This window comes from Vulpes lagopus, chromosome 2 (genome assembly GCF_018345385.1).
Source record: "Vulpes lagopus strain Blue_001 chromosome 2, ASM1834538v1, whole genome shotgun sequence".
NCBI lineage: Eukaryota > Metazoa > Chordata > Mammalia > Carnivora > Canidae > Vulpes > Vulpes lagopus.
Window position 1 is genome coordinate 158,720,783 of NC_054825.1, and position 69,204 is coordinate 158,789,986.

Consider the following 69,204-nt stretch of genomic DNA (forward strand, 5'->3'; position numbering starts at 1 on the left):
ACTATCACCATGGCATCATCACCATGACTATCATGGTTTTTCTCCTAGTAATGGGATGAGCAACTACCCCTTTGTCACCAATCTGGGGCACAATATCAGGATGAGAATGGTGAAATACTAACCTCCCCTTTTTCTTCCTGCCCATCTCAGTCCTTGCAGGGGAAGTCGGCTGTGGGGACTCCAGGTGGCAAAGACTAGCCTAGCTCTGCAAGGGTGGGCAGGCTCCCTGGGGCAGATTCCTGAGAACCTTAGTTTTATCTCCAACAGTGACTGCCTGGGTGGTGATGTCAAGGTAGCTGAGTGCCCTCCAAGTGTCTCTACTTCCCCATATGTCAGCATGGCATCAGTGGGTTCTATGAGACTCATTACAGATAGTGGCTGGAAAAATACTCTGTAAACTGTAAGTGAATGGCAAGGGGCACGGAGAGTTTATGTACACTGAAGTAATCCTTAAAGAGTTTGGGGAGGTTCTTAAACACATGCCAGGCATTGTTATACAGATGGAAGGGGTCCCTAGATAGATAGATGAGCGGGGTTCTTCTCGGAGTAGGAGAGGTCCTTATGCAGATGTGAGGGGTCCTTTACACTGGCAAGCAAGCGTACATTCTGGAGTGGTCTGTACTCATAGGAAGGTTTGTGTATAGAAGCTGTGTTCTTACACCGATTTTAAAAGGTGGGGATTTTACCCAGATGACATCCTTTACAGGCGAGAGTACTTTTACACACAGAGTGAGGGGGGGCGGTTTATTGACGCAAATGCCTGTCATGTGTAAAATGCTGTGCAAATACTTAATGACCTTTGCATAGACGTAAAGGTTCTTCCTAGAGACAAAGGGGTCCTTATGTGGCCGTAGGACTATAGCCAGTATGAGCGGCCTCATTTGGACCAGGATATCGCTGGACAGCGTGGTACCTGCGCCGGCAGCAGGTGGAAGCCGTCACTAAGGGGCGGAGCGCTGGGGCCCGCTGGCGGCGCCGCAGTCCCCCCGGAAGCCACCAGGGGCAGCACCGTCCCCGTCTGGCCCGCGCCTCCCCCCTCCTCCCCCAATCTCCGCCCCCCACCTCTCCCTCCCCCTGTTCCGCTCCCCTGAGCCCCGCCAGACCCCGCTCCGCCCGCGCCCCGCTCCACTGCCGAGGCTCCCGCAGCCCCGGCGTCGGCCCCGCTGAGCCCTCCCCGGGGGCTATGGGTGCGCCCCCGGGCTACCGACCCTCGGCTTGGGTGCATCTGCTCCACCAGCTGCCCCGCGCCGACTTCCAGCTCCGCCCGGTACCCAGCGGTTTCGCGCCCCAAGAGCAAGAATACCAGCAGGTGGGAGCGGGTGTGGGGTCCTGGGGGCGGGGGCGGGGGCGAAGGCAGAGCTTCTGGGTCCCGAGGGAGAAGGGGGCTGGGTGTTCCCTGGGGCCATGGGCCGGCCCGGACTTTGGGGTATCTGGAAGAGGAGGAGCATGGGGCTCCCATACCTAGAGGTTCCCCTGGGACAGGTGCAGGGAGACCAGAGCCCTGGCTCCTTTTAAATAAGGGGGGGGGGGCAGGGGCCTGAACCCCTTAGTCCCAGAGGAGGGAAGGGACTGGGGGCGCCTTGGATTCCAGGGTCTCTGAGAGCTACCTGGGAAGGTAGCCTCCAGGGTCATCAGGGCGATAGGTCCACTCTCCGTGTCCTAAAAGATGACCCCTCCCCAGATGGGTTCTGGGCAGTCCAGTTAAGTGGGACTCAGCAGAGATAGGAGCTGGAGAGGAAGGCTGGGGTGCCGGGGTTCAGGACACGATTGAGACGTGAAATGGGGAAGGGGCGAGAGGGATTTAGGGTCGGGGCTGGGAAAACGAGGTGGAGGTGCTAGAAGAGGAAGTCCTGGGACAGAAGGGGTGGTCAGCGCGTTCGGAGTGGGGGTGGGGGTGAAAATGAGGTTCCATTTGGGGACCAGAGGATGACAGAAATGGGTCGGCAGGGTGGGGCTGGGGTGAGAACCTCACAGAAGCGGGGCAGTCCCTGGGGAAGGGGTCCAGCCTGGGTCAGCTCCGACAGGGGCAAAAGAACTGTCCCCTGACCCAGTTTAATTCAAGTCCTTGACTTTGAGATTAATGAGGAGCAAGGCTTGGCTGAGCCCGCTAAGGGTGGGGGAGTGTGTGCGTGGGGGGGTGCTGGGAGTCCTGGCAGAGCCTTTGGATGGGTCCTGGGGCCTGCCTATACGGTCTAGGCCCCTCAGGTCTGTGCTGGGGAGCTCTTGGGATAAAGGGCTGGGGATTGGAAAGCTTAGAAGGAGTGGGGGGGTCCCAGAAAAGCAGAGAGGGGGATGTGTGCTGTATTCTGAGCTATTTGGGTCATGGCTGTGCCAGCTGGGAGCAGCTTCTCCCTGCCTACTCCATGCCGCCCTCTCCCCACCAAACAGGGACGGCCACCCCCTCGCCCACAGCCTCTCGTTTACACAATCACGACCTCCAGTGCTGTTCACTGACGCCCGCTCACAGCCGAGGAGACCTGCCCACACAACCACACACCGGTTGCTGGCCTCAGCCACTGCCGGAGGCACTCGGAGAGGCTCACTCCGCCCCCCCTCATCGACAGGGTGACAGCACTGGGACATGTACCAAGTCACACGACCCAGGAGGGGACATTGCCCCTCAGGAAGATCACTGCTATGGGCACAGCTGAAAAAAGTCAGGCACTAGGTGACACCAGGCTGGAAGGCACACTCACACTCACACACACACATTTACTTATATTCACACTCACAGTCACAGGTTTACACACTCACATTCCTGTCCTCGCTCATATACTCACACACCTCACGTTCACTTGTATACACTTACAGTCACATATACATACACACACTCACACACACACATTTCCTGCCCTCAGTCCAACACTCACACATTTACACACCCCAAGCTCACTTCTATATACACTCACACACTCACATTCACACATCTTGCCCTTAAACATATGCAAACACTCACACACACACTCTACACTCACTTGTATACACTTAGTCGCATATACATACACACACTCACACAGTTCCTGCCCTCACTCTAACATTCTCACATCCCAAGCTCACTTGTATACACACCCACACACCCAGACGCAAACTCACACATATGTACACATACATTCACTCATACATAACATACACATGTTCACATTCACACAAACACACTCACACACTTTCACATACACACACACCCCACTAGAGACCACTCAGACTCAATCATGCCCAGAAACACACAAGTGCCAACAGATCAGTCTCACACCTGCAGATATAGGTGCTCCCATAGAGACACACATTCTTTCTCTCTCTCTCTCTCTCTCTCTCTCTCTCTGACACACACACACACACACACACACACACACACACTCAGGTGTAGTATCTCCTGGCAGACAAACTCAGTCATAGATAAAACATCCAGTTTCACAGCTAGAAATGCAAATGCCTCACACACTTGTGTCATTCACACACACACACACACACACACACACACACACTCCACACTACGATGAAGGCAGAGACACTGTGGTTTACAGGAAACAGTGTTGGTGAGTCTGCATGTCTGATTCTGTTCCTGATGGTGTCCCTACCTGCTGTGTGGCTCAAGGTAAACCCCTTCCCCATTCTGAGGACCTGGGAAGGGGACTGGACTGCACAGCACTCCCTGTGAAGTTCTGTCTTGCAGAGAGCCCCGATGTCCTGCAAGGCTTTCCAATGACACATACCTGTTCTCTTCCTGCCTCCCTCCTCCCAGCCTTCCACTTGGACACCATTTATCTCTCTGTCTCCTTTCTCGGCATCTCTACTTTTCCACCTCCTGACCCCACCCCACCTCCGCTCTCTCTGTGCCTCTGTCTCTATCTCCAAGTCTCCATCTCTGAGTGTTGCACACACACACTGTCATGGAAGCTGTCACGTCCCCCTCCCCGTGAGTCCCTGGGTGACAGACTCACACTGCGGTGGGTGTGCAGAGCTCACCAGTAGGGGGGAGAGCGAGCAGTGAGTGGGGGTGACCAGCAAGGAGGAGGGAAGAGGAAGCCTCCCACCCCTGACTATGCACACATCTCTGGGAATAGGCGCCCCTGTCCATCCCCTGATCCCAGCCAGTTCCTGATCTGGGTCTCAGCGGGTCCTAGGTGATGCTCTGTTCTAATTGCCTGGTTGGGGATGAAGAGGAGACAGTCTCACAGAGGGGAAGGCCCCTGCCAAAGGTCATGCCAGGAGCAGAACTGGAACCCAGGATTTAGGCCTCTCAGTTGGAAGTCCCCTCCAGTGACCCAGCCCCAAACCACTGAGCCCAAGCTGCCAGCCTGGGAGGGGCGGGGACCCCATACTTCCCCACAAACCTGAGAACCACAGGGTGGGCTTGGCCCCCATTCTAGCCAGGGCTACTTTCACCTCCACTAAAGTCCCAGATCCAGGACCTCCAGCCAGGCAGGGGTGGGGGGAGCAGAGCCCCTCTGAGGCTTCATGTCTCCCCCTTCCCAGGCCCTATTGCTGGTGGTGGCCCTGGCAGGCCTGGGCTTGGGCCTGAGCCTCATTTTCATTGCCGTCTACCTCATCCGCTTTTGCTGCTGCCGGACCCCAGAGCCCTCCGGGGCCAAGAGCCCCCCACCAGGGGGAGGCTGTGTCACATGGAGCTGCATTGCTGCCCTACTCGTCGGCTGGTAATGGGGCCCCAGGGTGGGTGGGGAGTGGGGCAGGGTTCCCCACAACCTCGGCTGGTCTTCCTGAGGGTGTCCCACCTCAGCCTTGCAGCGGGAAGAACTGCTCCCATTTCATGGATGGACAAACTGAGTTTCAAGAGGAGGAGTGACTTCCCAAGGACAGCCAGGCCTGCAGGAGGGGGTAGGGGTTAAGAGCTAGGGTTTGATGGCTTTGTCATTGAATACCTCGTGCAATGAGGAGAGTGATGTAATCTCTCCAGGACTCAGTTTCTACATCTCTACAATGGACATTATGGTAACACCCACCTCCTAGTTACGGTAGGATTAAATGAGAGACTGTATAGGGCTCATAGTTATGCTCTGTGAATAGTGGCTGGTGATGTCATTCATTAACTCATTCATTCATTCATCTATTCCACAACTATTACTGTGTAGATCTACTCTACAGGAGATATCCAACTGGCCAGACAAGAGTCTTGCCCTCATGGAGCTGAGGTTCTAGTCAGGGAGAGAGAGACAGCAAAATAATATCTATATTTACAGTCCAGGAGCACCTCTGGGAGCCCAGACCCGAGCTGGCCTAACTCCTTCCCACGTAGCCCTGGGCAAGTCTCAGGGAGATGGAGAAAGCATCTCCTCAAGGCCCTTCCGCGCAAGTGGCAGAGTGGAGATTCAGACCTGCAAGCCCCTCTCAGAGCCCGGGGTGGGAGGGTACTTCTGTGACCCCCCACAAGCTTGGGGAAGAGAGAAGAGTACTTGAGGACACACCCTTACACCACTGTCGGAACACCAGCCCTAGAGCACAGCCCTCCCCTGCAGGCCACCCCACCCCCCAGCCCAGGACAGGCGGCCCAGTCCACGGATCCCAGAGAGACCCGCCCCGACGGTTGCGGGCTGGGCTCTACCCCACTCTCTCCCCGCAGGGAGCCGCACAGCGTGTTTGGGGGTGTCTGGGGGGAGGACGCTGGGCGACCTATATCCAAAGCGCTTCCTCTCCTGGCTCTCCTGACTGGGGGTGGATGCGGGGGTGGACAAAGGCCCCGTGGGGGAGAGACACGGCCGGCCCCCAGCGGCCTGGGAACAAGAGCAGCTTTATCCCAGGGTGAACAATGGGCGGGGGCGCCAGGGCGGGCGTGGGATCCCAGGGCCGAGGCTGGGAACTGTGAGGGCGTCCGGCTCCCTCCGCCCGCTCCGGCCTGGCCCCTCCGCGGAGGACACGCTGGGGAGGTCGGGGAGGGGGGGCCCACATTCAGACCCTACAATGGAGCTCTGTGTGCCGGCTGCGGAGGGGCGGGGGCGCAGGCTTCTGGCCCATCGGCCCACATTCCCTTGTCTTGCTCTCAGCTGGCCAGACGCTTGGGTCCCGGGGGTGGGGTAAGCGGAGAGCTACAGGCTCAGGGTCCCGCAAGAGATGACAAGGGGGGGCCAGCACTCCTAGGAAACCCCAGGAAGCGGGGGACGGCGGCACCCCGAAGGGGCAGATGCACAGAACTCAGGATGCTTGAGGAAAGGATGGAGGGATGGGTGTGGGGCCTGCAGTCCTGGTCAGAGGGCTTCTCCTGGGGCCCCCGGGGTGACAGGGGTTCCGCTCCAGTGAGGTGCGGGTTAAATCCGCACCCCTCCCCGCCCCGCCCCTCCACCCACCATTAGCATCACAATGACGTCCCTGGGGCGGGGGAGGGGGGCTTCCCGTTACCTTGGCAACCAGTGGGGGGCCAGGCTGGAGACGATCCTTTCCCACGACGGGCTGGACCAATGGGGTGGGGGTGGGAGACCCCAATAGGGTGGGGGTGGGTGTATGAGAGGGTGGAGGGACGCGCCCCCGGGGTCCCAAGACAGGTTGTGATTTCCCGTCCCTCCCCCTCTCAGCGCCGGCATTGGCATCGGTTTCTATGGCAACAGCGAGACCAGTGATGGGGTGTCCCAGCTCAGCTCCGCACTGCTGCATGCCAACCACACGCTCAGCGCCATAGACCACCTGGTGAGGGGCCAGGCACCCGCTGGACCCCAGACCCACACCCAGACTGGTTCCCCCTACCCGGACAAAGGTCCACTTCTCAGAGAAATGGGATCCAGACTCAGAGCCAAGACCCCACACCTTACACTTAAGACCCCAGACTCAGAACTTGAGACTGCAACTTGTAGACCTCAGACTGTACACCTGACACCCAAACCTGACTGCATATGGAACTTTCAGAACCTTGGGTTCCCCAGATTTGCATCATGGGGCTTAAATCTGGACCCTAATTCACACTTAGTCTCAGCCCTGGACCCAACACTGGGGACCTCAGCCCCTGCTCTCAGGTCAGATCCAGGCCCTCAGTCCTGATCTGTGGTGTACACAAAAGCTCAGGGGGACCTCAGTGCTGAGACCCAGGACTCTGACAAGAGGCCTAACTCCCATCCCTTGGCCCAGGGTTCCAGATCCAGAGCTGAGACACAGGCTGGCCCCAGACCCCAAATTTCATGTCCAGTGCAGACCCCAGACTTAGGACCCCAGACTCAAGCAGGCAGATGCCAACTTCAGCCTCAAACAATTAGCCATTGTTTGAGCCAATCCCAGTTTAGGAGCCCATGCACTGTCCGTCCAGAGCTCCTGATAGGAGGCCACAGAACTGTACCCCTCCCTCCTTTCTTCATTCCACAGATGTCCTAGCCCCCAGATCTCAGACACCTGTCACTCCTACTTTACCTCCACAACCCTGTACCCAACCCTGGCCTCCCCCAAGAACGCCCTTCTCTGACCCCAGATTCACCCCTGCACACAGGTGTTGGAGACAGTGGAGAGGCTGGGTGAGGCAGTGAGGACAGAGCTGACCACTCTGGAGGAGGTGCTTGCACAGCGCACGGAGCTGGTGGCCGCCGCCCGGGGGGCTCGGCGACAGGCAGAGGCTGTGGCCCAGCAGCTCCAGGGGCTGGCCTTCTGGCGGGGAGTGCCCCTGAGCCTCCTGCAAGTGGCCGAAGATGTGTCCTTTGTGGAGGAGTACAGGTGGGTGATGGCTCTTCCTTGCCCTGTAGGGCCAGCATTCTCATCCTAGCTGATTGTGCCTCCAGGACATCAGACAATGTCAGGAGACATGTTTGGTTGTCACCACTGGGAGGAGGGGGTGCTACTGGCACCTAGGGACCAGAGAGGCATCCTACAACACCGAGGACGGCCCCTGCAGCTCCAGAGGTGGACCCCATGCTCCCCTCACATTCACCCACTCCCTGAACCCAGACTGCCTCTTCCTCCTGTCATCCATCTGACGTGTGTATCCACTCAACAAATATTTCTTTAGCACCTTGTGGTGAGAGAGAGGAGTGCCCAAGTGGTTAGCGACATGAACTCTAAAGCCAGATGGCCACTCTGGAACCACATGACAAGTGCCTCAGTGTCCCGATCTGTAAAATGGGAATGATGGGTTGCACTCCCCTCATTGGATTGTTGCAGATCAGATGAATCCATATCTGTTAAGTGCTTACAACAGTGACCAGCACGCACTATACAGGTGTGTGTAAAATGTAATTGGTTGTAATACAGAGCAGTGAGCAGTACAGACAGCAATTCTTGCCCATCTTCCAGTAAAGTGGCCAATAAGAGACAAAATGCATGTACTTGGTGGGTGGTAAGACCTTTGGCGAAAAATGAAAGAGAAGGGGATGGTGCTGGGTTGGGGACAGAGGCTGGCAGTTTGAACGTGGAGTGTGTGTGTGTGTGTGTGTAGGGAGTGTCTGGGATGGCCATCACCGAGGTGATATTTGAAGGAGGGACAAAACAAGTTATGCAGACATTTGGGCAGCCACCCTTCCCAGCAGCCAATATGATGAAGTCCTCATTGCTTCAGCTACTAGGAATTATGTCTCTTGTTTATCCAACATGCTCTGAGGGCCCTGCCTGGGCATGAGGGCAGGGTCAAGAGACTAGGTCCTGGCTTCTATGCTCCAGGGTGGAGGCACACCAGGGCTGGAGCAGTCTGTGATGAGGATGCCCATGTGGTGCATCAGACAGGCCTGGGTCCCAGGCAGTCCAGGTTTTGCACTGTGGCTAAGCCACATGCTAGGCCTCAACCCCCTTCAGGGGTCCTGGGCAGCTATGCAGGCTACACTGGGGTGAGGCAGACCCATACCACCACCAGCAAGTGTCTCTGAATGTACCAATATGAGTGCCTGGCACTTGGGAGTCCTCCCTCAATGAAGGTGAGGGAGAGCTTCCTGGCCAAGTTCCTGGGGGCGGAGAGCAGGTGAGCAGAGATGCTTAGGGCTGTAGCGTGGGAAGTGAGATGTGAAGCTGGGATAGGCAGTGGGGATGCTGGGAACAAAGGCCTGGAGGTCTCGGGGAGCCACTGGGCCCAGCTCTGCCTGGGAAGGGAGGGTCCTCTGGCCGGTCTGGCACCCCAGCCTGGGCCCAGCTGTGTGGGGCCAGTGACAGGGACACTGTTTATGGCGCATTCACGACATGCCAGCACTCCAGTCAGCATGAATCCATCATTAATGCTTCACTGAATAACATTTAAAGTTCCCTGAGTAAGGTTCAAGCTCACATGTGCCTGTGTGCTCAGCATCCTTCTGAGTTCTTGCTCATGAGCTTTCCAACACCCTCTTGGAGCAAATGCTCTTGTGTCCCCCCCCCCCCCCCCCCGTTATACAGGCAGGGAAATTAAGGCACAGGAGCCAAGTTCCTGAGACAGGAACCAGGTTGCACACAAGTAGGCAGTGGAGAGGCTGGTGCTTGGACCCCAGATCATGTAGTAGGACACTCAGCCTGTGCCTGGGGATGACTTGCTGCCCTCTGCAGGGTGAGGTGGCCATCAGGGCTCCAGGAGACCAATCTCTGTGCCTGGATACAGGGTTTGTGCGTGGTCCAGCCAGGGTAGGGTTCTGGGTGCCTCCCCACCCTGAGACCTGAGCTCTATACCAGCTGCAGTGGCCCACCTCCCAGCATGCATGTTCCACAACCAGCTGGCTGTGGCCTGGGGACATGGCAACGGGGAGGTCACATGGCCAGGCAGAACAGGGCGTGAATGTGGGGTGCTGTGCCCCTCTGCCAGGTACTGGTCTGGGGCCGTGGGTACTGAGGGCTGGATTGTCTGCTGAGCCTCACCCTCGTCCCTTCTCCAGATGGCTGGCCTATGTCCTCCTGCTGCTCCTGGAACTGCTGGTCTGCCTCTTCACCCTCCTGGGCCTGGCGAAGCAGAGCAAGTGGCTGGTGATTGTGTAAGTCTGGGCGCCCCTGTAGCAGGCTCGTTTCACAGGACAAGGGGGAACGCCCTTATATCCCATAACGCCCTTAAAAGAGGGACCGCTGTCCTGCCCAGGTTCATACTTTCATTCTCTTGTCCCACAAACTTCCATGAGGGTCCTGGGCTGAGCCTGCCTGTACAGACACCAGACCTAGCACAGCCCAGGAAGAGCAGGGCAGACCTGGAAACCTAAGTCTTGAGGCCCGGAAAGGGCTCCAAAATCCTAGGGAAAAAATATATAACGGTTGCACTGAGGATGGGATGATTACTGACTTAATCCGGGAAAGAGGAGCCCCTCAGGCACCTGACTTGCGGGGACCAGAGGCAGAAGGCAACCACATCTGAGGCTGCATGGCGATTACGTGGTTCACAGGAATTTCAAGACCACGCTTTTGACAGCTCATTCTATGTGGCTGGCCCTCTTTGGAACCCTCATGCTGACTCTATGAGAAGACATTTTCCTTTTCTCCATTTAACACAGGGCAAGACTGGGGCTCAGAGAGGTTGGGCCACTTGCCCCAGGCCACACAGCCAGGAAGTGCTGTTTTCTATCTTTTTTTTTTTTTTTTTTTTAAGATTTAATTTATTTATTCACGAGAGACACAGAGAGAGGCAGAGACACAGGCAGAGGGAGAAGCAGGCTCCCTGCAGGGAGCCCGAAGTGGGACTCCATCCCAGGATTATGGGATCACGACCTGAGCCAAAGGCAGAGGCTCAACCACGAGCCACCCAGGCACTTCCTAGGGCTGGTTTTCCATTCAGGCTGGGCTATCCCATTTAGAGGAGCCCTTGAGTCCTCCCTGCCTCTGGGGGCCCTGCTGGTACTCACAAGTCTCTACACCCACCCTGGATGAGAAGTCCTGCTGTCCTGTTGGGGCTCACCCTGAGGCTCTGAGATTGTGACCACCCTCCAGTGCAGTTCCAGTTCTGGCGGCACCCACACCTTGCAGGAAGAGTGTGGGCAGAGCAGGAGGCTAAACAAGCTGTGCTCAAACCTGGGAGGTGTGCTTGGGAATTACAGGGCTCTTGTGGATTCAAAGCCAGGAAACAGATCCCAGAAGTGGGCAGTAGTTCTCCCAGAATCCCAGAGCAAGTTGGGGGCTGGGCTGGGCTCTGGGCTGCGGGCTTGCCAGCCCAGGGCCCTTCTCACCGTCCTCCCTGTCACTTCTGGGTGGGGACCAGGTATTGAATTTGAGGTCAATGATCACAGGTCTACATCCTGCACTCTCCATCCTCCCCTGTCCCCCAGCTTCTCTGCCCCTAGTTCTGATCCTCCAGGCTCCAGAGGTTGGTAGGGAAGGGTGGTGGGGCTGTGATGGGATTTGGGGTAAGGGAGAAGAGGTGAGGCAGGGAAATTAGGAACCCCCAAACCCCAAACCAAACCCCTCCCCCTTTATAGGATGACAGTGATGAGTCTCCTGGTTCTTGTCCTGAGCTGGGGCTCCATGGGCCTGGAGGCAGCTACAGCTGTGGTGAGTGCTGGAGGTCAGGCTCCTGGGCCCTGGGGCAGGTCCTGAGGTCTAGACTCCTGGGTCTGAGGGAGGAGGGGCTGGGGGACTGAGCCCCTAGATCTAGAGGAGGGGTTTGGACTCCTGGCTCCCCAGGAATGGTGGAGGCAGGGGTGGGGGGGTGGTGAGCCAGACAGTGAGTTCTGTGGGAATGTGGAATTGCAGCAGTTTCTGGTCTGAGACCCTTTTCTGAACACTTCTCTCAGGGCCTCAGTGACTTCTGCTCCAGTCCTGACACCTACATCCTGAACCTGACCCAGGAGGAGACTGGGCTTGGCTCAGGTGACCCCATCGACCCCGTGTGGGCCTTGCATGCTCAGGCCTCCCTGCACAGTCCTGCCTGCAGTGGGGTGGGCTGGGTGCCCAGTCTCAGATGCTCTCAGTACCTCTCCTGGTGGGCTGGAAAGAGGGATACAGATGCTGGACTCAGGAGAGAGGACTTGGCCACTTGGGGGAAATGGGAGCACAGTCTAGTCAGGGGCAGGCCGGCAGAAGCAGGGGTTTCTAGGGAGTGTGGAGAGCAGTGTGGTTTGGGCTGTGGCAGGGCAGAAGGGGTGGGGAAGGTGTGGGTGGCCTGTCCCTGAATGCCATGCCGATGGGACTACCAGAGGCCTCTGGGCTGGAGAGAGGCCCCTGGCCCTGGCCCTACCCCTTCCCATGAATCGGGGGACCCAGGCTCATAGGCTCCCCCCTTTCCCTCCTGTCTCAGACATCCTGAATTATTACTTCCTTTGCAACCAGGCAGTCTCCAACCCCTTTCAACAGGTAGGGCAAGGGAGCCTGATGGAGGAGGGTGGACTGGGGCCTGGACTGCTGGTCCTGGGGGAGGCTGCAGGCACCAGGGACCCCAGTCCTGTGTCCTGGGGCCGAGGAGGGCAGGCAGGGGGCGTCCACTACCCGGTCCTCCTCTGTCTTCCCACAGAGGCTGACTCTGTCCCAGAGAGCTCTGGCCAACATCCATTCCCAGCTGCAGGGCCTTGAGCGAGAAGCGGTCCCCCAGTTCCCTTCTGCGCAGGTCGGCAGAGGGCGCTCCCCACCCCCCACTCCACGGGGAAGGGACTTGGGGGGGGAGGGGGGGCAGGTGTGTGGGTGGAGCCCCCCCCCCCCAGCGGGTAGGGTAACCCTCCCCTCCCACACAGAAGCCACTGCTGTCCTTGGAGGAAACGCTGAATGTGACGGAAGGAAACTTCCACCAGTTGGTGGCACTGGTGCACTGTCGTGGCCTGCACAAGGTGAGCCATGTCCCCCTGCCCCAATTTTTGCAGGGAGCCCCAGAAAGCATTTCTCTCTCTACCATACAGCTGTTCTCTGCCTACCCACGTCCATCTCTGCATCCCCCTTGCCTACTCCACCTTTCCACCCCGCTGTACCCTCCCTTCCCTCCCCTTTCCACCCTCCTCCCCCACCACCTCCCCTCCCCCTCCCTCTCTCCCTCCTCCCCCTCACTCCCTCCTGGTCTCCCTCCTAGAACCCTTGCAGCTTAGTGAATTCTGAAGCAGGCCTGCCCATGCTCCTGTCCTAGCTCCTGACCTCAGACTCTGTGCCTCAGTTCCCTCACTTAGAAACCTGACTCTGCAGGGGGCAGTAGCCCTAAAGCTATGGTCTTGCTGAGGCAGCATGGAGGCGGAGCAGCCCAGAGAAAGCAGGCCTGGTGTCCTACACACTCATTCCAGCTTTGACTCTGCTGCCACCTCCATGGCTGTGTGGCTACAGGCAGGGGAGCATCCCTGAGTCCTGGAAGAGGAGACCTGCTTTCCTGGGCAGGACCACAGTCTGTTACGGTGACTCACCTCCACATGGCTTTGCTAGGTGTGGCACTGGCGGGACGCACCTGGGCCCTGGTTAGTCATGCTGTCATCACCCCATCTCACAGGCTTGGAAGATAAAGTGCAGAGGGCTGGGTCTCCCAGCTGGCCCTGGACCTCTCCCTCTGTGGCCTCCATGGCCAGGCAGTCACCCAGTGTCAACCCACCCCCATCCCAAGCCCCACTGCGCTCAGGCTTGTCTTCCCTGCAAGAGGAGGACACATGCCTCCTCCCCCTTCTCATCTGTCCCCCCCAAGGGCTCCAACAGAGCTGCCAGATTCAGCAAACAACAAATACCTCTTTACCGTAGGTATGTTCCAGGCCAAATTTGGGACGTTTGTACTAAACTTTTTTTGTTGCTGGGCATCTGAAATTCAGATCTAAGCGGACATCCTGCATTTGATCTGGCAACTGAACAGAGTGATCTATTTGTCCCACAGCACAGACCTGAACTGGCTCTTGCTGTGATCATATTCCTTCCATGGCTCCCATTGTCCCCAGAGCTTCTCAGATTGGCCCTCTAGCAAGGGGGCAGTGGGTGGATGGTCAATACTCAGAACTGCTGAATGCCTGAGCTGCAGAATCCTAGAAGGCAACCCTGCTCTTTTATTCAAAGACAAACAGAGGCCCACAAATTTCTCTATGGCCCAGGCCGACACTGGGCTGGATTGCACTTCCCAAGGTTCACCACGGACAGAAGGAAGAGAGGCAGGAGAAGGGAGGGTCAGAGTCTCACCAGGCATGCCTGTACCCTGTGACCCCGGGCCTCACTTTCCCCTCTCTGGGACTTAGGATCTCCATGCATTAAAATCAGGATTGAGGACGTTGGGGATAAAGTGGCAGGAGGGTGTCTCTGAGCCTGACAGACCTGGCTCCAAGCCCAGTTCTGCCCCTTTCAGGCTGTGTGACTCTAGGCAAGTGGCTTGCCCTCTCTGGGCTTCAACTTTCTGCCACTGCAAAAGGCAGCCATATTTTGGAAGCCTGATCTGTACCTTGCAGCGCTAGGAGGACCATGAAAGGACACTGTATAGGTACCTGATATAGTAAAAACAGTGCCTCATGGTTCTGACAGGCCCCTTGCTCGGGCTTCACTGGCACAGTACCAGACACCCCTGTCCCCGACCCAGGGGCTCAAGCCAGAATCCCAGGATCATCCTTTTTGCCATCTGTCCTTACCTCCCAGAACCAAACAAGTTCTGTCCTCCTCTGCAGCCCATCTGGATTCAGGTCACTGCTTCCTCCTCCACCCCTGCTGCTACCCTGGTCACCCACCTCACTTCCTACCCAGTGGCCACAGAGCATATTCCTCATCCCCCTGCTTGCCCCCACCCCCACCCCCATCTGTCCTCCCCTGCAACAGCCAGCAGCTGGGCGAGCCTCTCACACACAATCCGATCAAGCGCTTTCTCCACTAAAACCCTCCAGTGACTCCCTGCACATGGATTAAAGCCCAGCTCCTAGCCTCATATGCAATGGCGCTGGCTGGTGCTAGCCTCAGGCCCTTGCACCCTCTCCCTGCACGGGCTGCAGCAGCCCTCAGGCAGCTCTAGGGCCCAGGAGACTTCTGGTCCCCTCTCAACTTACAGTCATCTCAGATGACCTTCTGGAGCCCAGTTACTCAAGTATCCCTGGAACATGGAGCCACACCCGGCACAGTGCAGGCCCTTGGCTCATCTGGAGAATGAATTATGGCCGGGCATTCAGTACGTGGCTGTGCTGATCCAGGGATGACCGTAGGGGCAGCCCACACTTCCCAAGCATGTAACTCCAAGTCTGCAGTTCTTCTAAGTGTTACTCTAAGTGTTGTAAGCCAGAGATTTTTGCCCCCGGGGGACATCTGGTGATGCACGAAGACCTGTTTTGTTGTTACAACCAGGGTGGGGCTGCCCGTGGCATCGAGTGGGCAGGGCCCAGGGATGCTGCCTAACATCCTACAGTGCACAGGCCACCCCACAACAGTCATATCTGGCTCACCATGTCAGTGGTATCCAGGTGGAGAAGCCCTGCACCAGACCAAGGCTGAGCCGTTGTGGAGGCTGGGGTGGGGTGGAGGGAGGCCCAGATTTGGGTTTATACCTGTGGGTATAATGACTGCTCAGAGCACCTCCCATGTGCTTGTACTGAGGTGCACAGACGTGACTTATCCAGCATGGCACAGCCAGGTGGACACACTGTGTGTTGGGGAGAGGTGTCACACTGCCTGCTGACACCCTCCCCTGCCCACCCCAGGATTATGGCGCTGCCCTGCGGGGCCTGTGTGAGGATGCCCTGGAAGGCCTGCTCTTCCTGCTGCTCTACTCCCTCCTGTCTGCGGGGGCCCTAGCCACCACCCTCTGCAGCCTGCCCAGAGCCTGGGCCCTCTTCCCGCCCAGGTCAGGAGGGGAGGGAGGGCGTGACCCTGGGAGGAGGCAACAGGCGTTGGGGGGATGGATAGCCCTCTGATGGATCCCCCATCCTGCTTCTCTGCCACTCCGTTGCACCCCAGTGACGACTATGATGACACAGATGATGATGACCCTTTCAACCCTCAGGTACTGGATGCACTGGTCTGAGGGAGGGGGCTGGGGGCTGGGGGCCTGCACTACAGAGCCAGACTCCCTCCATGCCTCCTCACCAATCTGCCCACAGGAATCCAAGCGCTTTGTGCAGTGGCAGTCATCTATCTGAGCCCCTCCTCTATGCCAGACTGGAGCCTGTGCCCCCACCCCGGTGAGCTTCCAGAGCAGCAACCCAGCTCCTACAGCTGGCCCTTGCTCACCTCTCCCCTTGCTCTGGGCACTGGGGTGGCCCTGCTGCCTGCATCTGGCGCTTCTTGTCTGCCTCTTTCTACAGTTCCTTCCCTGGCTGCCGGAGACTACCCCACTAACCCAGCCTGACTGGGCTCTCACCTCTAACAGCACCTCTGGCCACGGACACCTACACAGGACACGGCCTCCCTGCTCTGCCCCCTGTACTCCTGCCCTTGGCCCTGGGAGTAAGCTAGGGGGTGGGCCAGGCCCTGGGGTTGGCAGGGAAGGACAGCCAGCCAGCCCTGCACCCCTCACCCCTGGCCACCAGGCCTATCCTTGAAGGGACAGGAGTGCCCCTGCCATGCCCCAGGGCACTCAGGGCCGTGATCTCAATTTGCAGCACTAACTTGGGAATGGGTTGATTTGAAATAAAAGGGAAAACTTTATTTTACAAGCAGCTGGGTCCTCATTTGTCTCCTCCCTGCTCTGGCCTCCTTGGTTGGGGCCTGGGAGACTCCTTCCCTGCAGCCTCTTGGCTGCCAGGCATTTCCAGCACAGAACAGACACCCCAGGAACAGATCTGTGTGTGTGTGTGTGTGTGTGTGTGTGTGTGAGAGAGAGAGAGAGAGAGAGAGAGAGAGAGAGACAAGACAGACAGATAACAGAAGACACATGTTCAGTCAGGGTGAAAGGCTGCAGTTTCAAAGCTCTGCAGATACAGTTGGTCTTCATCTGGAAGAAAACATCCTACATACAAGGCAGGTCTAAGCATAGATGAGGGAAGGGGCAGACATACTGCAAAGAATAAGTAGGAGACTCCTGTATGTGGCATACCTTGGCTGGAGAGGCAGGGTTTCCAGCAAGATACTCTAAAGCCGGCAAGGAAAAAATAATTTATTTGACAAATTGTGGAACTAAAAAAATAACCTAAGCCAGGAGGCAAATGTGGTAGTCTAGGTAAAAACAGTTTTGACACACATGGCAGAGAAACGTGTTATTATTACTACATCTACAAAGCTTCTATAAACTAAGAAAAAGACAACCGAACTTGAAAATAGTGATTATGATGAACACTCGAGAAGTGAAAACCCCAAGAGCAGTGAACGAAGTGCTCAGACCCTGATAATTAGGAAGTGCAATCTGAAACAAGTGGGAAGGCTCGTCTTCCAGCACCGCGCGATGCCACGATGAGAACAGTGCTAAGGCCTACTCTACTGGCAAGGCTGTGGAGGAGCAGGCAGTCTGCTCACCTGTGACCCAATCCAAACAGCAGAGACCCTCTGGCCAGGCCATCCTACTCTGGGGATTCATTTTACGGAAATAAAGCAGAGGCATCTAAAGCTCAGGCCATGTATTAAGGGCGGTGGATTGGCTGAACTCTCAGCTGAAGACCACAGCGAGAGGGCGGGTCCCATAAATCACCCACTGCAGAGCTCTGGAACACAACTCTTGGGTTTGAGATTTTAGGGACAGCCTGAGAGGAGAGGTAGGCTGGGAGTGACAGGCAGTGGAAGCACAGCAGAAAAATGCAGGGGAGGCTATGATGAAGGTCCTTGCCTGCCACCTACCACCGGATGGCTGTGGGCAGTCACTGGACCTGGGGGAGCTGAGCTGCCTTATCAACCCATGGTGGTGGTGGTGGCGGGGGTGGGGGTAGAAGGTAGGACAGCTCCCCAGGTCCTCCTCTGCGATTCCAAAATTCAAAGCTTTCTTAGACCACAGGTCTCCCTTAACTCGCTGGGCAGCAAAAACAGACTACTTGTCCTGCTTGGTATGAATGCTCATCTCCATCCTCCAGAAACACTGACAGGGTTACTTCCAAGTGCTGTGCGGGGTACTGCGGGTACTGGGTACTGAGTGGAACACAAACCACATTGCCTCTTGAAACGGAAGAATCCTACAGTTCAAGTAAACATCCGAGGATTTTATTTAGGTCAGGTGGCCCAGAGTGCCCAATGTCAGGTACCCACGGGGGAGTGCTCTTGTGCTTCCTCATTGTCTCCACCTTGTGCACTGCAAGGAATATTCGAGGCGCTTTCTGTGTGGAGTGATCTGAGTGGGGAGGGAGAAATGGACTGCACTTTCCAGGGAGGGACTCTGGGGGCCATGCACTGACTCAGTTTGTCCTCTTCACTGCTAGGTGAGCAGCCTGACCCTGGACAGCCTGCAGCTGTTCCGGCTGCGCAGATCTCAAACACTGCCCTCTAGTGACCTCAAAGTCCTTGTCTGCAAGCTGAAGCTGATGTGTTGGATATTCCAAAAGCACCCTAAGATTCAGGCTACCTGATTTCCCACCAATAGGTGCAGGAGTGATCTTTCATCCAGAAGCTGTAACCAAGAGAGGAGGACATTTTGCATGACCTTGACAAATGATAAACCTACCTTTATTTTAAAATCATACACGAGGACTTTTATTTCCGACCAAGATGGAGTAACAGGGACTAGATTTGCTCTCCTTCTTGGAACAACCACAAGGCTGGACAAAATACGGGAAACAACAGGGCCCAAGGCTCAGCACCAGGCAAAGGACGAGGGTAATCCCTGAGACGGAATACATCACGGTGAGCCCTGACCTTCCACAGCCCACAGTAACCAAGGCTGACTGCAGGGCTGCCCAGGAACTGAGGTGGGACACCTCCCAAAGACCCCACCTAAAACTGCTCCAAAACATAGACTATAAAAAAAAAAACCTCTCAAATCAGAAGAACGCAGAAAAAAGGGAAAAAACAAAGAAAGATGGGACAGGTAGAAACCCAATGACGAAACAACAGATTTATTGTTTTTAAAGATTTTTTTAAAAAATTTATTCAGGAGAGACACACACACAGAGAGAGGTAGAGACATAGAGGGAGAGGCAGACTCCTCGCAGGGTGCCGGATGCGAGACTTGATCCTGGGACTGGGATCACGCCCTGAGCCAAAGGCAGATGCTCAACTGCTGAGCCACCCAGGCATCCCAAGACAACAGACTGAAACGTAATCATCCCAAAAATCATGTTAAAAGTGCAGTTATAACACCTCTTTTAGGGAGACCTGGGTGGCTTAGCAGTTGAGGGTCTGCCTTCGGCTCAGGTTGTGATCCTGGGGTCCTGGGATCAAGTCCCACCTAGGGCTCCTCCTGAGAAGCCTGCTTCTCCCTCTGCCTAGGTCTCTGCCTCTCTGTGTCTCTCATGAATAAATAAAATCTTTAAAAAAACTTACAAGCAAAATAAACCCCTCTTTTAAAAGGCAAAGATTCTTGGCTCGAATTAAAAGAAAGATCCCATCATACGCTATCTACAAGAAACTCACTTTAAATGAAATGGTGAAAAGTAAAAGGATGCTAAATACAACAGGTCCTTTAGACTGGATTCTGGCACACGGGGACATGTGAATAAAAAACAAGAAATCCAGATAAAGCCACAGTTCAGTTAAGAGTAACGTGCCAGTGTTGGTTTCTTGGTTTTAGCTAATGTCCTACAGGAATGCAAGATAACAGCATCACGGAGAACCAGCAGTAGGTACACAGGACTCTCAATCACCTTTGCCACTTTCTTGTAAATCCCAAATTATCCTAAAACGAATAGTTTTTTTTTTAAGTGAAAGGACAGAAAAAGATCAACTGTGTTAACAAACAAAATGACACCCAGTCATCAGTACAAAAATTTCTAATAATAAAAACGGAAGGAAACTACTTCTGAAATACTTCCATTGCCTACTACTACTGCATTGAGCAGTCCCTGAGCTAGGTCCTGTCATCAGTCAGAAGCCTGGACGGAAACACACGGTACACTGCTACCTGCCAGGTCCCCATTTCCCAGCCTGGCCCCAGAGCTCTTGCAGGGGCCGCCACTTGCCCACATGTAGAGACCTCTCCCCTCACCCCGGGACCCCGCCAGGTCCACATTCCCCAGCCTGGACCCCAGAGCCCTTGCAGAGGCTGCCACCTGCCCCCCCTGTACAGACCTATCCGCTCACCCCGGGACCTCGCACACGTCTACTCCGCCGCAGCCACCAGCTCCCCCCGTGCCCCCCGGCTCTGCCAGTCGCCCGCCGCCTGGTTTCCGCGAGCCGCGTCCTCTGCAAATTTACGTGCTAGAGAAGCTCCTCTTCCCTGCCAGAGGCTGTTCTCATCCCCTTTCCCGATTTCACCATTCTCTGCCCTGGGCTTCCGCACCGCGGCACAGCAGTCTTACAGCCCTCCTTACGCTAGCGTGGTCTGAAAACAACCATGGTTACCACTCACTGAGCCCAAACTAGGGCTGCGTGTGTGGGCAGAGCGCGGAGGCCCGCCCTCCGCCGCGCAAGTCCCCTCGGGGCCACCGTTCCCTCCCGTCTTCCGGCTTGCCTTGAACGCCCACGCGTCCTTGCGTAAGCGGGGGGCGGGCTCAACACAAACCCGCGGCGCCCATTGGCTGTGCAAGGTCAAGGGAGGTGGGGAGAGGCCTCGCATGACGTCAGGACGCCGCGGTCAGAACGTCGAAGCCCAAGGAAGACAAGAACCAGCCGGGTCACGAGCAGTTCCGCACCGGTGTCGGTGTCGCCTTGGGCCGCTGCTGACGAGTCCAGGGGGCGAGCGGCTGAGGTGAGTGTGGGGCGCGGCGGGCGAGCCGGCGGGGACGGCGTCTCCTTCCGGGCCTACGCCTGGCGGGTCCCGAGGCCTGGTGGGCCGTCGCACCAACGGACGCCGCGCGCGAGCGACGACAGGGTGTGGCGGGCACTGGCGGTTTCTGCGCCTGCGCGCTCTCGCGCTTGCGCCGTCGGCCCGTGGCTCCCCGCCCCCTCCCCGGAATTCCTGGGGCCTGAGCGCCCTCTTCTTTAGCCCCCAGTGACCCGGCGGTTCCACCCGGAGGATGGCGTTGCCCCGGGCGACGCGCAGCCTCGGCGCTTCGGTGCTCCCTTCGGCTCACCCCCGAGCCGTGGTGCGCAAGCGCGGCGCGGCCGGGCGGTGGTCTGGAGCGGGTGGCGGGCCTGCGCCTGGCGTCTCTGCCCTCTGGACGGCCTTCTCTGCGGCCGTGAGGGCAGCTGCTCTCACCTCCTCCCTCGTAGTAGGACTGGCGAGGGCCTGCCTCGGGGCCCACCCGTGCTCTTCGGTCTCCGTGGCTGAGGCCGCCCGAGGCCCTCTCGCTCTCTTGCAGTCCTGGGTGTGCGGGACGTTGTTGGGCCCCCGGCCACCCGGCAGAGGAGGTGCCTCTGCCCGTGGGGGGCGCTTCCTGAGAGGACGTTTCTACAGTGCAGGGCTCCCCAGGGGCACGCGGCGCTTGTCCTTGTTTCCTGGAGCGACTTCCGGCAGCCCTCCCTCCTGCCTGCTGGTTGTTCTCCTGAGTGCTCGCTGGAGTCCGTCTTTCCGGACTGCTCCTCAGAGCACCCTCCTGGTCCTCGTGCTTTCTCTCAGGAGCAGGCTTCCCTCTGGAACACGTCCTAGCCCTTGCTCGAGGTGTCTGTCACCCCCCCCCCCCCCCCGCACTTTCTCTCCTGCCCCGGGGGCTCCCTCGGACCTTCCTTTCGCGAGGTCGTCGTTCCCCCCCTCCCTGGGGCTTCCCACTAGCCTGGGGATCCTTCCTGAGCCCCCCCCCCCCCCCCGCTCTCTGCACCATCCATTTCCCCTTAGGGTTTCAGGTCCTTCTCTTTCCCTTTGGGGAATCCCTTCAGCCTTCCCTGTTTTCACATCCCTCATGTTCCACCTAGAGCACTGCAGGGAGCCCCTTTATTCCACACCCAGGACTCTTCAGTGGTTCCTCGTCTCCCAGTGGCTCCTAACTTATCATACCTCCTTCTCTGCCCGACTTCTCGTGAGCCCATCTCCTCTTCCCCACTTCGTGACTTGTCTCCTGCTCCTTCCTGAGTCTCCCTAACTCCTCCTTTTTCTCATAGACAGTGAGAAAGCAGTCTGGCTCCTGAGGTCCACCCCTTATGCCCCAAGGTCCAGATGGCGGCCAACGTGGGTGATCAGCGGAGCACGGATTGGTTAGTGTGGCTAGAGAGACAGAGGCTGGAGGGGAGGGCAGGCAGAAGCAGGACTCAGTGGTGTTCCTTGAGATGACTGGGATGTGCTGGAACAGTCCTTGTGGGGGTAGTGAGGAGGAGTGCCTCTGGCCACACGGTGAAGGGAAGTGTTTGGTTGTCGGGGGGACAGCAGGTTTTCACCTCTCTGAACGTTGTGTCCATGGAACAGTGCTTATTTCTCAGAATTGGGGTGATTCATTCCATAGACTGATTAAGGGGCAGCCTCCAACACCCTTAATTCTCTCATTTATTGTCTGTTAATACCTTGTTTTTCCAAAACAGTATGATGATAGTCTTCTGTTGGCTGGGGAGCTGTGAAAATTGACTCATGACATTTAGATTTAGTAGGCACCAGGTGCTGTTAATTTCTCTGGACACTGGTAATCTTTTCATTCGGTATCTAACAATTACTGTGTGTCAGACACCTGGAAAAGTGTCATAGGTCTTTGTCTTTAGTCGGATTTCTTTCTCAGGGAGGTGTGAGACAGAAAGGGATTGTTAGCATGTTATAGATTAATATATGTCTTAGATTTAAAAATTTAGACTCTAGTAGGTAGTATGAAGGAGTCTAGGATTCAGGCCCTGGTATGTGCCTGCCTGCATTTTGCCCACCATGTACAGGGAGAGAAAAGACTGACTTGATGTCCCTTCTTTGCAGGTCTTCTCAGTACAGCATGGTGGCCGGGACAGGCAGAGAGAATGGCATGGAAGCTCCTATGCATGAGAACCCGGAGTGGGAGAAGGCCCGCCAGGCTCTGGCCAGCATCAGCAAAGCAGGAGCCGCTGGCAGCTCTGGCAAGGCGAGCAGCAATGGGCCTGTGGCCAGTGCACAAGTGAGAAGGCACATAGGACCTGGGGACCCTGAGCGGGGGTTGCTAGGGAGGGAAATATATGGTGTTCCCTGGTATCACAAGGACACAGTGCTCCGAAGATGTTCTAGGAGCCCTTGGATGGGGGATCAAGGTCTGTTTCCTTGAAGAGCCCAGGGCACCATGTGGTCCTTGTCCCTGGGAATCTAGCCTTAAGAGGGAGGCATGTCCTGGGCCCCTGAGATGCCTCAAGTGTGTTGGTAGAAGCTGTGGCTCTTAGAGAGAGATGGACCCAGTTGTGTTCCTTAGTAGTTAACCACATTTGGGGGCCGGAGGGTGTGTGCTGCTGCCAGTGCTGATGGCATGTGGGCCTCTCTCCACAGTATGTGTCTCAGGCAGAGGCATCAGCTCTGCAGCAGCAGCAGTACTACCAGTGGTACCAGCAGTACAACTACGCCTATCCTTACAGCTATTACTACCCCATGGTGAGCATCCAGCCCAGCGGGGCGAGTAGGGGGGTGGGTTCCAGGGCCAGGGGAAGACTTGAAGACAGCAGTGACAGCTTCCGAGACACTCCACTAGCATGTTGTTCCCATGATCAAGTTGAAGGCCCTTTCTAGGTCCCACCTTCTCTGCTCTGGCCATGTCCTCTCCCCATGCTCAGTCTGTCACCCATGACGTCCACCTGTGCTCTGTGCCAGCTCTCATCCCCTTTTCTCACACCTCTCTGTGTTCTCACCTTGGTGGTGGTGGTGAGGGTGCTTCCCAGGTTAGACCTTTCTCTGACTGGATAAGTTAAAGCAGGGTTGCACCCCACTCCTTGTTTTCACAGTGCTTACTGCCAGATACTCTGTGTATCTATCTGCAACTGTGCATGTGTTTTGAGCGCAGACTTCATGAGAGGGTGGATTTTTACTGTTTATTTTTGGTTCTGTTGTAGCGTTTAGGAAAGTTGGCATTCGGTAAATATTTCTTAAATGGAGAATGGGATTGATAGAGGTTTTTGTTGTTTTTCTCATAAGGAGGATTTATGTAGTGGAGAAAGATAGGGGTAAGAGTGTGGAGCACAGAGATTATGTCTGGCACCTGAGGGGGCAGGAGAAGGGGAGGGAGCTGGGCCTGTGCTGATCCTCGTTTCTGTGCCTCTGGCAGAGCATGTACCAGAGCTATGGTTCCCCCTCCCAGTATGGCATGGCCAGCTCGTATGGCTCCACCGCACCCCAGCAGCCATCAGCACCCCAGCACCAGGGGACTCTGAGCCAGGTAACACCCCCACCAGCTTTGTGGCATGTTCAAGATGGGGAATGTAGTTTTTCTGAGTGGGTGAATGGTGGGGACCCCTGTATTTGTTACAATGGCTGCCTCTGGGTAGTCTCCTGCCTGGTGACTACCGATCTGATAATTGAGGAGGGCACACTATAGTTTTTGAAACCAGGATGGGGGCACCTGGGTGGCTCAGTGGTTGAGCGTCTGACTTTGGCTCAGGTTGTGGTCCCGGGGTCCCGGGATCAAGTCCCACATTGGGCTCCCTGCAGGAGCCTGCTTCTCTCTCTGCCTGTGTCTCTGCTTCTCTCTCTGTCTCTCATGAATAAATAAATAAACTTTAAAAAATGAAACCAGGATGGGTTTAGGGCTTGGGCAAGGCATGGGAGTAGGTGTTGGGGTTGACGGTAGCCGCGGTTTGTAGTGTGGCAGCCTATTTTGGGAATCTTCTCTCAGTCCAGTGCACACAGACATGCATAGTCATGCACATTGTCTGGCCTTGCACTTAACGTGCAGCGTGGAGTAGTGCAGAGCTGTGCAGGGGAGATGGAATGACCTGGGCCAGAGTCCCAGCTCCCCTCCCTTGGTGTCATTACAAGTCTCATGCTCTCTCTGCATCTCAGCCAGTCCTGTCAAGGGGGAAGGATAACCATTTCTTCACAGGGTCCCCTAGAACGTGGGTGACCATATGTGTGTTTTGACCGGCATGCAGCATGTGTTCAGACAGTAACCCCTGGGTGGGTGTGTTGTCAGGGTGGCACTCAATAGAATGCTCACTAGTTGCCTAACTGTGAGGTTTAGATGCCTACTGCTGCCACTGAGTGGCTGGGGACTGTGGGAGAAAATCTCAGGATCTAAGCTGGAGCCTTCTCAGCTCTGAAGAGGGTGGGCACTAAACCTCCATTCCTCAGGGAGACACTGAGTGCTTGGGGCAGTGAGATGTGGGAGGGTCACAGGACGGAGTTGAGGGCTGAGTGGTGCTGTGATCATGAGGACAGTGTGAGAGCCAGCACTGGAAGCTCTGCTCCTGCCCTCAGCACCTGCTTCCTCCAACAGCCCCCAGTCCCTGGCATGGAAGAAAGCATGTCCTACCAGGCCCCCCCTCAGCAGCTGCCAGCAGCCCAGCCCCCTCAGCCCTCCAACCCCCCGCATGGGGCTCATGCTCTGAACAGTGGCCCCCAGCCTGGAACAGCCCCAGCCACACAGCACAGCCAGGCAGGGCCTGCCTCAGGCCAGGCCTATGGGCCACATGCCTACTCTGAGCCTGCCAAGCCCAAGAAGGGCCAACAGTTGTGGAACCGGATGAAGCGTAAGTTGGAGGTGGAATCTGGGGAGAGAGAGGGCATGGGGGCTGCACCTTACAGAGCCAAGCGTGGGGCACTTCTGGGTGTGGTGCTCATTCCCTGGCTCTGGATGCAGTTGGTTTGGAGCCCTTCTCTAGAGCTTGGCGTCTCCCATTCCTGGAGATCAGGCAACCTGAGGGAGGCCACGGTAAGGTCTAACCCCAGCTCTTGCGGCCCTCACAGCAGCCCCGGGGACTGGTGGTCTCAAGTTCAACATTCAGAAACGGCCCTTTGCTGTCACCAGTCAGAGCTTCAGCTCCACCTCGGAGGGCCAGCACAGCAGCTTCGGCCCCCAGCCCAACCCTGAGAAAGCCCAGAACCACAGGTGATGGCCACCCCCTTGATCCTGTCCCAGCTCCCTCCTCCTGCTGTGTGTATAGTCCACTGGCAGGTTGTGCATCCCCCTGAGTCTCAGTCTGCTCCTCCAAGATGGGGAGGGGTTCCTCTTTTAGGGTTGCTGTGAGCATGAAATGAGAGGGGAAGAAGATGATGCTCGCATTGTGTTGGGCTTGTGTCTGCTTTGTGAGTGGTAGTGACAACCATCTTTGCTGGGGTGTGGGGTGCCACCCACCTGAGTCCCACGTCTGCCTTCACCCAGGGGGAGCCTCTCTGGGAAGCCTGATGATTGGCCACAGGACATGAAGGAGTATGTGGAGCGCTGTTTTACTGCCTGTGAGTCGGAGGAGGACAAGGACCGGACAGAGAAGCTACTCAAGGAGCTGCTGCAGGCCCGGCTGCAGGACGGTTCAGCTTATACCATTGACTGGAGCCGGGAGCCCCTGCCAGGGTTAGTCTAGGCCAGGGATGGGGAGGAGGGCGATTCTGGGTGCTGAAGCGGAGACCTGCAGACTTAGGTATCTGAAGCCCCAAGAATGAGCAAGAAAGTTGGCTCCCAGGGGTAGAAGGCCAGGAGGGTAGAGCTGAGGCCCAGGCACTGCCTGGTGGTGGAATCCTGGGGTGGGGTGAAGGCCCTGAAGCCTGGCGAGTGCATGGTACTCAGCAGCGAAGAACACTCTCTAGACAGAGAAAATCTTGGGTTTGCCTCCCATTTTTGCAGTGTGTTAGCTGAGTCGCCTGGGTAAGTTTCTTTCCTGCCTGAGGTGGTGTGTTCTTGGGGCGGCTGGCAGATGCTGGGGTTGGTGGAGGCGCTGGATTGGTGATGCCCTGCCCTGCTATATCCTCAGGCTGACTCGGGAGCCTGTGGCTGAGAGCCCCAAGAAGAAGCGGTGGGAGGCCCCTAGCAGCCTTCATCCTCCCAGGGGGGCAGGCTCAGCGACAAGGGGCGGGGGTGCCCAGTCCCAGCGAGGGACACCAGGGGCTGGGGGTGCTGGCCGAGCCCGGGGCAGCAGCTTCGCCAAGTTTGGCAACCGCAATGTCTTCATGAAGGACAACAGCTCTTCCTCCAGCACGGACTCCCGCTCCCGTTCCTCCTCCCGGTCCCCCACCCGCCACTTCCGCCGCAGGTGTGAAGAGTTCAGGGGCCGGGGTGGGGGGGGTGTAGGGGCTGTGGGGGGTTGAGGGGCATGGGTGGGCATGGAGGGGGTCTTGGGGGGAGGAGCCATTTCAGGCCTTACCTTCTTGCTGCTTCTGTGCAGTGACTCCCACTCGGATTCAGACAGTTCTTACTCAGGGAATGAGTGTCACCCTGTGGGTCGCAGGAACCCGCCCCCAAAGGGCCGAGGAGGTCGGGGGGCCCACATGGATCGGGGCCGAGGCAGGGCGCAGCGTGGGAAGAGGTGAGACTTGGGGCAGGTGGCTCAAGGGGTGGGACTGAGATCGGGGTTCCTGGGGAGTGGTGGGAGAGGCACGCTGTGACATCTGCCTATTTACCTTGACCTCTTTTCAGGCATGATCTTGCTCCCACCAAGCGCAGCCGCAAAAAGATGGCTACGCTAGAGTGTGAGGACCCTGAGCGTGAGCTTAAGAAGCAGAAGCGGGCGGCCCGCTTCCAGCATGGACATTCCCGCCGCCTGCGCCTCGAGCCCCTGGTGCTGCAGATGGGCAGCCTGGAAAGCAGTGGTGCTGACCCTGACTGGCAGGAACTACAGATTGTGGGCACTTGCCCTGACATCACCAAGCACTATCTGCGTCTCACCTGTGCCCCTGACCCATCCACTGTGCGTCCTGTGGCAGTAAGTGCTGGGAAGGGCAGGTCCTCCCTGCACGGCGGATGCTAGCACTAGGCTGTGGCACCAACACAGGAATCACAGCAGAGGTTGCACAGGAGACTGCTGTGGCAGCAGGGGCTTGCAGCTGGGCAGGGACTTTGGGGCCTGGGAGCTCTCTGAAGGTGACTTGGAGACAGAATTTGTGCTGGGTTGCATGTCCTCCTCAGGAGACTTGCTCAGCTCTGAGCTTATGTTCCATGATTAGGAGACGGAGAAGGCAGTGGCTTTCTTAGGCCAGCGTTTCATGTGACGGAGGCAGTCAGACCCCTCTGTGCTCTGCTGAGACTGCAGCAGCGGCATGGCTAATGTTCCATCCAGGGGACTGGACACGCAGATGTGGGCAGCTGAGGTTGAGAGTAGTAATTCTTGCAAAATGTGTTGGGTTCTTTTCAAAGTTGGCAGTGAGTTACTAAAGGAGTTTGATATTGTAGCTATTGTCTTAGAACAGAGTTAGTGGAATCATGGGTGTTACAGCCTTGCTCATCCTGCTGTGAAATCACACTGAGCCTTAATTTGGTTCCCTTTCCAGGTTTTGAAAAAGTCTCTGTGCATGGTCAAGTCCCACTGGAAAGAGAAGCAAGACTATGCTTTTGCATGCGAGCAGATGAAGTCAATTCGGCAGGACCTGACGGTGCGGGGGCTGCGGGGAAGGCCTGCCCTGGGTGAGTCCTGTTCTGCTGTGGCCTCATTGTTTGTTCTGCCGATCCAGGTGCAAGGTGTGCGAACAGAGTTCACAGTGGAAGTATATGAGACACATGCCCGCATCGCCTTGGAGAAGGTGAGTGTGGGGTGCTGAGGCCCTTTCAGGCTCTTCCCGGGCTCCCTGTGCTGGCCTCACCATCTTTCTTGATGTCCACACCCCGGGTACCAGGGTGACCATGAGGAGTTCAACCAGTGCCAGACGCAGCTCAAGTCATTGTATGCCGAGAACCTGCCAGGCAATGTGGGCGAGTTCACTGCCTACCGGGTCCTCTACTACATCTTCACCAAGAACTCAGGAGGTGAGAGCCGCTGCCTGCAGGACAGGGTGGCTCCAGGCCCCCAGGGTTGGGCGCTGCTGATCCTCCTTTGTCTTGGGCCCCAGACATCACCACGGAGCTGGCCTACCTGACTCGGGAACTGAAGGCAGACCCTTGCGTGGCTCACGCTTTGGCACTGAGGGCAGCCTGGGCTCTGGGCAACTACCACCGCTTCTTCCGGCTCTACTGTCATGCGCCCTGCATGTCTGGGTACCTGGTGGACAAGTTTGCAGACCGGGAGCGCAAAGCTGCCCTCAAGGCGATGATCAAAACGTATGTGAAGCTGGGTTCTCCCTCGCCCCCTCTGCTGGCCCTGTGGCGGCCTGCCTTCCCCTCCTTCCCCCGTCCCTTTCTTTTCTCCTCCTGCCCCTGCACACTCGGGCTGTCAGGCCTCCAGCTGCTGTGCCCTGGACCCTGGTCCTCTCCCCCCCTTGTTTCTACACGTACCCTGCTCCCCAGGCCCTTCTGCTTCCCTCCCCACAGTTCACCGTGTCTCCCACGCCTGCGTCTGCATCTCCTTCCCCATTCTGTCTTGCTGCTCCAGGGTTCCCTTTTTACCCCTGAGTCTCTCTTTTTCCTGCTCGCATCACCTTGGACCCTGGTTTGTTTTCTCGGTCCCCTCACTCTGAGATCTCTATTCACCTTTCAAGGCTCTCCTGACACTGAGCTCCCACTCGGTAGAAACAAACTAGAAAAGATGGCCCTGCTCTTGGTAGCTTCTGATGTAACAGGACAAGACCCTGTTCTGACTTGAACTCCTCCGAGAGTGCAGGAAATATTTAGGGAGAAAGGCGTGATGTGGGGGCTAGGCAGATCAGGGGCTGGACATAAAAAGAGCATGCTTCTCTGTCATCAGCTATCATGTGTGCTGTGTGTGTGCGCGCGCATGTGTGGCATGCATGCGTGCATGTGTGTGGTGGGGAACCTGTGTTTCTCCAGCAGGGCAGTGAAATGCCCCTGGGCGACATAGGGAGATGTCAGGTGATCTCTTCTATTGTCACAACTAGGGGTGGCTACTGGTGTCTAGTGGGTAGAGGCCTGGGATGCTGCTCAACCCCTTGAAGTGCCCGGGATGCCCCACAACCGAATCACCTGGCCCCAGTGTCAGTCTTGCCAAAGTTGAGAACCCTTGGTCAGAGGTTGGTAGGTCCAAGGGGCCACATAAGTTACCTTGAGAGTCACAGGAATGGTGTGAGACTGGGGAGAGAGGGTCACCCTGAAGGTATGAGACCACACATTCCATGCTCCAGTTTGGGTCCAGGAGATTTAAGGCAGAGGCTGAGCCAGGGTGTAGGGGTCACAGAAGTAGACAAGGACATGGGCAGAAACATGAAGGCGCTAGGATGAGCAGGATCTGACTACCTACCCAGGAGTGTTGGGGAGGTGGTATGTCTAAAGGCCCTGTGGGCTGTCCCTCAGAGTCTGCTGTCTGCAGCGGGACAGCAGCTCCCAAGCTTCTGTGCTGTTCCCAGGGGTGTCATGTGGGCAGGTCGCCATTCGGGTTAGTTTATACCTGCTGGGTCTTGGTTGGGGCCACAGCCATGAAAGCGCCTTGTGGGAGGGGCCCTTGGCTCATCACTGGCCACATGCTCTCACTGCCCCCCTCCACCGGCAGACACGGACAGCCCTGGCCCTGAGTCTGAGAGTCCCCAGAACCAGGTCCCTGCAGGATGGCCAGGAGGCCAGCTCAGCTGTGGTAGGAATGGACTCTTTTATGCCCTCTGTGGATATCCAGGCCAAGACCAGGCACAGACTTGAGGCAGGACTGGTTTATTTCCTCTGTGGTATAAGGGCAGGGTGACAGGGTTTCTGGGAGAGAATTAAGTTAACAGCTATCTTTTGGCACATGCTGTGTCATGTTAGCAACCGCAAGTGATTGTAGCCAGCACGTCATAATACATGTTGGCTGAAGCTGTGCTGGCATTCCCGAGGCACTTTGACCCAGGCAGGGGAAACAGCCAGGGTGGGTCCCCCAGAGTAGCTGTCAGACCTGCCAGCCCATGCCCACCACCATCCCCTGGGGTCCCTCCTGCTTGGGCCACAGTGGGCCCTTGAGCAGCAAAGGAACCAGCTGGGCCCTTCCCTCCCACCCTCCTTGGTCCCCCCGTACAGGTAAGTGAGGGTGAAGGGGGGGCACAGCCGGGGCTGGGGCCACCAACCCCACCCCGGGCCCCCCCAAGCCCCTGGAGGTGGGGAGGTTGGGTGGGGTTGGGTGAGAGGTCAGCAGGTAATGTGCTGAGGAAACCCTTTGGGTGCCCGAAGGGGGGGCACCCACTCCCTGCTTGTGGGGCCCTCCCCTGCCCACTGCCTGCCTCATCGCATTCTCCTCTTGTCTCCGTAGCTTCCGCCCTGCGCTGCCAGTCTCCTACCTGCAGGCCGAGCTGGCCTTCGAGGGCGAGGCCGCCTGCCGGGCCTTCCTAGAGCCCCTGGGCCTGGCATACACGGGCCTGGACAACGCCAGCATCGACTGCCGCCTCAGCCTGGCGCAGCTGTCAGCCTTCTGAGCATCAGCGCGGATGGGGTGGGGTGGGGTGGGGGCAGGGCTGTGGCCCCCCAGCGCCGCCTTTGCCGATTTTGTTTTTGAGCCATGGACTTGGGTTGTAAATTAATTCGTGGGGAGTGGGCTCCAGGAAGAGCGCCATCCCTGTCCCCGTTTTCCCACCGGGGAGTCTGTACAGAGATTTTTTCTACATTTTTATTTTTTGTCTCAGAGGAATGGGATTGGGGGAGGATGGGGTGGGACAGCGGAGGGTTGGGGGCATGGTCTGTAGGCTGCTCTGTGTCCACCTGGCACCTCCACTAATGCTGTCTCAGTGTTTTCTCTCTCTCTCTCTCGAGCTTGTACTCCGGTACCGACCTGGCACCCTGGCCCATCCCATGCCCAGGGGGCCGGAAGAAGACAGGCCACTCCGCCCGTGCCCGCCCGCGGCGGGGCCACCAGCACAGCAGCCCGCCACCCGCCACCTGCCTGCCTCACCACAGACTCTTATTGCCCAGCCCTCTGGGGCCTCAGTATTCGGGGCTAGGGGAGCCATGTAGAGACTGTGCCCCACCCTCAGCCCCCCACGCCAGAAATGCCGCCGCCAAGCCAGCACCACATCCACGCCGACACTGCGCACTGAGGACTCCGGAGGCCATCGCGGGACCTCGGCCGGGCCGCCTCGTCTACAGTTGTATTAAGTTGTCTCCGTGTCCCTCCTCCCTCCACCCCCGTGTTTCTTCTGGTTTTTTTTTTCCTTCCCTCCCTCCTCCTCCTGCTCCCCAACCCTTCTTTGGTTCAGCACAGGTAAAACGGTTACCCTCCCTCCCTCCCTGCCTCCATGGATCACCAGCTCACGTCATGTTTCCTTCTCTTTTCTTTTTGTGTGTGTTTAAGTTAGTTTTCTTCCTCCCCTTTTTCTTTTTGGCCCTCCCCCCTCTTCTGCCATGTAACTGGAGGATGTGCGATGAGTTTGCAAACAGCTGGACTGTCAGGCTGCTTTTTTTCCAGATGTTCCTCCTCTGCCTCCCCTCCCTTCCCTTTCCCCTCCCTTCTCCTTCCTTCATTCTTTCCTTGGATCACTGAGCACCATTTGGAAGCTTGAGAGAAACCAAAATTAAAGAGAGAGAGAGAGAGAGAGAGCACTTTGTCCCTTCCTGCTTGGACAGGTTGAGAGTGGCCACCAGCGGATCTGAGGGGGGATCATCACCCCAGAGCTATCTCAGCCAGGGTGCCTTCCGCCCGGCCCATGTGGCACAGCCACACTTCCGCTAGGGGCTGGCTTCCAGCTCCTGCCTTGGCCTGCAACCAGGCTCAGGGAGGCAGACCTGAGAATCTTGGGGCACCTTGGCCAGGGTAGGAGCTGTATTACTCTGAGCCCCTCCTCTTCCAGCCTCTGTCTCAGCACTTGGGCCATATTTTCTGGGGACCAGAAGGGGGAGGGTGGGGCACAGCACATGCTGCCCCAGAGAAGCAGGCATCTAAAGCTCAACTGTGGGGTGCCAGGAACCCGGGCCAAGAGCACAAGTCTTAATGCAGGGACTGTGGCAGCTATCTCCCTAGGGCCCATCAGCCTCAGAAGGGCTAGAGTCAGGTGCAGGGCCCTCGTGGGTACCGGGAAGGCAGCACTCACGGGTGTGGTTCCAGACTTTTCCTGGGCCTTGGCCACCCCTGCCTGCAGCCCGGGATCGGTCAGCATGAGGGCCACAAAATGCGTGGGGGCGGGGCTGGCGAGGTGGTGTGCCCCTGGCTCCTGTGACTTTTCTGCCTTCCGAGGGCTAGGCTCCAGGACCCCACTCTGCTTGTGTGTCAGGGAAACCCTTCAGGGGACTGTGCCAGGGCTGCTACCAACAGTCTTCCCACCCCCTCGGCTCTGCCAGGGGCGGCCGGCTGCACACCCTTCCCGGCTCTGTCCAGGGGGACGCCTGGCCTTCGGCCCTATCCCGCTCCTTGGCTTCCGGCCCAGGCCAGTCCGGTGCTAGGAGCTCGGTTCTGGTGCCAGCGGGAGGGGCAGCCACGCCTTCGAACGCGCCCCGCCGCTATGCGCGTCCTTGCCGCCGCCGTGCGCGTCCTCGCTGTGCTGAACACCCTCCCCGTCCTGAGCGATCTCGCCGCCATCCCGAGCGTCCTAACCATCGTGCGCGCCCCCGCCTCCCTGAGCGTGCTCGCCGCCAAGCCCGAGCCGAAGACCAGATCAGTGCGTGAGGCGGGGTCCCACGCGGTGCGGCCGCGAAAGCGGAAGTAGCGCACCCGAGCGCCGCCAACGGCTCGTCCCAGCAAAAGGCCCGAAGGGCTCCTCGCGCACGCCAAGAAGCGGTCGGCGTAGCCTACCGAGAAGTCGGCCGGGTCGAGGCGCGGGTCCCAGCGGCTGTGCTGGAGGACGGCCCCGGCCGTGCACAGCGGCGGCTTCTTGCCCCGGCACTGGCCTCGGCTCCACGGCAAGGCCCCGCCGGCACCGGAGCCCCCGGGTGGGGCTGGCGGCAGCGGACGCCGAAGCAGCAGGCTGGCGGAGGCGCGGGCTCAGCCGGGGGCGGGGCGCCGCCTTGGGAGCCGGCTACCGCGGGCCGTGACGTCACCGGCAGCACCCCGTTCCCGCCGCCCTCGCGCTCTCCGCAGCCGGTGTACTCTGGAAGCCCGACGCCGCCTGCGCTGCCCAGCGATGCTCGCGTGTGGCCCGCCCGGGTCCAAAGGGCTGACAGACTGGGCACCGTCCGTGGGGGGCCGCTTCCCTCCGCCCTCGAGGAGCCGGGCCTCTGCCCCTAAGATTTACAGGTGCGACCCCGCCCCCTCCAGGCCGTGGGAACGCCTGGCTGCGCCCTCGGCCGCTCTCCGCCTGTGCGGCCCCGCCCCCTCACCTAGGATTTGCGTGGAGGCCGCGGCCTCTACGGGGGCCTCACTGGGCTTCGTTCCGCCCCTCGCCTAAAGTGCTGTACGTGCTGCCCCGCTTTCCGCCTCTCCAACTGTACCCCAGCAGGCTAAGACTAGGTAGCCCAGGCTTGGGGCGCCGCTGTCGCCATGGGGCCGACACGTGTATGGGGGGTGTTTCTCCTCCAGGGACCCTACCTCTTCCCAGCCACTTTCCTGCGCGTCTGCTCACAGGGTAAAGAGCAGCTCGCCCCGAGGGGTTCACTGGAGATGCGGGCCGGGAGTCGAGGCTCCCGGAGCCACTGCCCTTGGCCTCCGGGAGCCAGTCAGGCCAAGCCCTCTGCCAAAACTGCTGAAATAAAGGGGCACCGTCTAACCACGCCCCCCTCTGATAAAGGGGTCACATCCCATCCCTCCAGGCCAGGCATCCGACCTAGAGCCTGGTCCAGTCTGCCGGGAACCGAGCTGCAGGTGTCATGCTTGGCCCTTAAAGGAGCCAGGACCCCATCACCGACTCCCCGCCCCCAATCTTCCCTTCCCATGCAAAGCGAAGAGACAGAATCCGGGGCACAGACGTGGCGTTTATGTATACAGAGGCAGGATGCCGGAAGGTAAAAGCATGGGAACTGGGGTGCCTACAGGCCGATGACATCGTCCAGCTCCAGATCCGCGCTGGGGCGGCAGTGCGCCCTGGGGTGCTGCGCCTCGGAGCTGAGGTCCAAGTCGGGCTTGGTGGCGGCGGCTCCCGGGCGCTCCGCGTCCATGACGCCGAGCACCGCGTCCAGCATGGACGGGCCCAGATCCAGGTGGAAGGACAGCAGCGGGTCGGCGGGCGCGGGCGCGCGGAGGGCGGGCGGCGGGGGCTGCGGCACCGCAGGCGGCGGCGCGGAGCGGGGGGCTCCCGCGGGTGGCGCCCGGGGCTCGGGGGGCGGCCCCCCGCCGTGCCGGCTCAGGAACGAAGTGTCCCCGAAGGCGTCGCCGCCGCGCCCCACGTGTAGCGTGTGCCGGAAGTCGCCGAGTGGCGCGGAGATGGACAGGGTGCCGCGCTCCGGCCGCTTCTTGGGCTGCGCGGGGCCCAGCTGCTTCAGCACGGGCATCTGCGGGAGGGGCCGGGGGAGCGGGTCAGCGCGGCCTCCGCCCGAGGGGGAACCCACGCCGCGCACCCACCCTGGGCCTAGGCAGCGGTTCCAAGGATGCGCTCGCAAACACGCGGGACGATGGTGGCGGGGTTGCGTCCATTTTACAGGTGTGCAAACTGCGTCTCCAGGGGCCCTAGGTCCCAGATTGCAATTCAGGCCTGCGCAGGACCAACGCGCCGCGCTTATCCCGGTAAGAACTAAGATTGCGGTCTTCCTACAGGCCAGGCAACAGGCTTCACCAGCTCTCCCCGAGTGTTTCCTAAGCTTGACAGAGAAACTCCAGCATCTCCGGGGCAGAGATTTTCAGGACCCTTCCCTGGAGACAGGGGGCACTTTGTCCACCAAGTGCGGCAGGCACAGTGCCTAGGGCCCACCACTCACACACTTCTAGAGGCCCAGGAAAATGTTAAAGTGTTTTGATTTATTTCAAAATGTGTGGATTATATCTGTCTTCACACCAACAGTTATAAAATATAAATAAATAAAATTTATACCCATGAAAGCTTTGCCTAGGGCATACATAAGTGATAATGTAAGTCTGCCTAAAAGCTCCAATCCAGGAATCAGGATGCTCACACAGCCTTTTATAATTTGAGTATTTGGTCCAGAAAGAGACAATATACTGTCTTACATTTTGCAAATTTCTCTAAGAATAACAAGAATGGCATAAATTGAAGCTGACAGGTTGCACACTATAAACTAGGTACACTATTGCCTCATGGCTGCCCTGGATTCTACATAAATAGAAGTGCCTGCCAACCTTTGCCTGTATCCTGGAACCTGGCTGTTTTTATGGAATTTCTGGGAGGGACTCCGATAACTTTGTACTTTTGTTTTAATAGTGCCTCTTATCATCATCATCATCATCATAATAATAATAATAAATAATCTTCTTTCTCTTTGAAGTAAAGCCCCACCCTTTGCCAGCTGTATGATTGTGATAAATTATGTGATTTCCTTATGTCTGTTTCCTCTCTGTAAAATGGGTAAAATAACAGTACCTTCCTTGCAGGGCACATAGTAAATCTCAATTAAAGAAAACTATATTTGTAATAGTGCCAGCTAATTGGTAGTGCTAGTGCTGGGTGTGTGTGGGGGGGAGGGGAGTGTGTCCTTACATAACTGTAGAACAAAATAAAGAATTGATAAAATCCTATGAAGAAGTCAAAGCAACCAACACTATTCTTTCAGTAACTAGCACCCTGGGAAATATCACTGATAATGCAGAGAAAAATTAAACCTAAGAGGATTTAAAATAATTATAGTCCAATGTGTTCTGAGGAATTGACCTTTGCCCTACCCCAACACACACACACACACACACACACACACACACACTACACTTTACATTTATTTCTCTGGGAAAACCAGTCTTGATTTACAAGACTCTGTAGTGTTTCTCAAACTTCTCTGACCTCAGCTTAGATGAACAAATATATTTTAATTGCAACATGAGGGATCCCTGGGTGGCGCAGTGGTTTGGCGCCTGCCTTTGGCCCGGGGCACGATCTTGGAGACCCGGGATCGAGTCCCACGTCGGGCTCCCGGTGCATGGAGCCTGCTTCTCCCTCTGCCTGTGTCTCTGCCTCTCTCTCTCTCCCTGTGACTATCATAAATAAATAAATAAAAATTTTTAAAAAAATTGCAACATGACATGCAATCACCTCTCCTCCCCACCTCTGCATAAAGGAAACCAAAATTTTATGAAACATGCTAGGCACTGTGATGTTTTCAATTCTAATCTATTTTATTTTTTAAATGCTTACCTCTGCTCATTAATGAATCTCAATTCACAGTTGAAAATAAAAAACCCTCTCCCCATGCTCACAGTGAGTGTCATTACTGTGCAGTGAGTTGCCTGTGAAAAGACCACAACTCAGCCAAATGCCTAGGTTTCCATCTGGCTGTGTGTGTGTGTGGCTTTGGGCAAATACTTAACCTTTCTAAGGTTTCTTTCCCCCTCTCAAAAATGGAACGTAGGAATACAGGATCTTCCTGTAACACTTCATAGTCTCTTTTCGAGATTGGTGAGATGTTGCCAGTAAGTCTTGGCAGAGTGCCCAGCAGAGAGCAAAAGTTCAATAAAATGCTCAGTGGCCACCTGAGATCACTCCCCCTTGTCCCCGAGGACACACTTAGAGAGGGTTTATGACTGGCCCAAGGTCACAGAGCCCAGACTTAACCACTTCTCCTGCCTGCTGCCTCGTGAACTGAGTCCTCTGGGGACAGCTCTCAGTCCCTGGCTTTCCTCCCTGCCCATGCCCTAGCCTGTCCCTCAGTCCATCCTCGCATTGCCCTACAAGGCATCGCTACCACCATTTTCCAGTGCCTGGCCAAACACACCTGCCATTTCCTTTCTGTGGGACCCTGACCTAACTTTCTCAACCTTAGACCTCAGTTTACTCTACTGAAAAGTAGAAGTCAGAATGCCTGATTGCTAGGGGTATTTGTAAAGGACATTCATGATGCTGATGTTATACTTCCTAAGGACTTATTCTGGGGTGGGGTGGGGTGGGTGGGTAGAGGACTTAAATGCTTTCACTCAAATACACAAACTCATTCAATCCTCGGAACAATGCAATGAGTTTTATAGAGGTGGTGGCTGAGGAATAGAGAGGGAGAGTAAGTTGCCTTGGGTCACACAGCAATGAATGTTGTGTCTGGATTCAGAAACCAGGCAGAGTCTAAACCTGATGAGACTCTACAGATGATAGCCTATTGCTCATAGCCCCCCTTGGATAGGGTGGGTGGGTGTGCATCCGAATGTAAAAAACAACACTTGGATATGCCATAAAGGCCAAGGATTTCCTACATCCTTGACCGTGTGTGTTTGCCTTTTCTTTTCTCCATTCCAGGCAGAGTAATGACTTCGAAATCGCTTCTGAGTGGCCTCTTGCTGGCTCTGAGGGCCTCGGGCAAGTCACTCCCCTTCTCAGAACCTCGAACCCCAGGGTCCTCTTAAATAGAAGGCCCTAACCTCCCGCTAGCAGAGTTGTGTGCTTGAGGCAATGAGGTCATGCTAGGAAAAACCTCCGTCAGCCGGCCAAGGCTCCTACAGAGGGGCTGTTGTTTGTGACAAATGTGCAAAAGACAGTGCAGGAGTGAGGGTGGGACCCCGGAGGGCCCCTCCCGCTGCCATCCGCCCCTGCAGGCCCGCCGTTCCTGCTGCAGGAGGGAGGGCACAGCTGGTTCACCTCTGTCCTCTCCGGGCCCCAGCCCCGCCAAAACGGAAATAGGCGCCCGCTCCACACCCGGCCGGACCGGTTCCCGAGGCGTCCGGGAGGGGGAGACCCCCGCCCCACGGCTCGCCGCGCTTCCTCCCGCCACGTGGCGGCCGCCCCGAGCTGAGCGCCCGCGGTCCCTGGGCCCGTCTGTCCCGCGTCCTCCCGAAGCTGACCCGGGAGCCCGGCTCCCCGCTGCCCCCTTACCTCTCGGTCCTCCCCGAGTGGGGCAGGCGCGCTCTCAGCTCCGGCGGGGGGACCCCCGTCTCCTCTTCGGAGCCCGCCCCGGCCACCGAGTCCCAGGTCCGCACCCTCTGCCTTCTTTCTCCAGGCGGTTCTCACCTGGCAAAGGAAGTGTCATGCGGAACCTGTCAGGGGCCCGGGACCCAGGCGTCCCGGCCCGCGGGGCCACCTCCACAGGACGCCCCCTCGCGCAGGTCCCAGGGGTCCTGCCTCCGACCTTTCTCAGTCCTCGGACCGGGGAGTCCGAGCCCGCACCCCTTGCTGGCCCTGGCCCCGGGTCCCTTCTTTACCTGCACCGGGGACCGTAGCGTCAGCCCCTCTCGGGGGCCATGGCTGGAGCCGTCCAGGCCAGCCCAGGCCGTCTGGGCACAGGCCCCTCCCAACCTCCCTTAGTATCCGAAAGTTTGCCTCTAGGATTTAAAGGACTAGAAAGCGGCGGTGGAAAAGCTGAGGCCTGCGGGCTGAGTGTGGGGCGGGCCGAGGCCGGGACTGGGTGTGCTCAGAGGACGCGCAGAGGGGGTGGGGGACGGTCAGGGCGCGCCCCCCAGCCCGGCCCCTCCCCCTGCCCAGCTTGGAATTTCCTGAAGCTGGGGAAGTCTGGCTGTTTGGAAGAGTAATTTCTAACAGATTGCAGCAGTTGGAGGAGAGAGCGAAAGAGACAGCTAGAGCTAGAGAGAGAGAGAGAGAGAGAGAAGGGAGGACAGGAGAGAGGAAGGGGCAGACACAGAGGGAATGTAAGAGAGAGAACGAAACAGAGGGGGTCCCTGGTTCCCGAGAGGATGGAGGTAGTCCCCGAGGGGCAGCCATGACCCTGCTTTGGAGAGTTTCCTGGATGAACCTCCGTGTCCCCTCTCCCCCAACCCGAAGCTGCTCCTAGAAAGACCATCGCGTGACTCTGAGCACTTGGGCCTTTTGCTGACAAGAAGAGTCTCAGATCAGTGTTGGGAAAAACCGGTCCCTGGTGGGTGTGAGGGAGGGCCTTGGGAGGGGAACAGAGCCCCCAGGGAGGTGCCCAGTTGGGAGGAGAGGTGTGGAGACAGAGGCCCAGGGCCCAGGGCAGACCTGGCTCAGTGCTGAGGCTCTGCTGAGGCTGTGGGGCTGCAGGGCTGCAGAACAGAGTCAGTTTCACTGGTCACGAGGAAGTGCAGCTTGAAGGGAATCTCCCAGGAGTGGCAGGCCATGGGGCTGAGGACAGGAAGAAGAATGCTCAGAGCCGCAGGGAGGCCAGGTGGAGCCCAAGGCAGTAAGGCCTTCACATTGGAGTTCTTTTTACCTGGAGACATCAGCTCACAAGCCACTACACACTGCAGTACTGCACCAGGCAGGCTATCAAGCAGGGTCAGATCCAGGTGCTAGAAAGTTCTTTCTGGGATTCACAAGCAGGGGGATGGACCAAGCAGAGCAAGGCTGCGGTTCAAATCCAGAGCAAAATGTGGGTATTGGGGCAGGGGTGGGGTGGTTTACACAAAACTTAGTCACCAAGATAAATAATATATTTAAATACAGATTTTTATTACGAATTTTTATGGATGGAATCCCTGGGTGGCGCAGCGGTTTAGCGCCTGCCTTTGGCCCAGGGCGCGATCCTGGAGACCGGAATCGAATCCCACGCCGGGATCCCGGTGCATGGAGCCTGCTTCTCCCTCTGCCTATGTCTCTGCCTCTCTCTCTCTCTCTCTGACTATCATAAATAAATTTAAAACAAACAAACAAAAAACCCCCGAATTTTTATGGATGTTAAAGTCACATGACATAAAATGAACTATTTAAAAGCAGTGCTCTGTACATTCCCGGTGTTGTGTAACCACCACCTCCATCTAGCTCCAAAATGGTTTCATCCCCATACCTCCCTCCCCTACCAAAGGAACCCGTTACCCATAAATACTTCCTATTCCCCCTCCCCCAGCTCCTGTCGGCCACCAATCTGCTTTCCATCTCTGTGGATTTGCTTGTTACAGAGGCTTCACATATACAGAATCCTAACCTTCTGTGTTTGGCTTCTCTCAGTGAGCATGATGTCCTCAGGGTTCATCCACATAGTAGCATGTGTCAGTGTTTAGTTTTTTTGTGGCCAAATAATATTCCATGGCATGGATAGACCACATTTTGTTTAAGATAAATATTTATTTATTTTTAAGGATTTTACTAATTCATAAGAGACACACATAGAGAGGCAGAGGGAGAAGCAGGCTCCCTGCGGGGAGCCTGATGCAGGGGGACTCAATCCCAGGTACCAGATCATGACCTGAGCCAAAGTCAAGATGCTCAACCACCAAGCCACTAAGGTGCCCCAGGAAATATTTTAATACAATATTTTAAAGATGGATGTAGGGGAAAAAAAATCCATAATGAACAAAGAAATCAAAAACTTCAAATAAAGACAGGATCAGGGTCGTGATAAGCTTTAACTGGATCCTGAGACAAAAGGAAAAAATCAATCATATTGATGCCATCTTCATTTAAGATTTTGATATTTTGTTCACCATGGATGTGTTATTGTTTTTGTTGCATCTATTCATCTGTTGTATCATACTGTTGCCAATCTTGGTTACTGAATCTTTCATGTTTCCTTTTTTTTTATTATTTTATTTTTTTGCCTCACCCTCCTCCTGACCCTGGTTGGGAGGCTGTGAGGCTGGGTGCAGGGACCCTGTGGAGGGGCCTTGTTTGGAACAGGGGCCACAAGGATGGAAAGGAAGGTATAACCAGAAGGAATTTGGGCAAGCGAGATGGGATTTGCAGGAGAGAGAAGAACTAAGGATGACAATATTGATTTTCCATTGCTGGTGTGAGGGATCTCCACAACCTGTATGGTTGACAACCATCCACATTTTTTATTCCATTTTTTATTTATGTAGGTCAGAGTGTGAGTGGGATTTAGGTCTCTCAGGGCTGAAATCAAGATGTCAGCAGAGCTGTGCCCCTTCCTTGGAACAACCTTCTTCTAAGTTCATTCGAGGTCTTGGCTGAATTCAGTGCCTTGTGGCCATAGGACCAAAGTCTTTGGCTCTTGCTAGCTGCTGGCTGGGGGCAGGTGTGTAGAAGCTACCTGAATCCTTCTTGTGCTTTCCATGCAGCTCCCCTCTCGTGGTGGTGTGTAGAATCCTTCTGAGGCTTCAAATCTCTCTGATTTCCCATTCTGTTCTATCTCTCCTTTGCTTCTAGCCAGAGAAAGTTCTCTGCTTTTAAGGGTTCATGTGATTATATTGGGCCCACCCGGGTAACACAGGTGTATCAATCCGGATTCTCCAGGGAACCAGAACATGTCCCACTGTATATACATACACACATATTAAGATATATGTGTTATTAAGATATATAATTTAGATATTTATATAGTTAAGGTCTATAAAATATTATTTTTTATTGATTACCAGGTAGTCTTATAGGTATATGATTTATCACAAGGAATTGGATTTTGTGCTTGTAGGGGCTGGCAAGCCACAAATCCATAGGGCAGAGTGGAAATTGTCAGGCAGGAGCAGATGCTGCAGTCTTTTTATTATTAAATATTTTATTTTATTTTTTAACACACACAGATAGCGAGTGAGCATAAGCAGATGGAGGGGCAGAGGGAGAGAAGAGAAGCAGGCTTCTTGCTGAGTGCGGAGCCCAATGACAATAGGGGCCTCTATCCTAGGGTCCTGGGATCATGACCTGAACCAAAGGCAGGTGCCCAACCAACTGAGCCACCCAGGTGCCCCAGATGCTGCAGTCTTTTCTTTTTTTTTAAATTTTTTTATTGGAGTTCAATTTGCCAACATATAGCATAACACCCAGTGCTCATCCTGCCAAGTGCCCCCCTCAGTGCCCATCACACAGTCACACCAACCCCCCGCCCACTTCCCCTTCTACTACCCCTTGTTCATTTCCCAGAGTTAGGTGTCTCTCATGTTTTGTCACCCTCACTGATATTTTCACTCATTTTCTCTCTTTTCCCTTTATTCCCTTTCACTAATTTTTATATTCCCCAAATGAACGAGACCATATAATGTTTGTCCTTTTCCAATGGACTTATTTCACAGTCTTAAAGCAGAATTTCTTCTTTCTCAGAGGAACCGTTGTTTTATCCAACTGATGGTATGAGGCCCACCCATGCTCTCAAGAATGACCTTTATTTAGAGTTAACTAATTTTAGGTATCAACCGCATCTACAGAATGCTTCCACAGCAACACCTTGGTTAGTGTTTGAGTGAATAACCAGGCACTGTAGCCTGGCCAAGTGGACATATAAGATCCATCATCAGAAGCACCTAGGTGGCTCAGTGGTTGAGCATCTGCCTCTGGCTCAGGTTGTGATCCCAGGATCCTGGGATTGAGTCCCGCATCAGGCTCCCTTTGCATCTCCCTCTACCTATGTCTCTGCCTCTCTGTGTCTCTCATGAATAAATAAATAAAATCTTTATGAAAAACGATTCACCATCACACCAGGGTAATCTATTTTAAGGTCTGTAAGATAGTTTAATCATATCTGCAAAGTCCCTCTGCTATGTGATCAACATATTTATATGTTTAAGGCATTCATGCCTGGAGATCTTTAGAGGTACATTCTGTCTACCCCAACAACTCTCAGAGGACAGATGTTGGGCGATGGTGGCGCTGCCATCAAGGTGAAGTACATGGGGTGGGGGGAGCAGGCCAGTGAGACAGGCTGGGGATTATACCCAGGAGAATTGGAAGCATGGCTGGCTTTGTGGGCAAGCGGCCTACAGTTCTTTGTGGCCTCATGCTCAGAAGGGCTCTGCACTTGGTTTAATGATTTACTGTGACCATCTTGAAATTATTAATAATTTTCAACTAAGGACTCTACATTTTCACTTGCAATACACCCCACTGATTGTGTAACCAGTTCTAGATTGAAACACAGGAAGAGCAGAGATCTGGGACAAAGCATCTGAGAAGAGTGACACTGGAGGGACAGAGAGGAAAGGAACATGGACAAAGTTCTGGCAGTAACCAAAGAAAGAGAGGGAGAGACATGGGCTCCAGAAACTCAGGAAAGTCACACAATCCTTCCCTGCAGTCTCAAAGCAGGCCAACTATGATAACAAGATTCACTGGATTCAGTAACAACCCAGAGACAGCTGTGTCCTGGTTAAGCTACAAGGGGGCTGGCAGCGGAAGCCAGATTGTGGTGGTAGTGGGGGTGGGGTGGGAGAGAGGAGATGCAGACCCCGGGAGGAATCTGGCAGTGAAAGGAAGGAAGGAAAGATAAGGTATCTGGAAAGGTCAGAGAAAGGAGTTTTGTTTCTTTGGTTGGTTTGGATACATTTGGTACTATTTTGTTGGGTTTTTTAAAACGTAAGTTCTAGTTACACAATGCATGAGTACATCCTGTTTGTAAAGAGAGAGAGAGAAATAAACCTTGACTAGTAAGGTTTTGATGACCTCCTCCAATCCAATCTCCATCTCCGGTATCCCTTGAAATTAGTTTGGGGTGTACACCTCTGAAACGGGCTGAGTCCTTGCAAACATATAGACTGGCATTTTCCACCTCTGTGCCATTGCCATTTGGGGCCAGAGCATTCTTTGTCATGGATGGGCTGTCCTGTGCATGTAGGATGTTCAGCACATCACTGACCTTTACCCACTGCATGCGAGTAGCAACCGCCCTCCCCAGTGTGGACAACTAACAATGTTTCCAAATGTCTCCTGATGGTGGGATGCCTGGGTGGTTCAGTGGTTGGGCATCTGTCTTCAGCTCAGGGCATGATCCTGGAGTCCCGGGATCGAGTCCCATATCGGGCTCCTTGCATGGAGCCTGCTTCCCCTGTCTCTGCCTCTCTCTGTGTCTCTCATGAATAAATAAATAAAATCTTTAAAAAAACAAATTATGAAACTGAGGGCTTCCTAATTAGGAAACAGAGAAGCGTCTTTTCAGAATTAATTTTAATTTTTAGATAACTTAGCTAAGCAGCTATTAAGGTGTGCAGGTGGGATTTGAATTCAGGCAAGCTGACCTTGACAGAGGAGTGATAGGAGATACAGGAGAAGCTATGTTCTATAATGGAGAGACCCCCCCCCCCCCAGAGCAAGGAAGACAGGGATCTGTCTAACAGAACTTTCTGGAATGATGAGAATGTCCTATTATCTGCATTGTACATGTGGCTGCTGAGCCCTTAAAATGTGGCTAGCAGAACTGAAGAACTGAGATTTAAATTTTACTTAACATTAATTTTTTAGGGGATCCCTGGGTGGCGCAGCGGTTTGGCGCCTGCCTTTGGCCCAGGGCGCGATCCTGGAGACCCGGGATCGAATCCCACGTCGGGCTCCCGGTGCATGGAGCCTGCTTCTCCCTCTGCCTGTATCTCTGCCTCTCTCTCTCTCTCTCTGTGTGACTATCATAAATAAATAAAAATTAAAAAAAAAAAGGAAGGATTTCCAACACCCAAAAGGACTTTGAAGCACCCCCATCTAGATTCAGAGGGAAAGGAGAAAGGCCCAGAAAGGACAGGGACACACACACACACACACACACACACACACACACACACACAGCGAGAAAGAGAGAGATGGCAAGAGAAGGAGAAATCCCAGAAATACGGAGACAGAGAGAGAGATGGAGGACCATACCAGTAGAGGGAGCCCCAGGAGAACCATCGCACTGGGAGTGAACTGATCCACAGCCTCCCAGGACAGCTGTGGTCTGTCTCTGATCTCCCTCATGAGTTTCACCTCCTTCCACTGAGCTATCTCCCAATACCTCATGCAACTAAGACTGTCTACAATTCCTTCCTCCTCTGACCCCCAATCCCACTAGGAAAAGTTCTCAGGAGCCTATCGCAGGTTCTGTGAAAGAAAGGAGCAACTTTTCTGGTACAAGTGGCAAAGCTGAGGAAGGAGCGAAGGGCCAAAAGGCGATTGTTGCAAACTCCTGGCCAAAGTACTATGAGCCTTGGTCTTTCCTCTGGGGTGGAGAAGGAGATTCCTAAGTTCCTTCCCTCCTTGACGGTAAATCTGGGCAGGTGGGATTGTGGCATAATCCCATTCATTGGCATTGACAGGTTTGGCTTTGTGTCCCACTTCTACCAACTTTTGCCCATGTGGCCCCAGGCTAGTCACTTTCGACTCATAGCTCCAATGGCTTCATCTGTGCCAGGTCTCAGCAATCCTAACAGTAACCTATAAAAGCAGCTATCATTCCCAAACACAGGCAGTTTATCAGGCTGTGTCTAGGCATATAACCTCTAGGGTGATGATGATGGTGATGGTAATAATGGTAGGAATGGCTCTCTTTTTTGCATGAGTGCTAACTATATGTGAGGCATTTTACTGCATGCATCACACATAGAAACTGTTCAGTTTCTTACCAAAACTCTATGAAGTAGGTTCTAGTATTATCCTCATTCTATAGATGACAATACAGAGGCATGAGGGTGATTTTCCCCAAGTCACATAGTTAATGGAACAGAACTACTATCAAATCCACGGCTGCCTGGCTCCAGATCCTGCCCTCATTGCTAAACTTTTTGCCTTTTGTGAAAGGCGGAGTATAATAATCTCTGGCCATCAATCTTCCAAACAGTCACCATTATCATTGCTATGTTACAGGAAAGAAAAGTGAACCTCCAAGAAGTGAAATGATATTCCCAAGGACACAGAGTTAGCAAGAGGCAGCTTTAGGTTTTGAAACCAGTTTGATGTGCCCCCACATCTGTTATCTTTTGGTCATACCCAATAGCTGATGCTGCCCTGAACCTGGTCTGGTAAGAAACATTCTGAGGTAGATAGGGAGAGATGACATTATATGACACCACGGGCTGTTCCAGTGTCTAGCATGCTGTGTGGGGCCAACATCCTGAGCTTCTAAATTCTATCTCTGTTCAGGATGCACAGATTGTGAAGGGAGTCTGAATTAATGTCAACCATTGATGTCCCCCTGTATTTTTCCAACTTACTCTCAAGCTCTGATGGAATATTTTCTATTTGACTCCTGCATGGGGACTATATAGGAGGACCAAAGGTGAGGGCGAGGGCTTGCTGAGGCAAATTTGCCAAACCAGATATCAGACTATGGTAACTTTTTGCCCTCAAAGACTCTGGCCATGTTACTGAAATGGATCAAAAGCCAAGTCCCGATCGGCACCATGGACAGCAACCACGGAGCCCACCTGATGGGGGTTGGGTCCTGGGATGAAATAAGCAGGGTGTCTATACACAGGTCCGGGGGTGTTGGGGACTCCCAAAGGAGACAGTTTTGCAGTAGGCAGAGAAACTCAACATGTAGATGAGGATGAGATTGACCACAGAACGCTGTCATCCAGGGAAACATAATTTCTTTTCTACTGTACTCTGTGGCAGGTAGAGAGACAGCAAACATCAAAGCACCCTAGACGTGGTTTGGTCATAATGTGGTCCTTTCTGGATACAAGTGTACAGTCTAAGTGCGATTACAAATGCACCCATAAAATGTCAGGGCTATGCCACCTGCTTTACAAACAAATATTACATCATTCATTGCTTCCCCCCAACCCATTGTAGTAAAGTTCAGATAATGTAAAAATTGACCATTCACTAATTTAAAAGTGTACAATTCAATGGCATCTGGCACATTCGCAGTCTTGTGCAACCATCACCTCTAACTAGTTCCAGGGTATATTCATCATCCCACAAGGAAACCCTGTGCCCATTGTATCAGTCAGGGTTTGTTCCAGAAACAGAACCAAACAAGATGTGTGAATCTCTATCTCGATCTCTATCTTTATCTCTATATCTCTATATCTCTATATCTATCTATCTATCTATCTATCTATCTATCTATCTATCTATCTATCATCTATCTATCTATCATCTATCTATCAAGAGACTTCTTGTAAAGAATTGACTCATGCAATTATGGAGGCTGGCAAGTCCACAATTTGAAGGCTGTGCTGGCAAGCTGGAGACTCAGGGGTGCTGATGCTGCAGTTCAAGTCCAAAGGCCATCTGCTGGTAGAATTCTTTGTTGCTCAGAGGAGATCAGTTTTTGTTCTATTCAGGCCTTCAACTGATTGGATGAGACCCACTCACATTATGGAGAACAATCTGCTTTACTCAAAGTTCAATAAATAAATGTTAATCCCATCCCAAACACTCTCACAGAAACATATAGAGCAATGTTTTATGACACATCTGACCGTGGGCCCCGCCAAATTGACACATAAAATTAACCATCATAAGTCCACCTTTGTCAACCTACCATCCATATGCTTCTTAAACAATATTTAATCTTCGGATAAACATGATGATGAGGTCATAATTCCAACTGACATGATACAATCATCCTGTATAACTGGAAATACTGGAAATACACCAACCCTTTCCTCACAAGAGGAGGCAAAGTCCTTAGGTGATGTTCACTCTTTTTCTTGGTATCTCATAACTCATTACTATGGTATAAAGTTAACAATATTTAACTTTTTAAGTAATTTGTTCAATACTTGAACAAACTCAATAATATAAACTGACACATATTATCTTAGATGATAAGACAGGAGAGGGAAGAAAACAAAGATATAGATAGATAGATAGATAGATGATAGACAGATAGTGATTAGCAACATATTGTTAACAAAATAAAGAGAAAATACTAATGATGATTACAGCCTTCATGTCTCTAACTGGTCACATGGTCACAGCTGGTATTTATAACTACCTTTTTCCCACCCCTCATTCCATATTCTCTTTGCCTTCAGTAAGCACTTCAGTTGATTGTGGTTCTTTACCTGGTGTGATGATTCAAATCTACACTGCTGAGGGGTTTGGGTCATTAGTAGTCCTGTCTGGAATGGATTGTTGTGGTTTTTCATTTATCCTAACACAGGGCATGCCAGAGCTGAGAGATGTCCTAGGGGATCTCCTCTGTTGCAGATATGCCCTTCCTCACCTCTGTCACAACATACCGTGTCCAGTCTCCCCTTACCGAATTCCTTGGTAATCAGTAATTCCTTTCTGTGCCTGTGGATTCCAGGCAGGAAGAACCTGAAGTGGCCTGGAGGCAGTCAATAGAATCATTGTTCTGTCCCCCAGTAGAAGCATTTGAAATAAGAGCTCTAGGTCAGTAAATCAAAAGGTCACAGGGACAGGAAAAAACATTTTGCTACTGTGTCACTAGGAATATTAGTGAGTGGTGAGCCATCCCCTTTTCCAGCCCTCGATTGGTGGAGTCTTGAGTCCTGGCTATTGGAGGGACAGAACTATATATTAGATGCTGATTCAGAGCATATACAGCCTAGAAAATAATGCCCCAGTCCTATGAGGTATTGACATTTAGCTAAGGCTGTAACTTAGTTTTCAAAGGCCTTTCCACCATTCTATCAACCCAAGTGCTTCAGGATGGTGAGGAACATGGAAGACCAGTGCATTCCTTGAGCGTGAGCCTACTGCCACACCTCTTTGCCTGTGCATTGAGTTCTTTCAGATGGAATGTTGTGTGGAACACCATGATAGTAGTCATAGCATTCTGTAAGTCCACTCATGGTAGTTTTGGCAGAAGCATTATGTGCATGGAAGGCAAATTTGTGTCCAGAGTAAGTGCTCAAATAAGGACAAAATGCTGCTCCTTCTATGATGGAAGAAGTTCAATGTAATCATCCTGCCACCAGGTGGCTGGCTGATCCCACTGGAGAATGATGCCCTATCAGTGTTGGTCTCGGCTGCTGGCAGATTGGACACTAGGCAGTGACCATAACCAAGTCAGTCTTGTTGAGTGGAAGTCTATGTTCCTGACCCATGTACTACCTCCATTCCTGCCGCTCTGGCCACTTTGTTCATGCACCCAATGACAGGAGTGACTGGAATCCACAGAACTGGGCCTCCTATCCACTCGATTATCAAAATTCTCCTTTGCTGAGGTCATCCTTTTGTGAGCATTCACAAACATCTTCATGTTTTTTGCCCATTCAGAGAGGTCTAGCCATATACTTCTTCCCCAGACTCCTTGTCACCAATTTCCTAATCCTGTTATTTCCAAGTCCCTGACCATCCAGCCAAACCATTGGCCACAGCCCATGAACACCAGTATGATCTCATGTCTGGTCATTTCTCCTTCCAAGCACAGTGAACAACTATGTGCACTGCCCACTGTGAGGATTTCCCTTCACAACGTCCTTCAGGGATGTCCCAGGGAGGGGCTACAGTGTTGCAGTGTGTGCTTTCACACTGCAGATATGCCTGCATATCTGCAAGACCATCATTAAACATGTCCAAGATTTCCCTTCCTCTATAAACTGATCATATGGAATACCCCATGAGGCCATCAGGGAAGACTGCGAGAAAGAGGTAGGGTGGCAGGTTTGGTGACTGTGTACATTTGGGCCACTTCTTCATATAATTTGCTCCACCTGTGGGGTCTGTTTGACCATCCCTCTCTCTTTTCCCTTTCTCTCTCTCAATCCATCACTATCAGTAGCCACTAACAGCTTTTAGTAATTTGAACATTTCACAAATATTTTTCTGAGATCATGTCGAACTCCCATGGAGACACTACAACTGTACAGATGAAGTGATAATCACTTCCCAGCAAGGAGGTGGCCTCACAGTGTACCAAACCTTTGTCTCAGGGATGAGATGCTCTCATTGCGCACCTTTACAGACTGTGATCATAGGAGCTATTGTCCTGGCAAGAAATCACATTTGGTAAGTGCATTTTCTTTTAGATAGAAAGGCATATTCTTAGAGAAATAGAATGTGTCTTTGGAAACTTTACAAAAAAACATGATGTGGATGTACAGTTTCTTCTCTCCCTACATTTGAAACTAAACACAGAAAAATATTTATCATTTTTTTTGTCCTCAGAAATGCTTATCTGTACAATTTTCCTGCTTAGAAAACACATACTGCTTTCTTTAGCTGTTTACCTTGAATATTTAAAATGTTAATGACAGGGGAAGTGGGTGGGGGGATGGGGCAACTGGGTGATGAGCACTAAGAAGGGCACTTGATAGGATGAGCACTGGGTGTTATATTATATGTTGGCAAACTGAATTTAAATTTAAAAAAAATCACAGAATGGGTACCTACAGTAGGCCATCTGTTACATTACCAGTTACAAAGCTTTTTTTAAAAATTTTTAAGATTTTCTTTTCTTTCTTTTTTTTTAAGATTTTATTTATTTATTCATGAGAGACACACACATAGAGAGGCAGAGACACAGGCAGAGGGAGAAACAGGTTCCATGCAGAAAGCCTGATGTGGGACTTGATCCTGGGATTCCAGGATCACACCCCGGGCCAAAGGCAGGTGCTAAACCACTGAGCTATCCAGGGATCCCCTCAGTTACAAAGCTTTATGTGGCATTTTATTCATAGGACTTATATGTATTTAAATAGCCCATAGTATCAACCCTCATGTTTGAAGAAATTCAAATTTTGAACTTTTTGGAATTATTATTCATTCTGAAGACTTGGGAAATGCAGAGTTATATCTACCTTTTAGGTAAAATATACATTTTACAGCAATTTACAAAATTGGCTTTTGTTTATAAGCCTCAATTTGAATGATGTATAAGTAGCCCTTTATATTTATATGACCATAAAATAGTAACTGTAATTTTCCTTTAAATTAGCTCACAGTTTATATGCCTAATGCCAGATTTGCTTCCCTTTTTAAAAAATTTTTTATTGGAGTTCAATTTGCCAACATATAGCATAACACCCAGTGCTCATCTCGCCAAGTGCCCCCCTCAGTGCCCATCACCCAGTCACCCCAACCCCCCTCCCACCTCCCCTTCCACTACCCCTTGTTCATTTCCCAGAGTTAGGTGTCTCTCATGTTTTGTCACCCTCACTGATATTTCCCACTCATATTCTTTCCTTTCCCTTTATTCCCTTTCACTAATTTTTATATTCCCCAAATGAATGAGACCATATAATGTTTGTCCTTCTCTGATTGACTTACTTCACTCAGCATAATACCCTCCAGTTCCATCCACGTTGAAGCAAATGGTGGGTATTTGTCATTTCTAATGGCCGAGTAATATTCATTTGTACCAATTCTGTGATTTAATCAATTTTCATTAGTTCTCTGCATGTCTTTCAAGTATCATGACTATAGCTATTTTCATACTTTTTAAAGGTTTTGTGATATTACTTTGATATATTTCTAGAGTTGTAGTCATGTTAATTGACTCTGAAGAATAATGGATATCTTCTCTGAACAGTCAAGTTTTGGATTCTTGGTTGGGACCTAAGTCTGCTTTGATTCTCGCAAGGTGATTCAAAATTAAGCTATTGATCTTCAAATTGAGCTTCTTTTTGTATGACTAGTTAAATAACTGTACTATAAACAAAGACTAAGTCAACTGAGTCAATCCTTAACATACTATGAAATATAACAAAAACTAAATGGCACAAGAATTGATAGATTACATATATTTTTTAATAAACTAGTAATAATAAACATAATAAACATAATAAAACAAAGAAAGTAACAGATTGCAAACAACTAAAACCTATGTCAAAGGTATTAACTTAAAAAAGTATTATTGACATAACAGTGAAATTTTAAAATGCCAATTTATTGTTATCTGTTGTTCAATAATGGTACTTGTAATTTAAATAGATGACACATTATCAGGTGTCATAGTAAGTTAAAGTGTATTTTTAAAATAGGGGTGTTATTTTGAAAATAACTTCCTAAGCCATTGTTAACACTGTGTTTTTGAGAATTAAAGAGAATTTGGCCTAATGGTTGTTTAAACAAACTCCTGTGCTAATAGCATTCTACCATTGTAAATAGCGCTCATAACATTATTTCAGGAAAAGTGAAAAAATAAAAAAAAGTTAATGACAATATCCTTTTTAAAATTTCAGTTTATGAAATATTTTCGAGTATTCTGAGCTTATCTTTATATTTTTGTGTCTTTCATGCCCTCCTTCCCCTTTCTGTTCTATCTGGACCCTCAGGAGATGGAGGATACCCACCCAAATGGGGAGGGTGGATCTCCTCACTCAGGGACTGAATCAAATGCTCATCTCTCAGAAACCTGCTCACAGACTGACTCACGAGTTATATTTTCCCAGCTCTCTGGACATGCCTTAGCCCAGTTGGGTTGACCCCTAAAAATAACCATCACCGTCAGAATGGTTGTTTCCCCCTTAAAATCTGGCTTGTTCAACTCTGACCTGAGCCAGATTCCTTTTAATTTTTCTGTATACTTTTTTATTGGAGTTTGATTTGCCAACATATAGTATAACACCCTGTGTTCATCCCATCAAGTGTCCCCCTAAATGCTAGAGGAGAACACAGGCAACACCCTTGTTGAACTTGGCCACAGCAACTTCTTGCAAGATACATCCATGAAGGCAAGGGAAACAAAACCAAAAATGAACTCTTGGGACTTCTTCAAGTTAAAAAGATTCTGCACAGCAAAAGAAACAATCAACAAACCTAAAAGACAAACTATGGAATGGGAGAAGATATTTGCAAATGGCATAACAGATAAAGGGCTAGTATCCAAGATCTATAGAGAACTTATGAAACTCAACAGCAAAGAAACAAACAATCCAATCATGAAATGGGCAAAAGACATGAACAGAAATTTCACCAAAGAAGACATAGACACAGCCAACAAGCATATGAGAAAATGTTCCACATCAATTACCATCGGGGAAATACAAATCAAAACCACAATGAAAATGGTGAAAATTAACAAGACAGGAAACAACAAATGTTGGAGGGGATGTGGAGAAAGGGGAACCCTCTTGCACTGTTGGTGGGAATGTGAACTGGTACAGCCACTCTGGAAAACTGTGTGGAGGTTCCTCAGAGTTAAAAATAGAGCTACCCTATGACCTAGAATTTGCCCTACTGGAGATTTACCCCAAAGATACAGATGCAGTGAAACGCCGGATAACTTGCACCCCAATGTTTATAGCAGCAATGTCCACAATAGCCAAACTGTGGAAGGAACCTTGATGTTCATCAAAAGATGAATGGATAAAGAAGATGTGGTGGTCTATATATACAATGGAGTATTACTCAGTGATTAGAAATGATGAATACCCACAATTTGCTTTGAGGTGGATAGAACCGGAGGGTATTATGCTGAGTGAAGTAAGTCAATGGAAGAAGGACAAACATCATATGGTTTCATTCATATGGGGAATATAAAAAATAGTGAAAGGGATTATTGGGGAAAGGAAGGAAAACAAATGGGAAATATCAGAGAGGGTGACAGAACATGAGAGACTCGACTCTGGCAGATGGGCACTGAGGCAGATTCTTAGCAAGGTAAGGGTAGAGAGCCTGGTGTTGGAAGACAGAGGACTCCTGAGTAGTCTACTCCTGCCAGAGGAAGAACGGCTGACCATGTCAGGCATCTGCTCTGGTGGAAAGGAGTTCCATGTGTCCAGGCAGTGAGACCACAGTGGGGAGCTGTCACAGTTTAGGGGAAACTGGAAAATAAAAGCAAAATGAAGCTCAAGGCTCTTCCATCTTGGGGGCTTGGTAGGAAGAGGAGGAGAGAGCCTTTCTGCTAGAAGCTGTGGACTAGTCTTTCCTTCTTGACCCTCCAGCCACGACATGTGGGTCAAGACTCAGGGACATTGGGGTAGGGACAGTCCCACAGGATGGATGTGCCTCATGCTCTGTGGCCTGGAGGGTGAGCCACATTTAGCATTCCTGGTGGGTCAGGGTCCCAGGCAGGGAGGGAGGATGTGTCTTGCCCTGGGACTGCCTCCAATTCCCCTGAGATGTGCGTAGTGGGGTGAACTCCAGGAGGCCCTGGTGAGCCCCTCATGGTGAGACGAGAGATCCCCTGTGGGCCACATGGGGCAGAAGCAGGTGTCCACACACATCCACTGAACCCCTGGGATAAAAGGGACATTGAGATGACCAGAAGGGTCCCCCGGTCCCTAGGGAGCAGAGAAAGGCTGGACCCTGTGACCCCTGGGCATAGACATTAGCTGGGCCTCCAGCAAACCCCACAGACCCCAGTCAGCTCAGATCCAGAGATCAGCAGGAGGATGCAGAGCATCTGCTCCCTCCACCTGGGACACCATCCAGGGAACAAGCATGGAGGTGGGCAAAAGATATGATATAGGAGTATTTGCAATACAATGATTGGGAAGGACTGTGTGTGTGTGTAAGTGTGTGTGTGTGTGTATGTGTGTGTGTTCCCTGCTTTAGTGAGGGCAGCTCCTGAGTGAGACCAAATCACTGAGGGACAATGACATTTTATTTTTTTCTGCTGAACTGCACTGCATCCTGCTCTGCCACACACAAACACACACACACACACACATGTGCACACACATATGCAAGCACACAAGTGCACACACACACATCCCCTAACACACCCATGGTACGTACACTGACACGCAGTACTCTGTAATTTCTCCAGGTTGGAATTTCCTAACGAACACCTTTGATGAAATAAAGCAGCATCTGTGCTATTGTTACAAAGTGCTCCACAGTTTTCCGCATATATATCTATTTTTCTTTCCAGCATGGGTAATAATCTGGAGGCCCTCCTCCAACTGCTTTGTCACTTAAACCCAGCAGACGCATGCTTGCACACGTCAGCTTCCACAGCACCCTCTCATGGCACAGAACACAGCGCTGTGACTAGGGGAGGTGCTCCAGAGCCCCATCCCTGATGATGATGCTATGAGTCTGTGTCATGTTTTTTAAATATCTTATTTTTAAGTAATATCCATGCCTAATGTGGGGCCTGAATTATAACCCCGAGATCAGGAGTCACATGCTCTACTGACTGAGGCACCAGGCCACCTAGAATGGGATGTTTGACCGCAGGAAAGTCCTCCTGTCCTACATCTTCTTCCTGCCCTGCAGCCCCGTCAGTGCCCCCTAACCAGAGCCTAACCTGACCAGCTGGGAGGCAGGGGTGAGTGTGCAGAGCACAGCCCAGAGGCACAGGATGCAGAGGGGTGCAGAGACGAGAGCATCGTACCTGAGCAGGAGCCACCAGACTGGAGGGCATGAGGAAGACCTGGCCTGAGTGTTCTTCTGATGTGCCACCTGCTTCTCTGTGCGCCCTCTGCCCCCCAGAATGACATGAAGTCATCGGAAAATTTCAGATCCCCTTTTGCATTTGGGAAATGTATAGTTTGAGAATAGTCAGCCTGTTGGGACCAGAAGCAGAGCCGGAAACGTCCACCTTCTGTGTCCCACACCATCTGTGGGCAGCTCTCTCTGTAATGAGATATCTGTGTCATATCTGTCATACGTGTGTGCATATCTACCATCATGTGTCCCTAGGTATCCGTTTATGCATCTGCTCATCCCCCGTGGATGCATCTGTCATTCTCCACCGTCCCATCATCTCCCTCTGTGCATTTGCCTATTTGTTACCTGCTACCCATCATCCTTATATTTGTATCCATATACATGTACGTACGTATGTACCATCCACGACTTTATCATTATCATCCGTCTATCTCTTCTCTATCTATCATTTCTCTGTCTCTATAATGACCACTTAATACTAGGTGGGTTCCATGTGGGCACGGGTTCCGCCTGGTTATGTAATACCTCACTAGAAATGCCTTCCAGAAACCAAGGCCTCTCTATGATCCAATGGAGGAAGGTAGAGTTGAGCCTGAGCCCCCGCCCACTTCCTTCCTGTGAGACCACAGACAGGACCCTCCACTCTCCTTTCCTGCTCACTGCCTGACCCACAGGGCCTGTCCTGCCACCCCAGAACGAGGACAGCACGGACCTGGACAGGCTGGCCATGTCCCTCAATCCCACCTGTGTCCTGGGTCTTGGTGAGGAGGGAAGGTGGGGAGCGGTGGGGGGAGACTCCAGTGGGGACCAGGCTTCTCTCAGGTAGCCCCTCTGGGGACCTGCGGGTCCCATGGGAGGACTCTCCCTGCAGGTCCCATGGGAGGACTCTCCCTGCAGGTCATGAGGCTCTGTGCCTGGGGCCTAAGCCAAAAGTACAGGGACCAGAGCCTCTGACGTGTGTCCCAGAGGTTGGGATGGGGCGGGTCAGACATGAACAAGGCCATGAAGGGGGATGGTGACTGCTTGGAGTCACCTGGGAATGGTCCTGAACTGGCTACAGGGGAGGGACTACGTCAGGGAGTTCACGTGGCTGAGGGGAGGTTTGCAGGCCCTCAGCACACTGACCCCCTGGAAGGAGCTGGGCAGCTTGTTTCTCACTGGGGCTTCTCCTGCAGTGCTCTGCCTGGGCCATGTGATCCCCACCCAGGAGGGTGAGTCCTCTGCACCTGCTTCCTGTCCCTCTCACCCCAGGGCAGCCCTGCACGGGAGTCCTGTTCCTTCTGGGAGGGACCCAGACTCTGAGGGTCTCTTTTTTTTTATGATAATAAAGCAGCATAGTGTTTTATTTTTACACAATCATTGTTCAGTAAATGCTGTTACGTCGTGAAATATTACACTTCAATCTCCTTTTCAATAGCGAGGTCTTCTAAGGAAATGACCTGGAGCCTTCCACATTTATCAGATGCCTTTTCATTATTCTTTTCCATTTTTGCAATTCTGGATCCAAACTGCATGGCCCGTTTTGGCAGAAGAGCACAGGTTGTTAAGCCAAGAGGAGAGGAGAGCCCCCCAACAGCCCCTGCAAACACCTGCAAATCCCTGAAGAGCTTCCAGCTGCTCAAGTCCCACAGAGACCGTGGACCCAGACTCTCATCCCCTTGAATTGACCCCTCACTCCCCTCTCCTGGGAGCCACTGGCCAGAACCAGAGAACACAGTTGTCCTGGATTCTCGGAGCTCAAAGCCCTGTGGGTCCTGCCCTCATGTCTCAGGTCAGCCTGCACCTCCTGTGGGCTCCATCCATGCTAGACTCCTCCACCGTCAAAGTCCTGGTATCTCCACTGTCCCCCCCCATCCCCACACTCCCCACACTCCCCACCATCCCACCTGTCCCCACCGTGCCCACTGTCCCACCTGTCCCCACCATCCCCATCATCCCCACTGTCCCTCCTGTCCCCACCATCCTCACTGTCCCCATCATCCCACTGTCCCCATACTCCCCACACTTGCACCGTCACCACCATCCCCACTGTCCCCACTGTCCCACCTGTCCCCACCATCCTACTTATCCCCACCATCCCCACTGTCATCACCATCCCCACACTCCCAACCATCCCCACCTGTCTCCACCATCCACACCGTCCCACCTGTCCCCACCATCCCCACAGTTCCCACCATCCCCACACTCCACACCGTCCCATCTGTCCCCACAGTCCTCAGCGATCCCACCATCCTCACAGTCCCCACCATTCCCACCATCCCACCTGTCCCCACAGTCCCCACTGTTTCACCTGTCCCCACTGTCCACACCGTCCCTGCTGTCCCTGCCTCTCCAGCAGCGTGGGGGCCCTGCAGGGGCTGCTGCACTTCCACTTCTCTTGTCTCTCCGGCCAGGCTCTGCCCATCCTCCACTCTCTCCCTGCAGGTGGGTTTAGAGAACACCCATAGGATGGTTTTACCTCCCAGCCACGCCCTTCCAGACTGAATCAAGGTGTAGGGGATCCCCCATATCAAAGTCTTTCATGACCACATCTATCTCTAGTCTGCCCTGCTCTGCCCAACTCTCTTATCTCCAGACCCTTCGTTCTCTTTCTGTCTTTCAGACATGCCACACTAACCCTGCGGACAGTACCCTCTCCCATGCAGGGTCTCCACCTCCAGCACCCGGCTCCCTTACCTGCCACGAGGTAATTTTTGCTCCTCTCTCAAACATCTTGTCCTCATCTGACACTGAGGAAGGGTCTCTTTATAAAGAGTGCAGGGACCTCGCCATAGTTCTGTCGGGCGTCCAGGCCTTTTTCCTTACTCCATGTCACCTCCCCAAACTGCTGCACCCGATAGAGAGTATTTTGGTGGTCTGTTTCTGTCTCACAGAAATGGGTTCTCTGTGGAGTCTGGTAGCAGTCTCGTGGTGCTGTCAGTGGTCTTGCGGTGGCCCCAGCAGGTCACCAGGGCTGCAGGCTCCCTTCTCTGCTCCATAGCTTCAGTGCAGGGCCACCAGCACCAGGGTTACCTTTTGAAGCAAGGTGGCGGCCAGAGCTCCAGCTATTGCATGTGCTTGCAGATTGGAAGTCAGAGAGAGGCAGAAATAAGGAAAAGGCCCTCCAGGCTTAACTGCCACCCTTTAAGCTGCCTTCTCGGGAAATCCACCAACAAGGCTCCTCTGTGTCATTTCACAGACATGGTCACAGGGCTGCACAGAGCAGATCTGGAGTTCTCAGTATTAACCTGTGATGCTCTGTTGAACAGTGACGGAGAGCCCAGATGTTGAGGGCAGGAGCTGTCTGTATGACCTCCCTCCCACCTCCCAGGGAAGGACAGGCTGTCTCCTCAGAACGGACCCTGAGAGCCTGGTCTGCTTCCCTTCTAGGGGTCCTGCCCAGACCCTCCATCTGGGCCGAGCCGGGCTCTGAGATTCCCCGGGGGCAGCCCATGGCCATCGTGTGCCAGGGCCCTGCTGGGGCTGAGACACTCCACCTGGAGAAGGAGGGAAGTGCTCTACTTCGATCTGTGAGCGACCCAGTGCACCAGTGCACAAGACTCAGGCCAGATTCCCCATCCCCGTGGCAAGCAAAGACACTGTCTGATAGCCCGGCGCTATCGCTGCCTCTATTATAAAGACAGCACCTGGTCTGACCGCAGCAAGGAACTGCAGCTGGTGGTGACCGGGGAGAACATCTCACCTCTGCCCTCAGGTTTGCCCCCAGCTCCCTGAACCCTGTTCCCTGCCGCATCCCCTGTTCACAGGCTCCTCTGCCCTCCTGGCCTCTTCAGGCCCTCTACTCCCTCTCTCCCTCTGCACACCTGTCCCTCTGCCTTCCACCTGGTGGTGTTAGGTCCCCGGAGCCCTGGTCTCATCTGGACACACGAATGGCCTGGACGCTCAGTCCCAGCATCGGTCGGGGAGGCACAGAGCTGGGCATGGGGGCTGGGTGGGGAATGGGCTTCCAGAGACTGAGCCCTCTCACTCAGGATGGTGTTAAACTGTCCTTTCCTGGACGGGGCCAGGATCTGTGGGGCCCCAGGGCATGTGTCTTGCTTGCAGGCAGCCGTGGTCTGAGTGGGGCAGGGTGGACTTCCCCCAAGTGCATAGTGCCGAGTGCCGGGGCTCCCCATGTCCTCCCAGCTCCCACACCAACGGAGCTGAGGGGACTCTGGGGACTCTGTGCCAGGCACTGAGGTGGTATGTCCTCCTGATAGGGACATGCACTGCTCCTTTGCCTTGTGGGGGAAGAAATGAGGTCGTGACTGTGAAAGGCCCCCTGGGCCCCGAGTAGGCAGCCCCAGCCTCAGACTGTTGATCACCCATCCCTCCTGTCCCCGCTGAGTCCGCACACTCTGGCCCTAAACCCATGACCTGGGGAGTGAAAGTCAAGGGTGGTGTTGGTCATGAGGAGAAAGCTCAAATGCACCAAGTCAGGCCCAAGCATTCATCATTGCTTTCTGACTCCTAGCAGCCCCCCACCCATGGAAGGGGGTCCCAGACAGCTGAGTCACCTGGGAATGTGCCCAAAGGCATGCTGGGTGGGGTCAGGTCCTGGCACCCAGTCCCAGTGGTCCTGGGGTGGGCTGGGTCTTACCCATCTGTGAGTGACTCTCCTGCCCTTGTGCTTCCAGCAACCCCCTCCCCGAATTACACAAATTACACGGTGGGGAACTGTGTCCCCCTGAGCCTGGCTGGTATGGTCCTGCTGATCCTGGTGGTGATTCTGGCAGAAGCTTGGTACAGCCAGAGCAGGAGCCAACAGGGAGCACAGGGATGGAGTCAGGAGGCCTCCCAAGGGAGCCTCGACCCCAGGGTCTCAGGGGAGACACCCCCAGGGCGCTGAGGTTCAGGCTGGAGCCCAAGGAGACCTGGCACCGCCCTCGGGCTGTGTGCCCTCGGAGCCCATCCTGGGTAGTGAGTGCAGGGGTGCAGCGGCCATGCCTCCTGCCTCTCCAGCGTCTGCCCCTCTGTGTGTCCCAGCTCTGTCTCCAGGTCTGACCTGCACCATCAGGCCAGCCCTCCTGCCCACTGCTTCCCGGGCGCCCCTCCTCTCGGGGTTCCTAGGCTCCCTTCCCTCCAGCCCCTGCCTCCTCTTCCTTCTCCTCCCACCTGGTTCAGAGGCTCTGTGACGCTCAGCTCAGGCCAGTCCTCAGTGCTCACCTCTCCCTTGGGTGATACCAGCGTCTGGGGCTTCCCTTTCACATTTCAGTGGAGGGCTCCACGGTGGAATCCCCCTCCCCACCCCTCCTGGAGCCTGGCATCCCGGCTGCCCTCTGGAAACCAGGAACCGGCCACCTCAGACCCCAGGGGCTCACTGACTCCTGACACCTGCCTCACTCAGGGAGGCCCCAACTCTACCTGCCCTGGGGCTCCACACACCCTGTGTCTCCTCCTCCAGGATGGTCTCTGCCTTCTTCCCTCTGCAGGCTGCTCCTGGTGTTGCATCGGGAGTCCAGGGAAGGGCATGCAAATGAAAACCTTGGTGCCCTAGCACCACACACTCCTTAGGACGGCTTCTGTGTGTTTCACGTAGTCTCAGGGAAAGTCACAAGTGTCTGGAGGAAGTGGAGAGATTGGAACCCCGTGCAGGGGTGGAGGGTGTACTGGGGGGAAGTTCCTCAGAAAGTAAAGAGAATGTCTGTGTGACCCAGCAGTCCCAGCGCTCGGGGGGCCGGCAGGAGGAAGGGAAGCAGGGACCTGGCAGCCTGTGTGCTCATCCACACCAGGGTCGTGCACAGTCGCCAGGACAGTCACAGCCTCCTGAAACGTGGAAGATGGAAGCTGAACCATCAGGGCCAGCGCCAGGCACCCAGCAAGGACTCCACCGGCCAGTCGGGCTTCGAGGATGGAGGAAAGAGCCCCGTGGCCAGGAAGGCGGGTACACCAGGAACTAGAATCTGCAGTGAACTGAGGTCTCCCCTTGAGGCTCCAGGAAGGGAGGTGACCCCGCAGACGTCCCCTGGCGGCCCCCTGGTGACTCCGCGTCAGGCCTGTGGCCTCTAGAACTGACCTGTTGCTGTGGCTCCAGTTTGAGCTCACCTGTTGTGGCAGATGAGGAGCTCAGGCCCCTGTATCTGACACTGTTCTCAGTGACCCCCAACCTTCTGGAGACGGATTCCTGTCTGGCCTCATCCCCTGACATTTCATCCCAGACCTCTGAGCACCAGTGCCCGAAGCCCAGCCTGGCCACATTCTGGATGCATGGGCTTCACGTCTGAGGCTCTGCAGTGGCAGGTGGGTTTTTGGCAGCGCCCAGCCCCAGCTGCTCATGTCACACTTGTATCTCTGACATTGCAAACCCTGCTCCTAAGAGTCAATGTGACAGTTTTTCCATCTGCCCCGTGGCTCTGGTGTTAATCGGATGGAAGCTTACCTTGACTTTTATTTGTTTATATTCACACCAAGATGTGCTTTTCCCATATCTCATGGTATAACTGTGTTTCGGAATATGCAGAACACTTGTGGGTTTCAAAAGTTAACCTCCCCCTGAAGTGGTGCATTCGGGAATGATCCACCTCCTTCATCCCCTTCACCGAGTGCTTCCACACAATGCAGGTGACTATGTTTGTCAGATTCTGGTTTTCAGGATGAACAGTGATCCCTGGAAAGATAAGTCTGCAGACATGTCATGTTGTTTCACTCCTTTCTTAGAAGGAAGTTAGCCCATTAATGTGAGTACTGTGCATCGTGCTTTCTACCCTTCCAGATTCCTACTGCTCCTGTAAGAAGCTCCCACACTTTCGGTGCTGGGAACTGTGTGCACTCATGCCCATGTGGTTCTCTGGATGACTCAGACACAGTCCTGGGGGCTGCATGAAGGTGTCATGCAGGGTGAATCGGTTGTCCTGCTTTCTTGGTGTCTACAGGGGGCCCGCCTTCCTCAGCTCCGTTTTCAACTAAATGAATGGCAGGCAGGCCTGCGTCCTTCTGAAGCCACATCTCATGGACTTGCGTCTCCATCCACGCATGTCTTTCTCTGACCCTTAGCCTTCTGTCTCTCTTTTCTAGTTTTGTGAATCCATTTGGCTTCCTGCATAATTTCAAGGTTCTGATTTACCACATCTGTTTTTTCTGCAGCTGAGTAAATGACTCCAAGACTGCAGAGATGGGGACATGGGATCTGAGGTGGGCATCGGTGGGCGAGATCCAGCCCACCACACTGTGCATCCTAGAGGCTATGGCACATCAGTTCATATAAATCCTCTTCACTACATCCATGGCTGCTAGCCCCAGTTGCCCCAGATACCCCCAGAATCTCCTTTCCTTTTTTTTTTTTTTTTTTTTTTTTTTTTACAGAAACAGACAATGCACAGAGGAGGCTCTGTCTCTGCCCCTAAACGTCTTCACCAGATTTCTGAGAGCATTTGCTGGGCTGGATGGAGTCTCACTGGTCATGTGACTCAGTAGATTTTGTGCAGTCAGCACCATCACCTTTCTGGACTCTGCCAGCCAGTATAGGGAAGAGGGTGAGCCTCTGCACAGGCCTTCTGGCCATGTTTGTGGTCAATGTTCAGAAATGCTCAATTTGATGTCTGAGCATGCAGATTTCACTGGACACTCTTATGATGAATTCAGAGAGCATCTTTTTTATGATTACACATCATGTACATAGACTGGATACACTTCAGGTTAACATCTCAGTTTGCTTCAGATTTTGGTGTTGGTAACAGTTTGTGACATGATTCACACACCATGCAATTCACTCATTTTATTTTATTTTTTAAGATTTTATTTATTTATTCATGAGAGACACAGAGAGACAGAGACATAGGCAGAGAGAGAAGCAAGCTCTCCATGGTGACCCTGATGTGGGACTTGATCCCAGGATCCCAGAATCAAGACCTGAGCCAAGAAAAAAAAAAAAACTGAGCCAAGGACAGACGCTCAACCACTGAGCCACCCAGGTGTCCCACAATTCAATTACTATTTTTTTAATTTAAGTTCGATTTGCCAACATATAGTATAACACCCAGTGCTTATCCCATCAAGTGCCCTCCTCAGTGCTCGTCACCCAGTTACTCCATTCCCCAACCGCCTCCCCTTCCACTACCCTTTGTTTGTTTCCCAAAGTTAGGAGTCCCTCACATTTTGTCACCCTCTCTAAGTTTTCCCATTCACTTTCCCTCCTTTATACAATGGAATATTACTCAGTCATTCGAAAGGACGAATACCCCCCATTTGCTTTGATGTGGATGGAACTGGAGAGTATTATGCTGAGTGAAGTAAGTCAATTGGAGAAGGACAATCATCATATGGTTTCACTCATACAGGGAATTCACCCCTTTTAAAGTGTGCATTTCAATGTGGCTTTTTGGGCTATTTCACAGAGTTGAACAAGTACACCACTGTCAATTTTGGAACACTTTCATCACCCCCCAAAAAACTCCATGCCCCCTAGCAATCACTCCTGTCTCCCCAGCCCCAGTCAACAATATTTCTCTCCATGAATTTGTTTATTCTTGCATTTCATATAAGTGTGAACCATACACCATGTGTCTTTTGTGATTGGCTTCTCTCACTCAGTATGTGAAGTATCACTTGAAACATAATGTCTGGGATCCTTGGGTGGCGCAGCGGTTTGGCGCCTGCCTTTGGCCCGGGGCGCGATCCTGGAGACCTGGGATCGAATCCCACGTCGGGCTCCCGGTGCATGGAGCCTGCTTCTCCCTCCGCCTGTGTCTCTGCCTCTCTCTCTCTCTGTGACTATCATAAATAATAAAAATTAAAATTAAAAAAAAAAAGAAACATAATGTCTTATGTTTTACCCGCCTTGTAGCATGAATCAGTACTTTATTCCTTTTTGTTGTCAAATAATATTCCACCGTCTGGATAGACCACATTTTATTTATCCATTCCTGTCTTGTGTCCATTATCTTTTTTTATTTTTTATTTATTTATGATAGTCACACACACACACACAGGGAGAGAGAGAGAGAGAGAGAGAGAGAGAGAGAGAGAGAGAGGCAGAGACACAAGCAGAGGGAGAAGCAGGCTCCATGCACCGGGAGCCCGACGTGGGACTCGATCCCGGGTCTTCAGGATTGCACCCTGAGCCAAAGGCAGGCGCTAACCTGCTGCGCCACCCAGGGATCCCTTGTTGTTGTTTTTTTTTAATAAATTAATTTTTTATTGGTGTTCAATTTACCAACATACAGCATAACACCCAGTGCTCATCATTTTTTTTTTTTTAGATTTTGTTTACTTATTCATGAGAAATAGAGGCAGAGACACAGGCAGAGGGAGAAGCAGGCTCCATGCAGAGAGCCCGACGTGGGACTCGATCCCGGGCCTCCAGGATCCCACCCTGGGCTGCAGGCGGCGCTAAACCGCTGCGCCACCCGGGCTCCAGGGATCCCTTGTGTCCATTATCTTAAGAGACAATATGTTTTGTCCATTTTTTTTTCATTTTTAACTTACTGTATTTGGGAAATTAACACTTTTATGTAATTGTCACTTTTATATAATATATATATGCATGTAGATGCACAAATGAATATATATAAGATATTGTGATTTGCATCATACAATATTATATATGTAGTATATATGTTCTTTCTCTCTTTGCCTTATTTTTCAAATGGGCTTATGAATATTTTTTTTTTGCCTGCAAAAGTTTTTCTTTTCCTTTCTTTAAAAAATGATTTTATTTATTTAAGAGAGAGAGAGAGAGAGGGATAAGCAGACTCCTCGCTGAGCAAGAAGACTGATGTGAAACTCAATCCCAGGACCCCAGGATCATGACCTGAGCCGAAGGCACACACCCAACTGACTGAGCCCCCCAGGCGCCCATTTTCCTTTTTTTTTAAAAAAAGAAACTCAAATTTATTCAGGGGTTTGCTTCATGGTTTAGAGCCTTTCCTCCCTCTCATTATGAAGAATTTCTTCAATATTTTGTTCTAGTACTCACTTGATTTCATTTTATATACTTACACCTTTTAATTATTTGCTGTACACAATATGGAAAAGCAATCCAATTCAGTTTTCAGCAAACCATTTATTTTTTTATTTTTTTATTTTTTTAAATTTTTCACAAATATAGATAGCACCTTTATTCATAATAGCTCCAAACAGGAAACAGCTCCATAGAACAGATACACAAATTGCAAAAAATTCATACAATGGAAACCTATGCAGCAATGGGAAAAATTAACTTCGATTATGAATAACAACATGGATGAGTCTCATAGGTGTTACGTTGAGGGAAAAGAAACCAGATGCAGAAAGGTACACACTGTGTGGTGCCATTTACATGAAGCTCTAGCATAGATGGCTGAAATCAGCTGTGTGGTTGTCGGTGTTAGGACTGTGTGTGTGGAAGGGAGCTACTGAACGGAGAATGGAATGAGGGAACTCTCTGGGTGAAGGAAACATTTACTAGCTTTATTTCGATGCTATATACATGTGTATACATACGTGCAAAACCTCCTTGAATATACACTTGAGATGTACACATTTCCTCTATGCAAATTACACCTCAATGCCGTGCTGTAAAAACAAGTTGCACTGCTTTATAGTTTATCAAGTACATTCTAACACAACACTGTTTTTCAAATATTCCTAAGCATTAAAAGTCATTCTTTAAACAAACAAACAAAAAACCAATTAGGGGAGCAAAAGACAGCACCAACCTAGTTGTCAGAGTTATTGAAATGACTGCAAAGGATCACCTGTGTACCATTTATTTTTTTAAATTCACCTTCCCCCCAATGATTTGTGATGCCGCTTTCTCAATGCACTTTCTTTTAAAAAAATTTTTTTATTGGAGTTCAATTTGCCAACATATAGCATAACACCCAGTGCTCCTCCCACCAAGTGCCCCCCCCATTGCCCATCACCCAGTCACCCCAAGCCCCTGCCCACGTCCCCTTCCACTACCCCTTGTTCATTTCCCAGAGTTAGGTGTCTCTCATGTTTTGTCACACTCGCTGATATTTTCACTCATTTTCTCTCCTTTCCCTTTATTCCCTTTCACTAATTTTTATATTCCCCAAATGAATGAGACCATATAATGTTTGTCCTTTTCCTATAGACTTATTTCAGTCAGCATAATACCCTCCAGGTCCCTCCACGTCAAAGCAAATAGTGGGTATTTGTCATTTCTAGTGGCTGAGTAATATTCCATTGTATACATAAACGATATCTTCTTTATCCATTCATCTTGCGATGGACACTGAGGCTCCTTCCACAGTTTGGCTATTGTGGACATTGCTGCTATAAACATCGGGGTTCAGGTGTCCTGGCATTTCACTACATCTGTGTCCTTGGGGTAAATCCCCAGCAGAATGCACTAAGTTTCTATAAGTAGTTGGATTCATCTCTTAGCTTGGTTGTTCTATTCATGTGCTTGCACTGGATGATTTTGTTAAAAAGTGTTTCTATTGTGTTGTAATATATGATTGATCTAGTCCTCCTTTACCTCTCTTATTTTTAAGTGTATTATTTAGCTACTACTATGATAAGTCTGCATAACAAATTTTACCAACACAGTGGCATAATGCAGTGACTACAGATTCTTACTCACCACTGTCAATTGATTGGTGTTCAGCTATTCTAGGTTGTGCTTGACTGGGCTTGACTCCAGATCCACTCTGCACATCATTCATCCTCTCTGGGTCATTGAGCTGGTGAGCACGTGATCTCCTCATTGTGACAATGGCAGAAGCATAAGAAGGCATGCCCATCCATGCATGCACATTGCAAATTATTGTCTGCACAGCTGAGGAAAGTGTGAGGCAGCACCACCACTCTGACCCTAACCATGCTTCTCTGTCTCGTTGAACTTCAGAAAGAAGAGGAACAGCCCCCATATCTGGGATGAAGTCCCTCTCTGCATGTCCAGGCCTTTATCTCTGGACTCAGGAGCCCTCAGGAACCTCTGCACCACAGCAGGTAGGTCATAATTTGTCCAGAATCCAGGGTACTCAGGCTTCAAATACACAAGGACTCAAGGTCAAAGTCCAAACATGGAAATTCTCTGTGTCTGTGTGTGGGGAGGAGCAGGCATCTCACAGAGCCTCTTTCCAGGCTGTGCCTTGGCAGGAGGGTCCAAGCAAATCAGATGCATTCTTTCTCCAGACTTTCCAGTCTCAGCCTGTTGGATTAATACAAGATTGTCTTCTGGTTCTATTAGTTTCTATTGCTGCTGAAACAAATGATCATCAATATGGCAACCCAGGGTAACAAACATCTATCATCTCACAGTTCTGGAGGGTGGAAGTCCAGGAGGTTGGCAGCCCCCTTGATCTGGGTCTCATAGGACTGTAATCTGGGTTTTGGACATCTGGACTCTTCTCTGGAAGTTTTAGGAAGAATCTATTTAGGCTCATTGAGGGTATTGGGTGTTGGTGAATTAAGCTCCTTGTGATCATTGTACTAAGGTCCCCATTTCCTTGATGTCCATTAACTGGGAGTCATTCTTGCTTCTACAGGCTGCTTGCACTCCCTGGCTTGTGGACTACTTCATCTTCAAAGCTAGTGATGGTGGAATGAGTCCTTCTCATTCCTTGAATTTCTCTGCTGATTCTCTTCTCCTCCAGACAGAAGAATTTCCTACACTTAGGGGCTCATGCAATCATATTGGGCCCACCCAGATAAGCCAGGATAATGTCCCAGTTTTAAAGTTTGTGACCTTAATGGCATCCTTAAAATCCTTTTTGCCATGTGATGTAACAGATTCACAGATTCTGGGGGACTGGGGTGTGGACATATTCTGGAAGCTGCTCCACCTAGTGGAGTAGCAGGGTTTGGGGAGGGGGAACAGCAGCTCTGGGAAGATAGACATTCCTCTAGGACAACTGCGATTGTGCAGGATCCCTTGAAATTCCACCTCTGATTCTCCTCCAGGAGTACTTCACAAACCCACATTCTGGACTTGGCCAGGCTCCATGACTACCTGTGATGAGTACCTAGCATCTCTAGGGCTCCTGCGGGGGGCGGGGGGCGGGGGGCGGCGCTAATAAAGGGGATGAAGAGGGTGTCCCTGTGCCTTGGAATGGACAAATCCCAATGGAAACTAGGGAATGCCAAGCTCTATACTCAAGTCTGTGACAGCTTAGTTTGGTTTTGTTAATTTCCATATGAATATTGGCCATGTGTTATTCTCTTTCTGTGTGAGGTTTGAGCTCTTAAGAGAGAGAGAGTTGTGTATTATTTCTTTCTTTAAAAAAGATTTTATTTATTTATTTATTTATTTATTTATTTATTTATTTATTTAGAAGAGAGTGCACAGTAGGGGGTGGGGCAGAAGGAGAGAGAAAGAGAATCTCACACAGACTCCCCACTGAGCACAGCATGACCTCATGACCATAAGATCATGACCTGAGCTGAAATCAAGAGTCTGACACTCAACTGACTGAGCCACTCAAGCATGCCAAGAGAGTTGTGTATTATTTCTCAAAGCATGTAAAGGGGCTGTTAAGAAGTTTATAATTGGAGGAGGGGCAAGATGGTGGAAGAGTAGAGATCCTCAACTCAACTAGCTCCACAAACTTACCTAGATAACTTACCTAGGAAAACATCCTAAACACCTATAAATTCAACCTGAGATGTGAAGAGAGAATGACTGGAATACTACAGAGAGAAATTTTTTTGCTTCTAACAAGGTAGGAAGGGGGGGGGGGAAGAAAAAAGAATAAAATGGGGTAGGAGAACTGCGACTGGCAGAGCTAAAGCAGAGGGGCTAGCACCTCCAGAGGAGGAAAGCCCAGCCCTGGAGAACCAGGAACTTAAAAAATCCACACTGGAGTTTTCCCTGATGGAAGAGTGCTTAGCAGGGAAATTGATCAGAATTATAGGAGGAGCAGTGAAGGTTCAAGATTCCTGGA

At 52.7% G+C, this 69,204-nt stretch overlaps 4 protein-coding genes across 12 annotated transcripts; 2 read left to right on the plus strand and 2 right to left on the minus strand.

The window, feature by feature from the left end:
• Window positions 1–1,102: 1,102 nt before the first annotated feature.
• Window positions 1,103–16,370, plus strand: TTYH1 (tweety family member 1). Of its 2 annotated transcripts, XM_041738821.1 has the most exons (14): window positions 1,103–1,309; window positions 4,474–4,652; window positions 6,522–6,633; window positions 7,421–7,641; window positions 9,753–9,848; window positions 11,274–11,346; window positions 11,589–11,664; window positions 12,092–12,147; window positions 12,305–12,397; window positions 12,522–12,614; window positions 15,417–15,559; window positions 15,673–15,718; window positions 15,816–15,896; window positions 16,020–16,370. In XM_041738821.1, exons 1-13 carry the CDS (start codon window positions 1,184–1,186, stop codon window positions 15,852–15,854), a joined length of 1,353 nt encoding a protein of 450 aa, XP_041594755.1. In that variant the 5' UTR covers window positions 1,103–1,183; the 3' UTR covers window positions 15,855–15,896; window positions 16,020–16,370. The 2 variants fall into 2 exon arrangements, with proteins under 2 accessions (XP_041594755.1, XP_041594749.1); XM_041738815.1 differs by lacking the exon at window positions 15,673–15,718.
• A 3,970-nt stretch (window positions 16,371–20,340) lies between these two features.
• On the plus strand, window positions 20,341–32,117 carry LENG8 (leukocyte receptor cluster member 8). 8 transcript variants are annotated; one of them, XM_041738767.1, is made up of 16 exons: window positions 20,341–20,479; window positions 21,769–21,861; window positions 22,559–22,733; window positions 23,093–23,194; window positions 23,862–23,972; window positions 25,029–25,281; window positions 25,499–25,640; window positions 25,914–26,102; window positions 26,500–26,778; window positions 26,911–27,051; window positions 27,162–27,447; window positions 28,013–28,114; window positions 28,193–28,261; window positions 28,355–28,484; window positions 28,568–28,775; window positions 30,844–32,117. In XM_041738767.1, the coding sequence occupies exons 2-16, from the start codon at window positions 21,824–21,826 to the stop codon at window positions 31,004–31,006; spliced, it is 2,388 nt and encodes a 795-aa protein (XP_041594701.1). In that variant the 5' UTR covers window positions 20,341–20,479; window positions 21,769–21,823; the 3' UTR covers window positions 31,007–32,117. The 8 variants fall into 8 exon arrangements, with proteins under 8 accessions (XP_041594701.1, XP_041594666.1, XP_041594658.1 ...); XM_041738732.1 differs by having other exon boundaries at window positions 28,568–30,986; XM_041738757.1 differs by lacking the exon at window positions 21,769–21,861 and having other exon boundaries at window positions 20,346–20,479.
• Window positions 32,118–32,557: 440 nt separating this feature from the next.
• LENG9 (leukocyte receptor cluster member 9) lies at window positions 32,558–33,998 on the minus strand. Its single transcript, XM_041733861.1, is given in 5 exon segments — window positions 32,558–33,230; window positions 33,233–33,270; window positions 33,272–33,395; window positions 33,398–33,740; window positions 33,978–33,998. Coding segments are annotated over 5 exon segments (837 nt in total). The 3' UTR covers window positions 32,558–32,919.
• A 409-nt stretch (window positions 33,999–34,407) lies between these two features.
• Window positions 34,408–38,941, minus strand: CDC42EP5 (CDC42 effector protein 5). The gene is made up of 3 exons (XM_041738869.1): window positions 38,740–38,941; window positions 38,414–38,548; window positions 34,408–34,943 (listed from the first exon to the last, which is right to left on the minus strand). The coding sequence occupies exon 3, from the start codon at window positions 34,941–34,943 to the stop codon at window positions 34,482–34,484; it is 462 nt and encodes a 153-aa protein (XP_041594803.1). The 5' UTR covers window positions 38,414–38,548; window positions 38,740–38,941; the 3' UTR covers window positions 34,408–34,481.
• Between the last annotated feature and the right edge of the window lie 30,263 nt (window positions 38,942–69,204).

Excerpts from the sequence above, each read along its gene's own strand:
- TTYH1 (XM_041738815.1), top strand. The coding sequence starts at position 1,184 with ATGGGTGCGCCCCCGGGCTACCGACCCTCGGCTTGGGTGCATCTGCTC. Across the intron at positions 9,849-11,273 it reads AGCAAGTGGCTGGTGATTGT|GATGACAGTGATGAGTCTCC; the intron begins GTAAGTCTGGGC and ends CCCCCTTTATAG. Across the intron at positions 11,665-12,091 it reads GGAGACTGGGCTTGGCTCAG|ACATCCTGAATTATTACTTC; the intron begins GTGACCCCATCG and ends CTCCTGTCTCAG.
- LENG8 (XM_041738714.1), top strand. The coding sequence starts at position 20,346 with ATGACGTCAGGACGCCGCGGTCAGAACGTCGAAGCCCAAGGAAGACAA. Across the intron at positions 26,103-26,499 it reads AGCCGGGAGCCCCTGCCAGG|GCTGACTCGGGAGCCTGTGG; the intron begins GTTAGTCTAGGC and ends CTATATCCTCAG. Across the intron at positions 27,052-27,161 it reads AGGGCGCAGCGTGGGAAGAG|GCATGATCTTGCTCCCACCA; the intron begins GTGAGACTTGGG and ends ACCTCTTTTCAG.
- CDC42EP5 (XM_041738869.1), bottom strand. The coding sequence starts at position 34,943 with ATGCCCGTGCTGAAGCAGCTGGGCCCCGCGCAGCCCAAGAAGCGGCCG.